The sequence below is a fragment of the Dasypus novemcinctus genome, chromosome 17 (assembly GCF_030445035.2).
Source record: "Dasypus novemcinctus isolate mDasNov1 chromosome 17, mDasNov1.1.hap2, whole genome shotgun sequence".
Taxonomy (NCBI): domain Eukaryota; kingdom Metazoa; phylum Chordata; class Mammalia; order Cingulata; family Dasypodidae; genus Dasypus; species Dasypus novemcinctus.
In genome coordinates, this window is record NC_080689.1 from 100,769,769 (window position 1) to 100,841,857 (window position 72,089).

Below are 72,089 nucleotides of genomic sequence, written 5' to 3' on the forward strand. Positions count from 1 at the left end.
CCAAGGAAAAGCATATAAGGAACACAAATAAGCAAGAGAGGCATTTTCTGGTCTTTACAGTCTCCCTCCCCAAGGGCCTAGGAAGCAGGTCTGCAACACATTACTCTGCTCAGGGCCTAGATCTGAGCAACTAACAGGGACTATCCTAAGACCCAGAACAAGTTGAACCAAGAATCAAGGACACCAGTAACACACAGCCTCCTGCCGCTAAATCCCTATGAAAGGAAAGTGAGCGTCTGAGTAAACTCACCATTCAAATCAGATGCCTAGACATCAGGAAAAAGTTACAAGTCATTCTGAGAAAAGAGAAGAAATGACCCAAGAAAAGGAATCTATCAAAGTCCCCAGAAGAGACACAGGATTTCAGACAACTAACCAAGGAGATGCACACAAACTTCCAAAATCAAATTAATGAATTGAAAGATGATGTGGATAAAAAGATAAAAGATATAAAAAAGACAAGTGAGCACAAAGAAGAATTTGGAAGCCTGAATAGAAAAGTAACAGAACTCAGGGTAATGAAAGACACAAAAGTGGGATAAAAAACAAATTAGAGGGCAGCAGTTGTAGCTCACATGGTTGAGGATCTACTTTTCATGTACAAGGTCCCAGGTTTGATCCCTGGCACCTTCTAAAAACAACAAATGAAAAAATGAACTCTCACTGCAGAGCAGATGTAGCTCAGTGGTTGGGCATCTGCTTACAATGCACAAGGTCCTGGGTTCAATTGTCAGTACCCCTTTAAGAGGAAACAAACAAAACAACAACAACAACAAAACATTAGAGGCATACAACAGCAGTTTGAAATGACAGAAGAAACAGTAAGTGATGCAGAAGACAGAACAGCAGAAATGGAAGAAAGAAAAGAACAGAAAGAGAAAAGAGTGTGAAAAATTGAGCAAGGGCTCAGGGAGTTGAGTGATAACAGAAAACACAACCACATGCGTGTCATGTCAGTTCCAGAAGGGGAAGAGAAGGGAAAGGAGTAGAAAGAGTATCTGAGGTAATAAGAGCTGAAAATTTCCCAACCCTTATGAAAGTAATGACCTTGCATGTCCAGGGAGCACAGTGTACCCCAATCAGAATAAATGTGAATAGACCTACTCCAATAGGTCTATTCAGATTCATAGTAGGTCTAACAGGACTACTCCAATTGCCAAATGTCAAAGATAAAGAGAAAATTCTGACAACAGCAATGGAGAAGCAAACTATCACATACAATGGATGCCCAGAAAGATTTTTTTTGTGGATTTCTCATCAGAACTTGAAGAAGAGAAGACAATGGTGATGTGGGCTATGGGTGGAAGGCTCTTTGCCTCTTCAGAGATAACTAAGTTGTTTGACTTGTGGGTATGGAACGGTGGGGGGCTGCAGTCCTGCCCTTGGGGACTAGCAGCAGCTCCAGTCCCAGGAAATGTTTAACAATGCGGGGGCTATAAACTTTAAGTATTTAGGGGAAATGCAAAAACCAAATATGCTAAAGGCTTATCTAGAATGTCTGGAGTCCATGCTAAAAGCTTACCTAAGATGTGGAAGATATATGCTAATTGAAGCCTATTGAGAACTGAAACAACGGGACCATTTGGCCTTTCCTCTCTGTATAAAAGACGTTTGAAAATCTTGTTCGGGGCTCGGGATTCAAACTGAAAGCTCCCGAGTCCGGCCGGCTGTCAATAAACCATTTTTCCTTCTCAAAATCATTCCTGAGTCCTGGCCTCTCTATACTCAAATAATTGAACTTCTCTTAAATTCCACAACAATGGCATGATGTAATTAGGATACTAAAAGAGAAAAACTGCCAGCTGAGAAATCTTTATCCACCAAAATTGGCCTTCAAATATGAAAGGTGCATTTAAAATACAAAGAAAACAGAAATTAAGAGAATTCATAAAAATGATTCCATTTTGTAGGAAATATTAAAGGAGACCTTACCACCTGACAGAAAAAGACAGGAGACAGAGGTTTGGAAGAGATTATAGAAGAAAGAATAGCAGAAAGGATAATCAAGAGAGTGAAAATACAGACAGAAATAAGACATGACATATGAAAACCAAAGAATAAAATGATAGAAGTAAATAATGCATTTACAGTAATAACATTGAATGTGAATAGATTAAACTCCCCAATCAAAAGATATAAGCTGGGAAGCAGACATGGCTCACCTGCTAGAGAATCCATCTACCACATGGAGGGCCCAGGGTTCAATCCCCAGGGCCTCCTGACCTGTGTGGTAAGCTGGCCCACATGCAGTGTTGCTGCACTCAAGGAGTGCTCTGCCATGCAGGGGTGCCCCTGCATAGTGGTGCCTTATGTGTAAGGAGTGCGCCCCACAAGGAGAGCTGCCCCATGTGAAAAAAAAGTGCAGCTCACCCAGGAGTGGCACTGCACATGGAGAGCTGACACAGCAAGATGATGGAACAAAAAAAAAAAAATTTCCCAGTGCTGCCAGATAATGCAAGCAGACACAGAAGAACACACAGCAAATGGACACAGAGAGCAGACAATGGAGGGGGAAGGGGATAGGAATAAATAAAATAAATCTTAAAAAAAAAGATACAGGCTGACAGAATGGATGGAAAAACATGAGCCATCCATGTGCTGCCTACAAGAGACTCACCTTAGATCCAGGGATAAAAACTGCCTGAAAGTGAAATCTTTGAAAAAGATACTCCATGCTAACAGTAACCAAAAAAGATCATGTCTTCTACACAAGTAAAAGAAAAAACTTGCCAACTTTGATGAGTGATTCTGCAGTTCTTTGGGATTTGAGGGTTCTATGACAATGGAAATGAGGCCATGGCCTCTTGTGGTTTAGAAAAGCCTGAGAGAAGAGAGAGAAGAGGCAGGAGGAGGAGGGGGAGGAGGGGGAGGAGGAACTGGAGGGAGGAGGGGAGAAATGGGACATAAATAATGGCAGGGAAGGTTCATGTGGTCAGAGAGAACCCTGCAAAGGCACTAATAGAAGAGGGGAAGCTTAAGTGAGCTAGGAGAAAAACTCTCTGACCAGGTTCTGTACTAGAGCAGAAAAGAAAAAATGCTTTAATTGATACTGGTAATGAAATCTAGCAAGAGACTTGCTCAATTGCAAAATTCCTTTTTCCTCCTAATTCATCTTGAATATGTCTGTGTTGATAATACTTGTTTAACTTAATACCCTAGCTTTTAGTCATTTTTAGAACTAGAGAAACCTATTTCTTGAACAGAAACCAGTCAGGATTTTTGTGGCTCCTTTGCAACACACCTTGTCCTTTTGGATGGCATGGAACTCTTCCATCAGCAGGTGACAACTCAGAACTGTGCAGGTGAGAGATATAGTAGAAAGAAAGTGTTCCTTTCAAGCACTATAAGAACATTATAATTATGAGAGTTTCTTTTTCCTCCACTTCACATTATCTGTATATTTTTTGTTAGGTGAAAGTGACATAACATAAAATTAACGATTTTAACAGTACATTCTGTGGCATTTAGTACATTTACTATGTTGTGCATAAAATTTATCTAATTTCAGAACATTTTTATCCATTCTGAAGGAAAACTCATAGACCCAAAAGGAGTTACTCCACCTTCCCCACTCCCCTCAACCCCTGCCAGCCATTAATCCTCATTCTGTCTGTCTTTATTTGCATAGTATAGTGGGGGGTAGGGGGGTGGGAACCTTATATTTTTAATGTAACATTTGTGCTCACGGTAGCATAAAAAAAGACAAATAAAAAATTTTTTTAAAGTTTCCATTTATATGATAGTTTTTTGACATTACAGGAGTAATCTGTTTGGAGTGAGTACAAAAGTCCTAAAAGATGAATTACTGATAGTTTGTCCCAAGTATTGCTCTAAAATATTCCAAGTGTTGATTCACTTATAACCATAGCATTTCATAGGTCTTAATTTCCCTTGAAGATTTTCCACTCTAAAATCCTGCATATCTTGGGAAACTACAATTCTGTTCATTTTAATTATTTTTATAATCTTGGGTCCTAGAATCATGACCTGTTAGTTGAAAAGGGGCCAGTAACCATCTGTTTACAATGAGACTTCCCACTCCCCCCCACCCAGCGCACCTCCTGCTGCCCTTTATTGCGCTGCACCCTGAGCTTCAGTCTTCTGTGATGTAGAAGAATATTTATCTCACAACAGGGGGTAGGGGGTGGGGGGTGGGGGGTGGCTGGCAGCTCCTCTCAGGAGGCATCCCCACTCCTGGCCAGGGGGATCCACGTGGCTGCTAGGCGCTGGCCGGATCTTGGGGGTGGGGAGACCCTCCTCCTGGAGGACACAGGTAGGGGCCCCGAAGTCTAGTGGGACGGGAGCACGCAGGAGCCTTACGTGCGCGGGTCCGCCTCGGGCCGTGGCAGGGGGGTGGGGCTCCTGGCAAGGGCGTGGTGGGCGCTCAGCCACGCTGCTGGCCGCGCAGCCGCTTTCCCCACCGCTCAGCCCCGCCCGCTGAGGCCCCGCCCAGCACGCGGCGCGCCGGCTGCACCTTTCGGACCCTCAGGGGTTCCAGTCCCGGCGGTGTCCTGGTGCTTGGGCCAGGCCGAGGCTCCGCGCCCGGCAGCTAGCGCCAGCCCGGAACCCTCAGGTGGAGCGCATGGTCCCTTCTCAGACGTCGGCCTGCTCCTGGCTCGGAGCTCGGTACGTGTGCGGACCCCACCCGGGGGTGGCGGGGCGGGCCAGGGCGCGGGGCGCGGGGCTGCGGGGCCCGCCAGCAGTGCGGAAAAGCGGGCGAGTGGAGGTCCCCGCGCTGCGCTGAGGATGCGCCTGGCCCGCGCGGCCGCCAAAGCTCCCGCTGTGCGGTTGGGGCTGCCTTCACGGGGCCTGTGGGCGGCCGGGGGCCCGGGGCCTGCTTCAGTCTTTGGCATTTTTCCAGACACAGATAACTTGTTTATTCTGTGAAAGTTAGTTGAATGAAATTACCTCGTTAGAGCTGCAGAGCTATTTACGATGTACCACCTTCTCTTATCCAAGCCCCAGTTGATAGGCATTTGTATTTTTTTCCCAGTTTTGATGGCCATGAACTTTGCTGTGGGAATCATGGTACAGCAGTTTGTCTTGGATAGATATCTTGGAGTGGAACTAGCAACAATGATGTAAGTTTATATATATATATATTTTTAAAGATGTATTTATTTATTTAATCCCCCCTCCCCCGGTTGTCTGTTCTCTGTGTCTATTTGCTGCATCTTGTTTCTTTGTCCGCTTCTGTTGTCAGTGGGAGGGGAAGTGTGGGCGGCGCCATTCCTGGGCAGGCTGTACTTTCTTTCGCCCTGGGCAGCTCTCCTTGTGGGGCGCACTCCTTGCGCGTGGGGCTCCCCTATGCGGGAGACACCCCTGCGTGGCAGGGCACTCCTTGTGCGCATCAGCACTGCACATGGGCCAGCTCCACACAGGTCAAGGAGGCCTGGGGTTTGAACCGCAGACCTCCCATGTGGTAGACAGACGCCCTAACCACTGGGCCAAGTCCGTTTCCCAGTTTATATTTTTAAGAAACTGACAAAGTGTTTCCCAAAGTGGTAGCACCTTTTGGCATTCTAACTAGAAAGGTATGAGGGCTCCAGGTTTTCCACATCTTCTTTAACAGTTGGTATTATCTTTCTTGATATTAGCCATTTTACTATGTCTATATGATGTCATAGCAGATTTTAATTTGTATTTCCCTAGTGATGAAAAGAATTGAATGTTTCTTCTCTGGTGAAAGTGTTATTTACATAGTTTCCCATTTTTAAGTGCTGTTTGTCATTTTTTTTAACAAATCATTTTTATCTGTATGTATCAACAAAGCATACCGTTCACCGCACAATCAGTGGTGTTTGGCAGCATCACATAGTTGTGCATCCATCACCTCCATCATTACTAGAGCATTTTCTTAATTTGAATAATAATTTAAAAAGTAAATCCATCACTTCTCCATCTGTGCTTCCTACTGTTCACAGCTCCCCTTTTTGGCTATTCTTGCACAGATACTTTTATTTCCCCTCTGTAAATTGATTTACATTTACATTTTATGTAAATGGGATCATACAATATGTTATACAATATATTTAGTTCATAGCGATCCTCTATTTATTGTATTTATCCTTTTGTGTCTGGCTTGCTTCACTCAACATAATGTCCTCCAGGTTCATTGATGTTGTCAAATGTTTTAGGGCTTCTTTTCTATTTTTTTTTAAGATTTATTTTTTATTTATTATTCTTCCCTTCTGCACCCCACCCCCAGTTGTCTGCTCTCTGTGTCCATTTGCTGTGTGTTCTTCTTGTTTCCACTGGTACTCTTGTCAGCAACACCCAGAATCTGTGCCTCATTTTGTTGCATCATCTTGTTCTGTCAGGTCTCCATGTGTGTGGCACCACTCCTGGGCAGGCTGCACTTTCTTTTGTGCTGGGTGGCTCTCCTCATGGGGTGCACTCCTTGCACGTGGGGCTCCCTTATGCGGGGGACACCCCTGCGTGCCGCAGCACTCCTTGGGAAAATCAGCACTGTGTATGGGTCAGTTCATCACATGGATCAGGAGGCCCTGGGTTTGAACCTTGGACCTCCTATGTGGTAGGCAGATGCCCTATCTGTCTGGCCAAATACGCTTGCCCATTTCTTCTTAAATACTGCATAATATTCCATTGTGGGACTATACCACTGTTTGTTTATCCATTTGTCAGTTGATGGACACCTGGGTTCTTTCCAGCTTTTGACATTGTGACTAGCACTGCTATGAACATGAGTGTGCAGATGTGTATTTGTATCACTGCTTTCAATTCTGGGTGTAGACCCAATAGTGATAGTGCTGGGTCACTGGCATTTTTATTTATTTATTTCTCTCCCCTCATCCCCGCCCTGCCCCAGTTGTCTGCTCTCTGTGCCTATTTGCTGCATATTCTTCTTTGTCCACGTCTGTTGTTGTCAGCAGCACGGGAATCTGTGTTTCTTTTTGTTGCATCATCTTGTTGTGTCAGGTCTCCACGTGTGCAGCACCATTCTTAGGCAGGCTGCACTTTCTTTTGCACTGGGCAGCTCTTCTTCTGGGGTGCACTCCTTGCACATGGGGCTCCCCTATATGGGGGACACCCCTGCATGGCAGGGCACTTCTTGTGTGCATCAGCACTGCACATGGGCCAGCTCCACATGGGTCGAGGAGGCCCGGGGTTTGAACCACAGAACTCCCATGTGGTAGATGGATGCCCTAACCACTGGGCCAAGTCTGCTTCCCTATATTCAACTTCTTTAGGAACTGCCCAACAGTCCTCCACAGGGGCTGTACCATTCTGCATTCCCACCAATTGTGAGTAAGAGTTCCTATCTCTCCACATCCTCTCCAACATTTGTAGTTCTCTGACTTTTTAATTGTGGCCATTCTGATAGGTGTGAAAAGATATCTCTTAAGTATGATTTGCATTTCCCTAATCATTACTCATATTGAACATTTTTTCACATGTTTTCTCACCATTTGTATTTCTTCTTTGGACAAATATCTATTCATGTCTTTTGCATTTAATTGAGTCTTTTTTAATTTTTGAGTTGTAACATCTCTTTACATATCAGGGATCTTAATCCCTTATTGGACATGTGATTTCCAAGTATTTCCTTCTGCTGAGGCAGCTGCCTTTTGACCCTTTTGACAAAGTCCTGTGAGGTGTACATGTGTTTAATTTTGAGGAGGTCCCATTTATCCATTTTTTATTTTGTTTTGTGTGCTTTGGATGTAAGGTCCAAGAAACCACCATGTAGCACAAGGTCTTTAAGATGTTTACCTACATTTTCTTCAAGCAGTTTTATGGTGCTTTTATATCTAGGTCTCTGATCCATTTTCAGTTGATTCTTGTATGGGATGTAAGATAGGGGTTCCATTCCATTCTTTTGGTTGTAGATATCCAGGTCTCCCAGCACCATTTATTGAAGGGACTTTTTCCCCATTAACATGGACTTGGTGGGTGTCTGAAAAACTAGTTGACCATGGAGGTGGGGGTTTATTTCTGGACTCTAAATTCTATAATACTGATCCATGAGTCTCTCTTTATGCCAGTGCCATGCTGTTTTGGCCACTGTAGCTTTGTAATATGTTTCAAGGTCATTGAAATTCCTCCCATGTTGCTCTTCTTTTTTAGAATGCTTTTGGTTACTTGAGTGCATTTTCCCTTCCAAATGAATTTGGTAATTGCCTTTTCTATTTCTGTCAAGTAGGCTGTTGGAATTTTTATTGGTATTACATTGAGTCTATAAATCAGTTTAGGTTGGATTGACATATTCATGATATTTAGTCTTAGAGTAAATGAACACAGAGTGTCATTCCATTTGTTTAGGTCATTTTAAATTTCTTTTACCACTGTTTTGTAGTTTTCTGCATCTAGGTCCTGTACTTCTTTGACTAAGTTGATGCCTACATATTGAATCTTTTTGTTGCTATTGTAAATGGAATTTTCCCCTGATTTCTCCTCTGATTATGCAGTACTACTGTACAAGAACACTGATTTCTGCATGTGGATCTTGTATTCTGCCACTCTGCTGAACTCATTTCTTATGTCAAGTAGCTTTGTTGTAGACATTTCAGAATTTTCTAAACATAGGATCATGTCATCTGCTGATAGTGCAAGTTTTATGTCCCCTTTTTCTATTTGGATGCCTTTAATTTTTTTTCTTCTCTAATTACTCTAGCTAGAACTTGTAGTACAATGTTGAATAGCAATGATGATAGTAGGCATCCTTGTCTTGTTCCTGATCTTAGATGGAAAGCTTTCAACCTTTCCCCACTGAGTACAATGTTGGCTGTGGGTTTTTCATATATGCCTTTTATCATATTGTGGCATTTTCCTTCTATTCATACCTTTTGAAGTGTTTTTTTTTTAATCAAGAAAGAATGCTGGATTCTGTCAAATGCCTTTTCTGTGTCTATTGTGATCACCATGTGTTTTTTCCCTTCAATTTTTTTTAATGTGGTGTATTATGTTGATGGTTTTTTTTATGTTGAGCTAACCTTGCAACCAGGAACAAATCCCCCTTGGTCATGATGTGTAAGTCTTCAATAATGCTGCTGGATTCAATTTGTCAATATTTTGTTGAGAATTTTTGCATCTGTGTTCATTGAAGAGATTGGTCTGTACTTTTCTTTCCATGTAGTGTCTTTATCTGGCTTTGGTGTTAGGGAGATGTTGGCTTCATAAAAAGAGTGGGGTAATTTTCCCTCCTCTTCATCATGTTGGAAGAGTTTAAACAGGATTGTTGTTAATTCTTTTTGAAATGTTTGGTTGAATTTATCTCTGAAGTCATCTGGCCCTGAGCTTTTCCTTGTTGGGAGGTGTTTGATGATGGATTCAGTCTCTTTAAATGTGGTTGGTTTGTTAATTCTTGTATTTCTTGTAGTGTCAGTGTAGGTTGGTTGTGCCTTTCTAGGAATTTTCCCATTTCTAGGTTGTCATTGTTGGCATACAGTTTCTCATAATATCGTCTTTTGATTCTTTTTATTTCTGTGGGGTCAGTCATTACTTCCCTCCTTTCATTTCTGATTGTATTTATTTGCCTATTTTTCTCCTTTGTTAATCTTGCTAGCGATTTGTCAATTTTACTGATCTTCTCAAAGGACCAGCTTTTTGGTTTTGATTTTATCTATTTTTTTTGTTGTTGTTGTTCTCAATTTCATTTATTTCTGCTCTAATCTTTATTATTTCTTTCCTTTTGTTTGCTTTGAGGATTGGTTTGCTGTTCTTTTTCCAATTTCTCTAGGTGTTCAGTTAAGTCTTTGAGTTTAGTGCTTTCTTCTTTTTTAATATAGGTGTTTAGGGCTATAAATTTCCCTCTCCAGACTGGCTTTGCTGTATCCCTTAAGTTTTCATAATTTGTGTTCTCATTTTCATTTGTCTATACATTTACTGATTTCACTTGCAATTTCTTCTTTGATCTACTGATCATTTAAGAGTGTGTTGTTTAGACTCCACACAGTTTCAAAGTTACCTTTTTCCTGTCTATTCTTGATTTCCAATTTCATTCCATTTTGATCTAAGAAGGTGCTTTGTATAATTTCAGTCTTTTCATATGTATTGAGACCTACAGTGTGCCCTACATGTGGTGTATCCTGGTGAAGGGTCCATGGGCATGTGAGAAGAATGTATAACTTGCTGCATTTGGATGCAGCATTCTGTGTATCATTAGGTCTAACTCATTTATAGTTCTTTAAATTCTCTGTTTCCTTGTTGATCTTCTGTCCAGTTGTTCTGTCTCATAATGTGAGTGGTGTATTAGAGTCTCCAGTGATTATTGTACAGATGCTTGTTTCTCCCTTCAGTTTTGACAGAGTTTGTCTTATGTATTTTGGGGCACCGTGGTTAGGTGCATAAATATATCTTGGGTTGTCCTTTTAATTAATATATAATGGCCTTCTCTGACTCATAACTTTTTTTCACTTCAAGTCTGCTTTGTCCAATAATAGTATAGCTGTCCCTGCTCTTTTTTGGTTACTATTTGCATGGAGTATCTTTTTCCAACTTTTTACTTATAGCTGGTTTGTATCTGTGAGTCAAAGTTGGGTCTCTTGTAAGCAGCATATGGATGGCTTATGTGTTTATTATCCATCCTGTCAATCTATATCTTTTGTTTGGTGCATTTAATCCATTAACAATCAATGATAGGACTGTAAATGCATTGTTTACTTCCTACATTTTATTCTTTGGTTTTCATGTGTCATGTCATATTTTGGTGTCTTTTTTCTCTTGGTTATCCTTTCTGCTCTTCTTTTGTCTCTACTCTCCTCCAGGCCTTTCTCTTCTTTTTCTTTCAGGCTCTATGGCTTCCTTATTATTTCCTGCAATTTGGATTCTCTTTTACAAACTCTCTTAGTTTCTGTTTGTGGATATTTTATACTCACCTTCATATTTGGAGGACAGTTTTGCTGGGTGCAGAATTCTTGGCTGGTAGTTTTTCTCTTTCAGTCTCCTTATTGCATCATACCACTGTCTTCTTACCTCCATGGTTTCTGATGAGAAATCCATACTATTACTGGGCATCCCTTGTATGTGATGATTTGCTTCCCTTACTGCTCTCAGAATTTTCTCTTTATCTTTGACTTTTGACATTCTGAATAATATATCTTTTGGAGTATGTCTATTTGGATTTATTCTGATTAGGATAAGGTGGGCTTCTTAGACATGCAGGGTAATTCCTTTTGTGAGCATTGGGAAATTTTGACTATTCCCTTAAATACTCTTTCTAATCCTTTTCCCTTCTCTTCTCTTTCTGGAACTCCCATCACATGTATGTTGTTGTCCGTTTTCTGTTGTCATTCATCTCCCTGAGCCTCTGCTCAATTTTTTTTCCCCGTTTTTTTCCTCCCTCTGTTCTTTTCTCTCTTCAGTTTCAGCTGTTCTGTCTTTGGTATCACTTATACTTTCTTCTGTCCTTTCAAGTCTGCCTGAAATTGTTGTAGACCTTTAATGTGTTTTTGATGTCACCTATTGTGTCTTTCATTCCCATGAGCTCTGTTGCTTTTCTGTTCCACATTTCAAATTCTGTTTTTTGCTTGCTCAACGTCTTCTTGATGTCATTCATCCCTTTAGCCATATTGTCCTTCAACTCATGAATTTAATTTTGGAAATTGGTACACATCTTGTTAATTAGTTCTCTCAAATCCTGCATCTCTTCTGGGACTTTGATATATTCCTTTTCCTGGGCTATGTCTTCCATTTTCTTCTTCTGGCTCATAAATTTTTGCTGATTCTAGGCACCTGATTAGTATGTAGTTTACTCAGATGCTCAATTTCTTTGTCTTTTGTTGGGATTTGTAGCAGGAGGCTGTGTGTTACTGTTGCTCTTTGATTCTTGATTCAACCTGGATCATTAGGCTTGTCCCTGTTAGTTGCTCAAAGGTGTAACACAGCCTGGATCAATCTGAAAGGGTCCTACCTGGAGCCTAAGAGCCTTGTAATTTGAACTTTCTTATAAAAAAAGTCTCTAGCCTTCTCTGGCAGCCCCCTCCCATTTTCTGGGTAAGAAATAATTCCACTCCCTTCTCCATCTTCAACAATCAGTCCCCGTTCATAGAGGAGATTGAGAGGGTCAGGTTTCTTTACTCTCTTGCAGCCTCCTAAGGCAAACAATGGCAACGCCTCCCTGGCCTGGAAGGGGCTGTGGGACACAACAGACCAAATTTGTGGGTCAAAACCTGAGTCAGCCTTAGATCTTGTCCCTCTCTTCCCTGTTTTCTGGGAAGGTACATCCTCCACAATCAGTGCCAGCTATAAGAGAGGGAGATTGAGAATATTGGATTTCTCCAGTCCTGTTTAGTGTCCCAAGGTAGACAACAGTGTGGAAGGGCTGGTGGGACACAGCAGACCAGAACTGTGTGTCAGAAGCTATCAGCCTTAGGCAGTGCCCCTCTCTCTCCCCTTTCTGGGGATGGTAGATCCCTGGATACCCCTTTGTAGTCAGCTCAGAGGCCTTTGTGTCCTTTTTAAATTTATTTTTAAAAGATCCTTAGATTACATAAAATATTACATTAAAAAATATGAGAGATTCCCATATGCCCTACTCCCTACACTCCCACTGTTCCCAACATTATCAACTTCTTGCACTAGTGTGCCACAATTCATTACAATTGATGACCAGATTTTGAAGCATTGTAACTAAGCATTTATTGTAGTTTATACTCTCTCATACTCAATTCTGTAGGTTATGGCAGAATATATAATGGTCTGTGTATTAATCAGGGAAAGGGGTACTGATGTAAAATACCAGAAATTGTTTTTTTTAACAAAGGGTATTTATTTGGGGTAGGAGCTTATAGATAGCAGACCATAAAGCATAAATTACTTTCCTCACCAAAATCTATTTTTACGTGTTGGAGCAAGATGGCTGCTGACATCTTCAAGGGTTCAGGCTTCCTGTGTTTCTTCCCTTCCAGGGTATTGCTTCTCTCTGGGTTCAGGGTTCCTTGCTTCCCAGGGCTCCAGCTTCAGCATCAAACTGCAACATCAAAACTACAACATTAAGAACACTTAACTCTGTCCTTTGCCTTGCCTTTTATCTTTGTGTCCCTGCTGATCAAAGGGTAGGGACTCAATGCCCTTCTGGCACAAGTGACTAACATAATTACCTAATCAAGTAAACCTATGAATCCAACATAATTTAATATGCCCCCCTAAAAAAGATCAGTTTACATACATAATCCGATATTTCTTTTTGGAATTCATCCATAATATCAAAATGCTACAGCCTGTATCTGTCATTGCAATGTCATTCAGGTCTATTCCAAGTCCTGAAAATGCACCCATATTATACCTCTTTTTCCCTCTCCCTGACTTCAGCACCACCAGTGGCCATTGTCTCCACATCAATGAATAGTTTTTCCATTGATAGAACCACAGTACATCTATAGTAGAACACCAGTAAGTTCACACTAATCTATATTTTATTCCCCAATCCTGAGGATTCTGGAATGGTGATGCCTGCTCTACCTGAGAGGTGACTTTGAACTCATTTGGCTAATAGATGAGACTTTCTTGCTTGCAGTTGTTGACTTTCTCAGTTTCTTGGTATGGTGGTTGTCCATCCTCACCTCCTTGTTAGTTGTCCTGGGTGAGGCCAATGAACTGGAGAGTAGGTGTTACACCTCCACTGAGTCTCAGGGCCCAGCTGACACATGAACCATCCAGAAATTCAAGTCTTTTGGATGTACACCTACCAATTCCAGCATCAACTATAGGTTCAAATAAAAGAGATAGAAGAGGCATGTGTAGAGAAGCACATTTGAGTCCAACTCTGTCACACTTGGGAGCACAAACTCCAAAGGAGGACCCAGTGGCCAGGCATCAATCTCTGGAGCTATCTGCCCTGAACATATGAGCTGGGTATCTCTGGATCCCTCAAGTGTCCCACTATTTGTGGTAGCATCTGCTTCGGCAGTCTATGACATCCTGCAGAGACATTTTAAGTGTAAATCTCTGATGGCCTCCTGGCTTACCTTGAAGTCTCTTAGCCATATAAACTCATGTATCTTTACCTTTCCCTCCCTTTAGTTCAGTGTCCAGTCTCATTCCTGGGAGTCATGTCCCACATTGGGGGAGAAAGTAATGCATTTTTATGCTGAGTTTGGCTTAGGGAGAGGGCACATTTGAGTAACATGGAGGCTCTCAGGAAATAACTTCTTAGGTATCCTACATCACTGGGCTAAGTTACAAATTTAAGAGCAAAAAGTACATAAGCATAGTCAGCAATCTCAAGGGTATATCAATAGGCCATCCTTTTTCACTAGTCCTTGCTCCTTGGGGGATTGTTGCTGTAGCGTTAGAGAATGTGGCAGAGCTCCCAAGGATAGGACTTCAATATTCTTTCAGTTATTGTGTGAATCTCTACCCACTGTGGCAATGCCCCATGAACATTTGAACATATTTATATACCTTGTATATATCCCCACATGAACTTCCTTCCATATATCCCCCATCACAGACACCCCACACCAGTGGTCCTCCCCTACCAAAGGTGTAACCCTTTTGTTATCTAAAACTTCTTCAAAAATGAAGCCAAGAATATTTTCAAATTCACTTAATAGGAAAATGAAATAATAACGAAAGGTTTAAACATCATAAATAAAATACATAACAATTTAAGAAAACAAAAACTAAAATAGGGTTAAAAAAGGGATATTTAAAAAATGAAAAATAGTTAAAAAATTAAGTTTTGCCTTTCATCACTGTAATATATGTTGTCCTATATGTACAGTTACATTTTCTTCCATTACTTCCCCAGTATTTTACCTTTTTCATTTTTTCTTCAAAGCAGTTATAGGTCACAGTAAAGTCATACAGAATATAGGGGACTCCCATATACCCAACATCCCCCCCCTTTTTCACCTTTCCTTTTTAAGAACCTTTTTTTCATATGGATGGCACATTTGTTGCAACTGATGTACAAATATTAAAACATAGCTGCAAGCTATGGTCAGTGGTTTCTATTATGGTTTACATTTTAGACCATATATCTTTATGCATTTTTGATGAAACTTAACATGGCCTATATCCATCATTGCAAGATCATACAGAACACTTCCTTTGCCCCCTAAATACCTACTCTTCCACTGATCCCTTTCCTCCCTCTCCCTCCCCTCAGGACCCACTGTGCCCACAAGGCTTCACTCCTTGAAGGACAAGATTTGTAATTCTTGCAACAATGCTGACACAGTCGTCTGTACTCCCCTATTGGGAACCACCCATACTCTCCAGAGACACCCTCCCCTGTGTTTGAGAACATATCAAGACTCCCCTGTATGGGAGTTTAACTCCTTTCCACTCATTATGTGGGTCTCCCCCACTGATCGAACACACTATGACAAAAGCATCACTTGCACCTTCTCTAGAAGACTACTCAGGTATGCCCTGTCCTAAATGTACCTCTGTCCAGCACCCTAAACCAGTAGCCCTTCCTTGTCATATTGCCAAAACAATTTTCTCAGCATTGTAGTCTCAACCACATACCTGCCAATCCCCAGTGTTCACCTGCTACCTTCCCCAACCCTTCCCCCATTTCCATGGACCATCCAACCCATCCTCCTTACCCTAGCTCCCTGTCAAGCTTGTACCACCCAACCCAATAGTATCCCTACACCCCTGTCATATCCCTTTACTGCACAACTACTCACACCTTATCATAGATTTCACCCCTATGGGCATTGGGTCACAATCTTCTCCCTTTCTATTTCCTGTAAACCTATCTTCCAGACTCTAGCTCCCTGAGTTGGCTCACTTAACTTAATTCTTATCAAAGAGGTGATGTAATATTTGTCCTTCAATGCCTGGCTTGCTTCATTCAACATAAGGCCCTTCAGATTCATTCATGTTATCCCATGTGTTGTACTGTATTCCTTCTTACAGTTGAATAATATTCCATTGTATGTATAGACTACATTTTGATTATCCATTCATCTCTTAGTGGGCATTTGGGTTGATTACAGTTTTGGCAATAGTGAATAATGCTGCTACGAACATTGTTGTGCATAATCACTTCTTGTCTTTTGTTTTCAGTTCTTCTGGATATATACCCAGCAGTGGAATTGACGGGTCTTATGACAGAACTACAGTTAGATTTTTGAGGAAATCCCAAACTGTCATCTGAAATGGCTGGGCCATTCTACATTCCCACCAGCAGTAGATGAGGGCATCCATTACTCTGCATCCTCTCCAACACCTTAGTCCTCTGATTTCTTTAATGTCCACCAGTCTGATAGAAGTAAGATGGTATCTCGTTGTAGTTTTGATTTGCATTTCCCTAATAGCTAGTGATGTTGAACCTCTTTTCATATGCTTTTTAGCCTTTTGTATTGCTTCTTTGAAGTGTCTGTTCAAATCACTTGTCCATCTTTAAAATAGGTTGTTTGTCTTTTCATTTATTTATTTATTTTTAAAAATTTATTTAATTCCCCCCTCCCCCGATTATCTGTTCTCTGTGTCTATTTGCTGCATCTTGTATCTTTGTCTGCTTCTGTTGTCGTCAGTGGCACGGGAAGTGTGGATGGCGCCATTCCTGGGCAGCCTGCACTTTCTTTCGTGCTGGTTGGCTCTCCTTATGGGGTGCACTCCTTGCGCATGGGGCCCCCCTACATGGGGGACACCCCTGTGTGTGTGGGGGCGCTCCTTGTGCACATCAGCACTGCGCATGGGCCAGCTCCACACAGGCCAGGGAGGCCCAGGGTTTGAACCGCGGACCTCCCATATGGTAGACGGACACTCTAACCACTGGGCCAAGTCCCTTTCCCATGTCTTTTTATTTTTGAGATATAGGATTTCTTTACATATGCTGGATATTAGGCTCCTATCAGATATTTGGTTACCAAATACTTTCTACCATTGTCTTTTCCCTTTCATCGCAAACTTCTTTCTGGTGCAAATGGTTTTAATTTTGAGGTGGTCCCATTTATCTATTTTTTTCTTTTGCTTCTCATGCTTTGGGTTTGAAGTTCATGAAGACATTTCCTATTACAAGGTCTTATAGATGCTTCCCTACTTACCTTCCAAGGTCTTTATGGTCTTGGCTCTTATAATTAGATCTTTGATCCATCTTTAGTTAGTTTTTGTATAAGGTGTGAGATGGCTATTCTTTTGGATATTCATATCCAGTGTCCAAGCACCATTTCTTGAAGAGGCCATTCTCTCCCAGTTGAGTGGGCTTGGTGGCTTTGCTGAGGATCAAATGACTGTACATGCCATGATCTATATCAGAACTCTCAGTTCAGTTCCATTAGTTATTGTCTGTTCTTGTGCCAGTACCATGCAATTTTGACCACTGTAGCTGTGTAGTATGCCTTAAAGTCAGGTAGTGTGATTCCTCCAATTTCATTTTACTTTGTCAGTATGTCTTGGAATATTCAGGCACTCTTGCCCTTCCAAATAAATTTCATAGTAAGTCTTTCCAATTCATTAAAAAATGTTGTGTTGATTTTTATTGGGATTGCATTAAATCTGTAGATTAGTTTGGGTAGGACAGACATCTCAATGATATTTAGTCTTCTTATCCATGAGCAGGGAATATTCTTCCATTTATTTAAGTCTTCTTTGTGGGAGGAAGGGCACCCGGCTTGCCACAGTAGCAAACGGTGCGGCAAGAAGTGATACCGCCTCTGCCCACTGGGCCTAGATAAGGGGACCACGCCTGACTAGGCCTTTGCTGCTAACGGCTGGCCGGCGCTGCCCTCCCCCTTTTTATCTCCCGCCTAGCCCAACATCCGGCCAGCTCTCACTCCCCCTTTCCCCTCCCCTATTCCAAACCTCTCAGCCAGCCCTCTGCCTAGCAACCGCTTACAATCACCTATCAGGAAGCAGTACCCGCCCGCACCTATCAAATCCCTCCACGCAGTCCCTAACCCTATAAAGCTATGTCCCCTTCCGCAATAAACCGGACTTGCATACAGACCTGGTCTCCGCGGCATTCTTCCTCCCCTCGCCGTGCGTCCTCCATGCCTGAGAGCCCCTCTGATGCTGTCTGCCATAGCATCAGACGCCACTGCGGTCTAGTCTGACCCCTCCAAACCCCCCCCCCGTCAGCATCAGGGTGCAAGCCGCCCCAGCCACACTTCTTTGATTTTCTTTAACAGTTCTTTGTAGTTGTCTATGTATAAGTCATTTACTTCTTTAGTTAAATTATTTCTAGATATTTGATTTTTTTAAGTTTCTATTGTAAATGGTATTTTTTTTCTTGATTTCCTCATCAGATTGCTCATTATTGGTGTAGAGGAATGCTACTTATTTTTTTGCATTATTCTTATAACCTTTGACTTTACTGAACTCATTTGTAAGTTCTAGAAGCTTTGTTCCTGAGGGCTTTCTCTGTATAGGATCATGTCGTCTGTACATAGTGAAACTTTTTTTTTCATAGTGTAACTTTTACTTTAAAAAAAATATATATATATATATTTATTTATTTCTCTCCTCTTCACCCCCCCCAACCCCAGTTGTCTGTTCTCTGTGTCTGTTTGCTACATCATCTTCTTTGTCCGCTTCTGTTGTTGTCAACGGCATGGGAATCTGTGTTTCTTTTTGTTGTGTCATCTTGTTGTGTCAGCTCTCCATGTGTGTGGCACCGTTCCTGGGCAGGCTGCACTTTCTTTCATGCTGGGTGGCTCTCCATATGGGGCGTACTCCTTGCACGTGGGGCTCCCCTACACCGGGACACCCCTGCGTGACACAGCACTCCTTGTACGCATCAGCACCGCATGTGGGTCAGCTCCACACAGGTCAAGGAGACCCGGGGTTTGAACCATGGACCTCCCATATGGTAGATGGACTCCTTATCCCCTAGGTCAAGTCCACTTCCCTCCATTTAGTATTTCTTGAATGGCAGGTTTCTTATTGACAAATGCTGTTAATTTCTCATTATCTGTTAATATATTGAAGTCTTCATTTTTTGAATGCCAGATTTTCTGGATAGAGAATTTTTGGCAGGAAGTTTTTTCTTTTAGCACCTTAACTCTGTCATACCACTGCTTTCTTGCCTGTATGGTTTCAGATGGGAAATCAGCACTTAATCTTTTTGAGCTTCCCTTGTATGTGATGGATCTCTTTTCCCTTGCTACTTTCAGTATTCTCTTTGTCATGAGCTTTGGACAATTTGACAAGTATATGTCTTGGGCAGAGGTGTTGGGATTTATACTTTTTGGGTTGTGCTGTACTTCCTGGACATGTACATCCCTTTCCCTCAGTAGGGTTGGGAAGTTTTCAGCCATCATTTCCTCCAGCACTCCTTCTGTCCCCTTTTCCTTCTCTTTTCCCTATGGGATGCCTACAGTGCATATGTTTCTGCCATTCAAATCCTTAAGTCCCTGCTGGAGTTTTTGTCTTTTCATCCTTCTGTTTTGCTATCTGATTTCAGATGTACTGCCTTCCTCATCATTGAGTCTTTCCTCTGTCTGTTCACATCTGCTGTTTTGTGCTTTCAGTGTACTTTTGATTTCCTGCATTGTGCCATTAATCACCATCATATCCATTATCTTTTTATGTATGTATGTTTCCAATTTCTTCAGTATATTCTCCCAGTGTCTTTTTTTAAGATTTATTTTTTATTTATTTTTCTCCCCTTCCTCCCCTCCCCCCAGTTGTCTCCTCTCTGTGTCTATTTGCTGTGTGTTCTTCTGTGTCCACTTGTATTCTAGTCAGTGGCACTGACAATCTGTGTCTTTTTGTTGCATCATCTTGCTGCATCACCTCTCTGTGTGTGGCGCCATCCTGGGCATGCTGCACTTTTTTACACTGAGCAACTCTCCTTATGGGGTGCACTCCTTGTGCATGGGGCTCCCCTATGCAGGGGGACACCCCTGTGTGGCATGGCACTCATTGCACACATCAGCACTGCACATGGGCCAGCTCATCCCATGGGTCAGGAGGCCCTGAGTTTGAAATTTGGACCTCCCATGTAGTAGGCAGATGCTGTATCTGTTGAGCCAAATCTGCTTCCCCCTGTTTCTTTTTAATATCCTCATTCTCTTCCTTCACTTCATTAAGTTGACTCATGATATTTGGACATCTTTGATTAGTTCCATGTTCTGTATTTCCTCCTTTTTTTCAATTTGTTCATTAGCCTGGGCCATGTCTTCCTGTTTCTTAGTATGGGCCATACTTTTTTGTTGGTGTCTAGGCATCTGTTTATCTTGATGGGTTTATTCAGTTGGTTAGCTTCTCTTTCTGCTCTAGTGTTTTATTTTGTTATTGTTTTTGCATGTTGTAAGTTTTCACTTTGACACTTCATTCCTCTTATTGTATTTCCTTGTCTGTGTTGTCTTGAAAAAAATATGACCAGAGGAAAGGAAAGAGATAAGAAGAGGAAAAGAATAATAATAGCAGTAATAATAATAAAAGGTAGAATAGGGGTCATACAAGACCTAGGAAAATAAATACTCCACATGAGTGAAAAATCTTAAGGACAGTGGAATAAGTTTTAAAAAGTGGAATAAAAAATGAAATGAGAAAAAATAGAGAAAAATAATGAATTAAAAGCCTGGAATGATGAGTAGAGAGGTGAAAAAGAAATTTAAAAAATTTTAAATTGAAGACCAAGCAAAATAGGCAAGGTGCATGAAAAAGAACAGAAAACAGAAGATAGATAAATGAAGGAAAGAAAAGAAATTATGTAGGTAGAAAAAAATCAGTAAAAGTAAAATTGGGGGACAAAGCGAGGGGAACACCACAAAAAAACAAAACAAAACAGCAGCAGCAAGAACAACAAAACAACTGAGGAAAGACAGCCTTCCCTTTAGGTCCCTAAGGAGCTTCTCAGGCTGCTGGTGTTCATCATTCACCCTGCGGCCTACCTTCTGCAGGCAGGTGATGGACCCAGTTTTAGTGATTAAAATTTAAAAAGTTAAAATAAAGAAGGGGGACTTTTTTTAAAGCAAAGAAATAACAGGTCCAAGAGCACTTAAATCAGAAAGAGTGCCAGCATATTCCTTGTTATAAACTACTAGCTGATGCCTGATAACCAGTTGGGTCACACCTTAGACCAGGGATCTCATAAATGCAAGGCAGGACTCCCTCGACTGAGCTAAATTGTCTCCTTAAGTTAATGGGTCTTTAGAGAGCTAGGTGCCACCTTCCCCAGGTGTTTGTAGACTTCTGTACCTGCTAGAGTCTGGCTGATGAGGCAGTTGTGCCTAGCCCCTCTCTAGTCTAATGGCTTTCTCTCCTCAGGAGGGCATCTGGGTGTGACAGCCTGCCTGAGGGGATCCCACCTCCCCTCTCCCAGGCAGATTTGGGTTTCTTCCAAGATTCCAAGGGGCCTGAGCTGGCCAAACTCACCACAAAGAAACCACTGTGCAGCATCTGCCAGACCCCTCTTCCTCCCAGGGAACACACCTTCCCAGTCCCTTGGCAGCAGCAAGCCAGGGGCCATGTGGCTACTTGCCAGGATTGTGGGGTACATGTGCAATTCCCAGCCACAGGGGTGAGCAGCTCCTGGTTTTCTTCTTTATCTTTCCAGTACCTTCCAGATGACTCAGAGCACCTTCCTGTTCTATAAATATCCAGATCCCCTCCTTTAGATAGGTACCTGCCTTCTGGTTGCTTTTTTTTGTAGGCTTGTAAGTCTCTACCTACCTTCTTCATCCCTTTTCCTGGCAGTCCTCAAGGCTGTTTTTTGGGGGGAAGTGGGCTTGGCCCAATGAATAGGGCATCCACCTATCACATGGGAGGTCCACTGTTCAAACCCCAGGCCTCCTTGCCCCATGTGGATCTGGTCCATGGACAGTGCTGATGCACATAGGGAGTGCTGTGTAATGCAGGGGTTTTCCCTAAGTAGGGGAGCCCCATGTGGAGGGAGTGTGCCCCATAAGGAGAGCCACCCAGCACAAAAGAAAGTGCAGCCTGCACACGCGGAGAGCTGACACAACAAGATGATGCAATAAAAAAGAAACAGATTCCTGGTGCTGCTGCTAAGAATAGAAGAGGTCACAGAAGAACACACAGCGAATGGACACAGCAGACAAATGGGGGCTGGGGAGGGGAGAGAAAAAAATAAATCTTTTTTTTTTTAAGTTGTTTTTTTATGTTTGGTCCTCTAGAATATCCTCCCAGTTGTCTCTATTCCCTTGGCAAAAAAATGCTAGACCCATAGGAAAGGAAAGAGGTAAGAATAATAGTAATAATAATGCAAAAAATTTAAAGAGGAACTGCATAAGAGCTAGGAAACTAAGGAATATAAGTAAAAAACCATAAAAAATACAAAGGAATAAGAATAAAAAGAGTTGGAATAGAAAAAATTAAACAAGAATGAAAATAGAAAAAAATAGAATGAATTAAAATGCCAAGCACATCAGAAGACCGTAGAAGGAAAGAGAGAAAATGAAAAAATGAAGACCAAAGAAGAACTGGTAGAATGAAAGAAAAGCAACAGAAGTCAGAAGGCAGAAAAACAAAAGGAAGAGAAATAAAATAGGTTGAAAAATGAGTTTAGAAAAAGGAACAAAGAACAAAGAAAACAAAAGAGTAACAAAGAAGCCACCCTAGAAGAGCAGCCTTCCCTCTTAGGCCCCCAGAGACCTCATAGGCTGCTGGTGTTCATCAGTCAGTCACCTACAGCCTGCCTTCCACAGGTGATGCATCCAGTTTTACCAAGTGAAATAAAGGAAAAAGAAAAAAATCCAAGAAACCATTTAAAAAACAATAGAATCTCAGCCTTATGTCCCTATCATGAGGTGCTCACTGTGTGCCTACTCTCTCTGGATCCCTTCACTCAGGAGGTACCAGGGCTCCAACTAGGCACCTGCATGCAAGGCAGGGGCTTCCCTCTTGTGCTGCAGCAGCCCTATGAGCTAAACAGGCTTTTGGAAGCTTGTCTGGTTCTTCCTGGCCCTGTTTCCCTTAAGAGTTGGACTTTCTAACAGCTTTCAGGGGCTGGGCTAGTTGGGTGCCCATCCCTGCCCCTCCTTGATCAAGTTTCTCTCTCCCAGGGTGGCTGGGTGTGACAGCCTGCCTGAGCAGATTCCCCCTCCACTCTCCCCAGGGCCACCTCAGTGCTGGCTGACATCCTCCCTGAGATTCAAAGGGGGCTGAGGTTTCCAAACCCACAGAAGAGTAACCACTGCCCACCCTGCAGCAAACCCGCTTCTTCCCAGGGAATGCTCCCTCCCCCTCAGCTAGCCTTTGAGGGCCAGGGTGTCCATGGAGGCTATTTGCCTTGAGGGTGGGGCTTGCCCACCACCTTTTCCAACCACAGGGGTGAACACCTCATGGTTTTCCTTTGAGCTCTTTATCTCTTTGTCCATCTCCCTCCTGAATGATGCCTGCTGCCTCTTGCTCCTTGGATTCCCAAAACAGCTCACTCAAGTTAGGCCCTTTCCCCCTCTCTCCCATTTTTTTTTTCAAAAGAGATGAGCAGTTACCCACTTCCATCTACACCATTTTCCAGATTAGTGCATCTACAAATTTTTAATCTGCTCAGTGAGTGAAAGGAAAACATGAGAATTATGTCTCCCCAAGTAGAGAATATCAATAAAGGGCTAGAAAGTATAAATTTAGTGGAAATAGAAATTCTGGAGTTGAAAAGTAGAATGATGTGAGAACTTCTCTAGAGGTGGTCAACAACAGGTGTTTCCCTGACTAAAGAGCTAAACAATTCCCTCAGCAGCCTGGAGTGTGCACCTTCCTATTTCAGTCCTTCCTATCCCAGATCATGTGCACTTCAGAAGATGTAGCAGTGAGACCTTCTAGTTTTCTTATTAATTTTACTGGCACTAGTGATGTTGAGTGAATTTTCATACCTTGCTCATGCTTAACTCACTGCAGATCCTGTGATTTAGCATATAAAGAGGAGGGGACTTGGTCAATTATTGTGTTTTCAGAGACCTCTACTTCCTTCTGAGAACCAAAAACTGCACCCAGCCTGAATGAAAATACGCCAGTGGAGACACAGCTCTGTACTCAGAGATATTCCACATCCTGGGCTCTGAGTCCCCATGAAATTTACAGGAAAATTTTGCCCTCCATTAACAGGGAGAATTAGGACTCAAATTTCTGTGAACCCCAATATCCCTCAGAGAATCCCACATATTCCTACCCAAGTCAACCAGATCTCAATGAAAGCCCTCCTCATATTATATAAATTAGTCTATCACAGTCTCACAAGGGAGAAAGGTGATTGTTTTCTCTATTAAAGATACTTATTGAAGCCATTTAAATTGGAGAATTGGTTTTTCCATTTCTGTAAACAAAAATGGCTGCTGGGATTTTTATAACTATTATATTGAATCTGTAGTTCCCTGTGGGTAGTAGTGTTGATATTAGAACAATACAGTCTTATCATTGTTGAACAATGGATGTTTTGCCATATGTTTAGGTCTTCTTTAGTTTCATTCAGTTGTTTGCTAGTGTTCATGTGTTTTATCCTTTCATTAAATTCATTTTAGCTATTTTATTTGTTAGCAGCTAATTGAATGGACTTTTTTTTGCTGTGCTGTTTAAATGAAAGTGACTTTTGTGCCTTTATCTCCTACTATGCAAGTTTGCTTAATGCCCTTATTGTTGCATTAGTATTGTTGTGGCTTCTTTGGAATTATGTATTTAAAGGAGTATGTCATCTATAGGGATAGCTTTCCTTCTTCCATTGCAGTATGGATGATTTTATTTCTTTTTCTTACCCAATTGCTCTGGCTAGTACAATGTTGAAAAGCAGTGATGAAAATTTGTTAACTTATCTTGTTCATGAACTCTTGGGAAAGATCTTCAGTATTTCACTATTGAGTGTAATGTTAGCCATGGATTTTTTAAATGCAGCTGTGAACAGAGTAGAATGACTTCCACAAATGACCATACACGTAGTGAGCAGCAGAAAGTCTCCAGATTATAGGCATCCTGTGCGTGCATTTCTGAAATCCTGGAATGTGAGTTAGTTGTAGGATACCTACATTTTTGTGGTTTTGAAGAACTTAATTCTTGCTAATGTCCATATGTTCAAGGTTTAATAATAAGATCATGATAGACTATGCCTGAAATATTTTGATGTGTTCTTAAATTTTAAAAATTCAATAAACCCTATTAAATAAATTTTTCTTTCCTCAGGTTATTTATAAAATAGTATTTTAATTGGAGTAACAAGTATTACCAGAATCCTTGAGGACCATGTGTGTCTGATGATAGGTATCAAGCCATATGTTGGTAATATTGTAGTCCAGATATAAATGATGCTGAACCTATTTGATTATGAATCTAAAGCAATAAATAATTTTCAGAATTTGCTGAATATGAACCATGATTGCTAACACCAAATGTGTATGAAAATAGATTCATTTAAAACTAAATAGAAAATAACTGTAGTCATAAAGTATAAGAAACTAAAATCTAATGATTGTAGGAATACAAAACATTAAATATACAAAAACAAGATAATTCAGAAATGAAATATAGTATAACTTATTGAAATAACATATACATATTGCTTTTGAATATATATAGACTTTTATAGATCATTGATTTTGAAAATCTATAGATGTATAGAGAATGACTAGATTTTGGCAACGTGGTAATGTTTCTCAAGAGAGGAGTACATGTAAAAGGAACATTCAGTAGTCAGGTGGAGAAAGAAAATAGACAAGAAAAGGTGCAGTAGAGGAAATGAACTGAGTGAAGACCCTTCTTGGAAGAGTGGTGGAAGTATAGAATCTGAAAATATCAGGAAGAAAGCTTCCATATTTTAAAATATTTCAAAAAACCTGTAGAAAGAGAAACAGAGCTGTATTGTTAGAAAGCTATTTTCAGTTTCACTCTGTCTATAAAATTTTTTTAATCATGAAAACCAAGAGAAAAAACATTGTTATTTTCAAGTATCAAAGTAATACAGGGAGAAAAGGCGTAGGTGCAGAGTAATCCACAACAAATGAATGAAAGATCTTTGTCGTGATCTATATTATGTACTGAAGTATACTTTCTGAAAAGTAGAGAACAGGCATTAAGAAAATGAAATAATACATAAGATATCATAAATTTTAAAAAACTCAAAAAGTGAATGAGAAGAAATAAGAAAAATGGAAATACAGCTCAAAATTGAAGTATAACCTCTTAAGAAATAGGGTGACAAGATAATGCTTGAGTAGATAAAGTGAAAAGCTGAAAGGGCTGAAATATTAAATGGAGAATGTTAAAGATTAAAGAAAAACACTCAGAAGTTGAGGAATGGTTCTGATGATCCACTAGCTGAACCCTGGGTGCCTGAAGCAGGAAGTGGGTGGGGCCATCCCCAGTCTGGAGGCCTTGGGTGGGCCCTGAGGTCTGGGTGGGGCCTGAACATGGGCAGTGCTGAAAGCTGCCCCGGCCCTCCCTCCCATGATGCTCAGCTCCAGGCTGCAGGCCTTGGCAGGTGGTGTCCAGGCTCCTTCAGCCTGGCCTTTGGTGATGGCTGTGGCTGCTCAGGTGCTAGGCAGCCTTGAGCTCTGTACCCTGGGAATGTTTGCAGGAGGTGTTAGTCCTGTGCACTGGGGAGGGTGCAGACCTGTGCTGAGTCTCATCCTTTAATACTGGACCTCCTGCTGCTGGAGCGGGAGGTGGTACATTCATCTGGGTGGAGCTGGGGGACTCCAGATCACTGATTTGTCAATTAAAGAAAAGTCCATGAACTGGGTTTCCACAGAGCCGTTAAACAGATGGATGCGCTCCAGGATGACTGTGTGCTCCCCCTTGTTGAGGGCAGTTCTGTTTTATGTCCTTTGTCCTGCCTTGTATGTCACCCCCTCTCACTAAGAGTATCCTGATGTGACTTTATGTTACATGGTCAAGCTATTAGGTCTATTTTGAGCATTTCTTTAAGAAAGGTTGGCTTAATGACTGAATGATTTAAGTTAAAAAAACTTGTAAAACATAGGGTGTGCAATGAGACACAGGCATATATACTTGTGTCTGGATGGCTTATCCAGCAAGGAGGTGTGTGAAATTGGTAAGTGGGTGTCTGGGCAGAGGTAGAATGGAGGGAATGGGCTGGATGAGAGGGAGGCTTACCTTTCATTGTGTACCTTTTTCAACATTTGATTTTTATTAAAATGAGAGTTTTTTACAAAATACACAATAATAAGATTCTGGGAAGGGATCATTATAGGCATTTGTAATATGTCCTGTTATGTGAATTTTCCTTCTAGGAAACCCCTAGTCAGCTGGACAATCCCAGGCAATGGGACAAAATTTTGTTTTTATATTCATGAGAAATATTGGTATGTGCTTTTCCATTCTTTTAATATCTTTTTCTGGTTTTGCCATTGGGTAATGTTGGCCTTATCTCATGAGTTAGGAAAGGTTCCCTTTGCATTGTTTCTGAAAGAGATTGTGGGGAATTGGTTTCATTTTTCCTTAAATGTTTGGTAGAATTTGCTTTTGAACTGTCTGAACCAGGTCCTTTATTTTTTGGAATGTTATTAATTATTGATTCAAAATTTTTATGGCTATAGGGCTATTCTGATGATCTATTCTTGTGTGAGTTTTGATAATTTGCATCTCAAGAACTTTTGAGTCATTACATCTAAGTTATAAAATTATTGGACCTAAGGATGTTCATAGTCTTGTTTGATTATCCTTTTAATGTCTGTGGAAGCAGTAGTGATGACACCTCTTCCATTCCTGGTATTGGTAATTTTTATCTTCTCTATTTTATGTTTGGTTAGCCTAGCTAGAGATTTATCCGTTTGATCAGACCATTTCAAACAACAAACTAAGGCTTTAGTTTGGGCATATGTTTTGATTTCTATGTGATTAATGTGCAGGAGTGCACTCGCTGGGCTGTATGATAAGTTTATGTTTAGTTTTGTAAGAAACTGCTAACTAGTTTTCAGAGTGACTGTACCATTTTATGTTCCCTTATGCAATGTATGAGTGATACCGTTTTTCTGCATTCTCACCAACATTTGGTATTGTCACCTTATGTTTTAGTTGTTTTAATAGTGTGTAGTTGCATATCATAATGGTATAGTTTGCATTTCCCTAATGACTAATTATATCCAGCATCTCTTCCTGTACTTATTTCCCATCCATTCATCTACTACAGTGAAATGTTTGCACATATATAGTGCCCATTTTCTAATTGGATTGTTTTTTTGTTTTTTATAAAATTTCCCCTCCACCCTCGCAGCTTGCTTGCTGTGTTCATTCTCTGCACACTCTTCTGTGGGTTTTTTGCTTGTCTCCCTCCTTTGTTGCATGACCTGGCTGAGTTGGCTCTCCGCAGTACCTGTGGGCCAGGCAGCGATCCTCAGCCTGTGGGTGAGCCTGCCTTCCCAAGGAGGCCCTGGGATGAGAACCCAGGGCCTCCCATATGGTAGACAGGAGCCCAAGTGATTGAGCCACAGCCACTTTCCAGGATTGTTTTTTCATGGTTAAATTTTGAGAATTTTGGAAATTCTTTTGATTTATTCTAGATATCTGTGTTTTTGTGGGTTTTTTTTTTTTTTTTGATATTTGGCCCAGTGGTTGAACCCAGGACCTCATTAGTGGGAAGCCAGCCCTCTACCACCAAGCCACATGGGCTCCCCTGAAATTTTTTTGTTTGCTTGTTTTTTGTTTTTGTTTATTTTAGCAAGTACTTTGATCTGAACCCAGAACCTCTTGTGGGAAGCAGGCACTCAACTGCTCGAGCCACATCCACTCCCAATATTGTAGATAGCTGTTCCAGATATCAGTTTCAGATAGTCTAGGTATGTGTTCTTTCTTTGTCATAGTTAAGTTTGCAAATATTATTCTCTGTCTGTAGTTTGCCTTTATAGTTTCTTTTTTTCAGATCTGTAGTTTTAAAATTTGGTGAAGAGCCGTGTATCATTTTTTTTCTTATTTTTTTATTGACTTTGTAATAATATTACATTAAAATTATATATATGAGGTCCCATTCGACCCCACCTCCCCACCCCACCTCTCCCCACCCCCAGCACCACTCGTTCCCATCATCATGACACATCCATTGGATTTGGTAAGTACATCTTTGGGCACCTCTGCACCTCATGGTCAATGGTCCACATCATGGCCCATACTCTCCCCCATTCCATCCAGTGGGCCCTGTGAGGATTTACAATGTCCGGTGATTGCCCCTGAAGCACCATCCAGGGCAGCTCCATGTCCCAAAGACACCTCCACCTCTCATCTCTTCCTGCCTTTCCCCATACCCATCAGCCACCATGTCCACTTTTCCCAATCCAATGCCACCTCTTCTATGTGGACATTGGATTGGTTGTGTCCATTGCACCTCTATGTCAAGAGGAGGCTCAGATTCCACATGGATGCTGGATGCAATCCTCCCACTTTCAGTTGTAATCACTCTAGGTTCCATGGTGTGGTGGTTGTCCTTCTTCAACTCCATCTTAGCTGAGTGTGGTAAGTCCAATAAATCAGATTGTAGGTGCTGGAGTCTGTTGAGGCTCAGGACCTGGCTATCACATTGTCAGTCCAGAGATTCAAATCCCCTAAATATATCTTAAACCCCAACACTAACTGCACCTCCAGCACATTAGCATGAAAGTCTTATGAAGAGAGATCCCATCTGAGTCATTTTTATTTTTTATGGATCTCATTCAATGCACTCTCTCTTCAGAATCTCTTTCCATGTTTTCAAATATCAACTAGTTTTGATGATACCCCAGTCTTTCTCTTGCCTAACATCACAACCCCATTGATACTTCTGCTTCAGTGTCACAATTTAAAAAAAATTTATTTTCATTATTTTTAAAGGAGCTTTAGTTGCCATAGATGTTCCATCAAAAATATAGGGGGTTCCCATATACCCTACTCCCTCCCCCTAACAATTTTCCCCATATACATTATCCTTCATTAGTGTGGTCCATTTGTTTCATGGGATGAGCACATATTGAAGCATTGCTGTCAAGCATGGTCTATAGTTTGCATTGTTTCACACTTTGCACAGCACATTTTTGTAAGTTTGAGAAAATGTATAATGACATGTATCTGTTATTGCAGTATCATGCAAAATTATTCCAGTGTTTGAAAAATGCCCCATGTAATGCCTATTCTTCCCTCTCCCTCCCCTCAGAACCTCTTGTGTCCACTGTCTTTATATTAATGTTATGTTCTTCCATTATTAGAATAATAGTCTACTTATCCATAGGTGCATTCCTCCTGATTGTTTATTCCTCTGTCTTTTGGAGTTGGGATTGTGTCACTTTCTTACCCCACAGTAATCCAGCAACAGCTACTTCAAATAAGTGTGGAACCCGACCACCTGGTTTCCCTAACTGCTGCTGCTCTGTCTAATCCACCATATCGCTTGCCTGGACTGCTGTGATAGCTCCCTAACTAGTCTGCCTTTTGACCTACTTGCCATTGTGGTCCATTCTTACCTAGCAGCCAGAATGATCCTGTTAAAACCTCAGGCAAGTCTTGGCCCTTGTTTTTCTTTACTGAAACCCTCACACTTTCCCAGTTTACAGTAAAATGCAAGGCTATTACACTGGACTACAAGAACCTCCACAATCTGTGCTCCAAGTTTTAAAAGCAGTTTTATTGAGATATAGTTACATACCATATAAGCTATCCTAAGTGTACTTTAGTATAATTACAGATGTGTGCATTCCTCACCACAATCAAGTTCAGGACATTTTCATTACTCCTAGAAGGAAAGCCCTATACTCCTTAGAAGTCACCTCTCAATCCCTCTATCATTCCCCAGCCCTCCATAACCACTATAAATTTCATCTCTATAAATTTATCTTTCCATTTTATATTAATGAAATCATAGAATATATGGTACTTTGCATCTAGTTTCTTTCACTTAGCATAATGCTTTCTTAAATTATACAATTTTTTAAAATGAGGGAAGTTGTATGTTTACAGAAAATTCATGTAAAAAATACAGTGTTCCCATGTATCCCTCTATTGTTGACTCTTTGCATTAGTGTGTCAGCTTTGTGAGGCTTGATGAAAGAATATAAGATATTACTGATAACTATATCCTTAGTTTACATTAGGTGTTTTTTTCCATCTACCTTCCTATTATTAACAATGTGTAATAGTGTCATCCATTTGTTATAATTCATGAAAGAGCAATCTTATATTTGTTAACCTCAGTCCATCCATCATCCATAACAGATTCACTTAGTTAAACAATCCCATCTTTAGGCTTTTAGCTTTCCTTCTAGTAACGTACATGACCTTAAACAAATTCTCTCAACCATATTCACAAACATATAATTCACAGTAAGGTCCTACCATCACCACTATCCATTCCCAAACATTTATAATCAACCTAAATAGAGATTCTGCACAATTTAAGTATCAGTTTTCCATTCTCTAACCCATTGTATCCCTTGGTAACTTATATTCTAGATTCTAAACCTGTGAGTTTGCTTCTTATCCTTAGTTCATATCAGTGAGATCATACAATATTTGTCTTTTTGTGTCTGACTTATTTTACCGGATGTAATGTCCTGATGGTTCATCCATGTTGACAAATGCATCAGGACTTCATTCTTTCTTAAAGCTGAATAATATTCCATTGTATGTATTCACCACATTTTGTTTATCCATTCATCTGCTGGTAGTTATTTGGCTTCTATCCTTTCTTTATTGTGCTCTGAACATTGACATACAAATACCTGTCTGAATCCTTGCTTTCAATTCTTTTGGATATATATGCAGAAATGGGATTGCCAGGTCATTTGGTAATTTTAGTTTAACTTTTTGAGTTACTGCCAAGCTGTTTTCCACAGCCAGTACATTATTTTATATTCTTACCAACAGTGTATGAGGTTTACTATTTATATGCATCCTTACCAGCACTTGCTGTTTTCCAATTTAAAAAATAATAGCCTTTTGAGTGGGTGTGAAGGATAGCTCATCATGCTTTGATGTGCCTTTCCCTAAAGGCTAATAGACTTGAGCATCTTTTCATATGCTTATTTACCATTTGTGTATCTTCTTTGTAGAAATGTCTATTTAAATACTTTGCACATTTTTAATTTTTTTTTTTTTTGCCATGCCCAACTCCCTTGGAGGTAATTGAGTGATCAAGCTCTTTCTTCCTTCTCCACTTGTCATGGCTATATCCTTGATGTGGAAATAGCCCCTCACCATTTGCCTGCTTCCTCCTCCTCCTTTGATCCCCATCTCCAGTCTTGTCTTCTCTGACTTAGGTAACCTTTTTTTTTTTTTTTTTTTTTTGTTAGGTACCAGGACTGGGCATTGAACCTGAACCTGGGACCTTGTATGTGGGAAGCTGGCACTGAACCACTGAGCCACATAGGCTCCCTTGAGTTGGTTTATTCATTTGTTTGCTTGTTTGTTTTTAGGAGGCACCAGGAACCAAACCTGGGACATCCTATGTGGGCAGCAGGTTGAACTTCATCCACTCACAGCATCTTTCTTACCTGCTCTGTTATCCTACCATTGACCCCTCTTCTTCAAGTTGTATTTGCTGATTCTTTATCTCTTGCTCACTGGATCACCTAAACAGTACTAAACAGTCACCATGCACTCACTTTATTTAATAAAGTGTAAAGAGTGGAGACGGTGGCTCTTTCCACCATCTCTATGATGACCCTCCTTGTTGGGTAGGTGGTTTCAGACCATCATATTTGCAGCCCTTGAATGTAGTTGAGGCTCACCATGGGCTTTGAGGGAGGCCCAACTTGGATGGAATTGTGACTCTTGTGAAGTCATTTCCACAGTGGTTTACCTTAAGTCAGACTTCCCTGTACTTAGATCCTGACATGTACTTGGTGGGTCACTTCAGGAAAAGTACTTTGAGATCTTTGTACCTATTCCTCATCTGTAAATTGGTGATAAAAAAAAATACCTAATTTTTCAACTTTGTTTTATAATTGAATCTAATTTTAGCTTGCCTGACTCCCCAGATAGTCTCCTTCCAATCCTGTTCCCCAGAAAGGAGAGTGATGGACTCAGTGGGTCCCATGCTTTTTAAAACATTTTTTAAAAATTTATTAGAGTATACCACCCATACATAAGCATACATAAACATTAAGTGTATAATAATAGTTGTGAATTTACAAAACAAATATATATATAACATGATACAGGACTCTCATACCTCACCCTATCACCAATACCTTGAATTGTTAAACATTTTAACCTAATGATTAAAGAGCATTGTCACAATATTACTACTAACCAAAGTATTTTCCCCCAACCCACCCTATTATTATCTTTATATCATTTATATATGATCTTTCATAAATAATAAGTATGGTAAAAATTGTGAAGTTAGAAAGCAAACATGTGTAACATCATTCAGGGGTCCCATACATCAACCCTCCACCAACACCTTGCATTTTCACGAGATGTTTCTTACAAATTATGAAAGATTTTTGTCAAAATCTTGTTGTTCTTATCTTACATTTGGTGTATTTTCCCCCCAACTTACCCTATTATTATTTTTTAACTATATTTTTATGGCAGAAGTTGTAAACTTATAAAACAATCATGCACATGTACAGAATCCCCAAACAACACCCCTCTATCTGAACATTTGTTACAGATAAGATAATATCATCTGATTGTTACCATGACCATAGTGTACATTTGGCACACATTTTCCATACTGCCCCATTATCAACACAGTACATCTTTGGCATAGATGCAACAATATTATATTATTACTGCTAATCAGAGTCCATAGGTCACTCCAGTTGTATTTTTCCCATACTTCTCCACATTCCCACCACCTTACAGTAGTGATGTACATTTGCTTTAGCTAACAAAGGACACTCTTGCATTTGTACCATCAAACACAATTCTCATCTACTTCTTGGTTTGCTGTGCTATTCAGGGTTCCTAGAGTATTCTTTAGCATTCTGTCAATTGGCATTTCATATCTAGATTACCATTTTCAGCCACATCCCCATTTATAAACTAGCTTTTACTCACTATGTGTTACCATCTGCTCTATACATTTCCACACTTTCACAGCAAAGCTAATTAAAACTTATGTACATTAACCATCAGTAGTCCATCTCAGTCCTCCTCTTATCTCCTTTAAGAATCTACCATGTACCACCACATCTTGAAGATACTTTCCTACCATTTTTTCTAGAAGTTTTATGGTTCTTGCTTTTATTTTTAGGTTTTTGGTCCATTTTGAGTTAATTTTTGGATAAGGTGTGAGATAGGGGTCCTCTTTCCTTCTTTTGGCTATGGATATCAAGTTCTTTCAGCACCATTTGTTGAATGGACTATTCTGCCTGAGCTGTGTGGGATTGACAGGCTAGTAAAAAATGGCTTGACCATACATGTGAGGGTCTGTTTCTGAACCATCAAATTGATTCCATTGGTTTATGTGTCTGTCTTTATGGCAGTACCATGCTTTTTTTAAACCACTATATCTAGGAAATATGATTTAAAGTCTGGAGGTGAGATTTCACTTTTCCTTTTTAAGATGTTCCTGGCTATTCAGGATCCCTTACCCTTCCAAATAAGTTTGATAATTGTGTTTTCAATTAAAAAAATTCTGGTGGAATTTTCATCAGGCTTGCATTGAATCTGTATATCAATTTGAGTAGAATTGACATCTTACTGATATTTAGTCTTCCAATTCATGAGCATGGAATATTCTTCCAGTTATTTAGAACTTTTTTGATTTTTTTTTTAACATTGAGTTGCAGTTTTATGAATACAAGTGCCTTACATCATTGGTTAAGTTTTTTCTTGACTTTTTGAGTTTTATCTGCTGTATTTTATTTTCACCTTTTTTTTCCTCTTTTAATTTTATTGATATAATCTTCATTTCTAGTCTCTCTTCCAGGCCTCTCTGTCCTGCCTTTTCTTGTCAGGGTCTAGCATAACCTTTAGTATGTCTTGAAAATCTTGCCTCTTGGTTAGAAATTCTCTCAGTTTCTGTTTATCTGTGAATATTCTAATCTCACCCTCAGTTTTGAAAGACAGTCTTGCTGGATATAAGATCCTTGGCTGGAAGTTTTACTTCTATATTTAATATCTTAAATATATCAGGCCACTGTTTTATTGCCTCCCTGGTTTCTGAAGAGAAATCAGCACTTAATCTTATTGGGTATCCCTTATGCCATGCTTTGCTTTTCTCTTGTTGGTCTCAGAATTCTCTTTGTCTTTGGCATCAGATATTCTGGTTAGTATGTGTCTCAGAGTTGGTTGATTCGGATTTTTTTGGATGGGAGTACATTGTGCTTCTTGGACATGGATATCTATGCCCTTCAATAGGGTTGGGAAATTTTCTACCATTGTTTCTTCAAATATTCCTTCTGCCCCTTTTCCCTTTTCTTCTTCTCTGGGTCACCCATGACATGTATGTTTGTACATCTTTTGCTGTCATTTATTTCCCTGTTTCCTTGTTCAATTTTTTCCATTCCTCATTTGTTCTTTTGTATGTTCACTTTCAGAGGCCATTTCTTTCAGCTTACCAATCCTTTCTGCTGCCTCCTTAAATCTGCTTTATATGATTTCAATGTTTTTAAATTTCATTTATTGCACCTTTCATTCTGAGATCTGCTAATTTGCTATGTATGCTTTCAAGTTCTTTGTGCTCCTCCAGTGTCTTCTTAATATCCTTAATCTCTTTAGCCATCTCATTGAATTTATTAAGGAGATTTGTTTGAACTTCTATGATTAGTTGTCTCAAATCCTTTCTGTTACTTGGAACATTATCTTGTTCCTTTAACTGGGCCATATCTTCCTGTTCCTTGGTGTGGATTATAATTTTTTGTTGTATTGGCATCTGGTGTAGTAGAGTATTTATTCTGGGTGTAGATTTTCCTCTTTAGTTTATGGCTTTCTGCCCTTTCTCCTTTGCTGGTTGTGCAGTAGGAGCCAAGGATGTAGTTGGTGCTCTAAGCTGTGGAGGCTTAAGCTGCCCTCATTACCCAGTGACCTATGAATCTTCTCTCAACTTTCTCCTTTGCCAGGGCTAGGGACAGAATCACAGCTGTGTGGAATAATTCAAGTTATGCAGGCTGTGACTGTGGCTGCCCAGTGAAACTGATGAAGCTTCATGCCCCTTTCACCCCTGCCTGGGGCAGGGACAGAACTGCAGGCATGGGCAGCAATCTATGTATTGCAGGTCCAAGATGACCACAGTTGTCCTGGTAGACTTCCAGTTATTCAGTCCATGTCAGCTAAAGGTTCCTGCAGTTACCTGGATAGGCTGGTACAGGGTCCACTAGTTTCCCCCCTGCCAGAGGTGGGGCTGAAGCCTAGGATAGGACTGCAGGCTGATCTGGGTGAAAGAAACAGGTCCCTATGTTCACCATGATTTTCGGTCAACCTGGCTTCCCCTTCTGCTGGGGGTGGAGTTAAAATGGTGGCCATCAGCCTCTTTCTGACTTGGACAGGTTCATCCTTTAGCTGTTCTTAGGGTTAGACTCTAGCAAACTGAATTTACTAATCAGTAGCTGAAATCAGTGGCCAACTCTCTTCCTCCCCTGTTTTTGGGAAAAAGGAGCTTCCATTTCTAGCCAGAGGATAGCTCTTGGGGCAGCTTGTGCTGCTATAGTAGGATATTCACTGGCAACTCAACTTGGCTGGTAATTTCCCAAAGAGGCTAATGCAGGTCCCCCATATTCCTCCCTGCTGGAGGTGAGGCTGGGTCCTATGCTAGAGCTGCAATCTGATCTGGATGGAAAGGTGCTGGTCCCTACCAGCACTGGGATTTTTATTCTGTCCTGCTTCCCCTTGTGCCCAGCATGGAGTTAAGATGGCAACTCCCAGCCTCTTTCTGACTTGTTCAGGTTCAAACTTCAGCTGTTCTTAGGATTATATACTGTAGCCCTCTCAATTTACTCATCAGTAGCTGCAGTTGGTGCCCAGCTACCTTTTCTTTCCCCATTTTTGGGAAATGGAGCTTCCTATTCCAGCTGCAGAATAGTTCCCGAGGTGGCTTGTGCCTCCATTGGATGATGGGCACCAGCTTCCAGGGCATGGGGTGCTCTACTTCTGAATCTTCTCTGCAGATGGGCAGTCTCCTTCCTTCTGTTCTTTCAAGGATGTTGCATGAAACTCTTCTGGCTTCCTGAAGCACCCAAACAGGTGCTTTAGATAGCACCATGTGATTACTAACTGCCCTGTAGCAGGAGCTGACTCTAGGAGCTCCTTACTTTGCCACATCTTGTTAGTTGTCCTTGAATTTTGGATATTTTATATATAGGTCTAAAGTTTCCTTTTACATTTTTATTGTTGTTTATGTTTCTTTGTTGAGAACTATCTTTTCTTTCATTCCAAGAGTATTTACCTTTCTTATTGAGCAGAGACTGCTTTGATGCATAATTCCTTCTCTGGTTCATTTGGGACTCTATTGGCTGATTTTCCCCCTGGAGAATAGATGAACTTTTTCCAGTTCTTTTTATGTTATGTTGTATAATTTGGGATGATATCTTGGTTGTGTGTGCTTATTATATAGTTAGAGACTTCTGAAAGATTGTTTTGACTAGTTGGTGCCTTGCTATTCCATATGAATTTGAGGATCACCTTTTTCCATTCCTAAAAAAAGGTTGCAGAGATTTTGGTAGGTATTGCATTTATTATTTTTTTCATTTTTTTGGTCTTTAAAAATTTTTTAATGTTACCTTAAAAAAATACAAGGTCCCTATAAACCCCCATCTCCCTCACCCCACTTTTCCCCCCATAACAACCTCCTCCATCATCATGAGACATTCATTGCACTTGGTGAATACATCTCTGAGCACCACTGCACCTCATGGTCAATGGCCCACACCATAGCCTACACTCTCCCACAGTCCACCCAGTGGGCCATGAGAGGACATACAATGACTGGTAATTGTCCCTGCAGCACCACCCAGGACAACTCCAACCCCTGAAAATGCCCCCACATCACATCTCTCCCTCCCACTCCCTGCCCCCAGCAGCCACCATGACCACTTTCTCCACAGCAATGCCACATTTTCTTCAGTTACTAATCACAATCGTTCATGAATAGAACATCAGTAAGTCCACTCTAATCCATACTCTATTCCTCCATCCTGTGGACCTTGGAATGGTTGTGTCCACTCCACATCTATATCAAGAAAGGGCTTAGATTCCACATGGATGCTGGATGCAATTCTCCTGCTTTCAGTTGTGTGCACTCTTGGCTCCCTGCTGTGGTGGTTCACCTTCTTCATCTCCATGTTAGCAGAGTGGTGTAAGTCCAATAAACCAGAGTGTAGGAGTTGCAAGTCTGTTGAGGCTCAGGGCCTGGCTATCACATGGTCAGTCCAGAGATTCAGGTCCCCTGGGTATACACTAAACCCAAGCACCAACTACAGATCCAGTAAAAGTAACAGGGGAGGCTTGTGGACAAAATCAGATCTGAGTCCATCTCCATCACACAGAAACACAAACTCCAAAGTAGGGCCAACTGACATGGCACTGAACTCCATCTGCCATGACCACAGAAACTGTTGGTCCCTGTAGCCCTCAGAAGAACCAGTACCTGGGGTTGTATCTTCATTATCTGTCTCTGGGACTCTGCTGAGGTGTGTGTAAGGGCGACCACTCTGATGACCTCCCGGCTCTTTTTGGAGACTCATAGCCACATAAACTCATTTGTCCTTTCCTTTCCTCCTTTTATTCAAGGTCAAAAAGCATTTTTAACTCCTGGTATTATATGTAGACAGATATTCTGCTGGTCCGAGTTCACCCTTTTATTCAAGGTCATTTTCTAGTTACATCATCAGCTGGTAACAAGGCAACACTTATTGCAGTGATGGAAGGCAAAACATCAAAAATAAAGCTTTTGCATTTTTAAAATTTTTGGTACCCCAATTTATTTTTACCTTAATTTTTCTAAATTAATATGTATTCTATATCTAACCTTTAAACTCATCACTATATTTCATTTTACTACTAATGGAACCTGGCAATATAGGGCTTCATTTTTGAAGAAGTTTTGGATCACAGAGAGGTTCAACAATGTCAGAGGAGGAACACTGGTGTGGGATGTTATTGACAGGGGACACATGGTTGGCAGGGAGTTCTACAGGCATATATCCATATATCCAGGGTACATAAAGATGTTTGGATATTTTCATAGTTGTTACAATTAAAAACAACTGAGGGAGTGCTGAGTTCCTAGCCAGGGGAGCTCTATCACAGTCCCTAAAGGAACAGCAACAATCCCCCAAGTGCAATAGCAAAGACCAAAAAAGAAGGAAGACCCAACAATGAGCCCTTGATACTAATGATTATGCTTGTGAGCCTGTGCACCTGAAATAAGAACAAGGCCTAGAGCTGCAGTGTGCCTAAGAGTTACCTCCTGAGAGCCTCTGTGTTGCTCAAATGTGGCCAGTCTCAAAGCCAAACTCAGCATGTTAATGTATTGCCTTCTCCCCATTTTGGGTATTGCATTTAATCTGCAGATCACTTCAGATACTACTGATATTGTAACAATATTAAATCTGAAACAAGGACACAATGTCTCGCCATTTATTTAGATCATCTTTAATTAATTAAAATTAATTAGGTCATAATTTAGGTCAAACTTAATTAAGTGCTTTGCAGATTTCAGTGTATAGGTCATTCATCTCTTTATTTAAATTCATTATCAGGAATTTTATTCTTTTAGAGGCTATAGTGAATGGAATGTTTTAAAGATTTTTTTTTATTTTTTCAAATATACTTAGGTTACAGAAAATGTTACACAAAAACTATAAGGGATTCCCAAATGCCCCATTCCACACACCTCCCACCCTTCCCCACATTAACAACTTCTTTCATTAATGTGGTACATTCATTGCAATTGATGAACACATTTGGAGCATTGCCACGAAGCATGGATTATAGTTTACATTCTTCCTACTCACTCTCACTCAATTCTTTAGGATATATAATGGCCTGTATCTGTTTTTGCAGTGTCAGTGAAGACAATTCCATGTTTCAAAAATGCCCCCATATTACACCTCTTTTTCCCTTTCTGTGCCTTCAGCACCTCCAGCAGCCACTGTTTCCACATCAATGATATACTTTCTTCCATTGCTGGAATACCAGTAAGTTCATAGTAGAATATTAGTAAGTTCACTCTCATCCATATTTTATTCCCCAATCCTGACGATTCTGGAATGGGGATACCTACTCCACTTCTAATTGAGAGGAGGCTTCAATCCCTTATGGATGATGGATGGGACTCTCTTGCTTGCAGTTGTAGACTCTCTCGGTTCCTTGGTATGGTGGTTGTCCTTCCCCACCTCCTTGTTAGTTATCCTGGGTGATGCCAATGAACTGCAGAGTAGGTGTTGCAGCTACTGCAATTGATGTTTAATGCCCATATCACAGTGTTTTTTCCTGGTATGGAAAAACAAAACTGATTTTTTTTTAGTGTTTATCTTATACCCTGCAACTTTTCTGAATTTATTTCCTCTAGTAGATTTCTTGAGGATTTTTTGGGATTTTCAATATGAACGATCATACCATCTGTGAATAGTGGTAGTTTTTGATTTCTGATTTAAATGCCTTTCTCTTTTTTTGCCTAATAACCCTGGCTAGAACTTCCATTTTAATTTTGAATAGAAGTGGTAACAGTGGGCATCCTTGTCTTGTTCCTGACCTCAGGTTTCATTCTTTCATTGCAGGCTTTCATTGTTTCTCACATTGACTTTGATATTAGCTGTGAGTTTTTTCTATTTACTTGTTGTGGTTGTTACCTTTCATTCCTATTTTTCTGAGCAATTTTATTATGAAACCATGGTAGATTTCATCAGAAGGCTTCTCAGTGCTATTGAAGTGATCATAGATTGTTCCCTCCATTGTTTTTAATGTGTGTTACTACAGTGAGTGATTTTCTTAGGTTGGCCCACCACTGCATTCTGGGGATAAGTCACCTTTGGTCATGGAGTATAATCCTTATAATATATGTAGTTTGATTTGATTTGCCAGTGTTTTGTTGGGCATTTTTGCTTCTGTATTCATATGGAAGTGGTTCTTTGTTTTCTTTTGATGTGTCTATCTGGTCTGGGTATCAGAACAATAGTAGCCTTATGGAATAATGAGTTAGGAAGAATTCCTACCACTTCAGTTTTTTGGTAGAGTTTGGGAAGAATTGGTGTTAATTCTTGTTTGAATGTTTGGTACACTTCTCCCTGAAGCCTTCTGGACTTTGATCTTTCCTTGATGGGAAATTTTTGATTATTATTCAATCTCTTTGCTTTTATAGGTCTGTTAAGATCTTTTATATCTTCTTGAGTCAGAGCAGGTTATTTTTATTTTTTAGGAATTTGTTCATGTCTTCTCGATTATCTAGTTTATTGACATATGAATGTTCATAGTATTCTCTTATAACCCTTTTAATTTCTTCCAAATGAGTGTTAATGTTCCCACTTTCATTCCTTAAATAGTTATTTGCATCTTCTCTCATTTCTCTTTGTTTGTCTGGATAAAAGTTTGTCAGTTTTATTAATCTTTTTAAGGAACCAAATTTTGGTTTCATTGATCCTCTCAGTTGTTTTTCTGTGCTTTATCTCCCTTGTCTCCTTTCTGATCTTTATTATTTCCTTCCTCCTACTAATGTTAGGTTTAGTTTTCTCTTTCCTCAAGATATGAAGTTAGGTAATTGATTAAATATCATTCTTTGGTGGGTGGGGACTCAATGCCCTACTGGCAGAAGAGGTTTCTGTAATTCCTTAATTAAGTAAACCTATGAATCCAGTATCATCTGATATGCCTAGAATTGAAATTCATCAATAATATCAAACTGCTACAGCCAATATCTAAAAGGGGAACAAAAAAGTTGGAGCCTTTATTTACCTATCCTATACTTATTTAAATCCAAGGTGGGAGCTAAAATATAAAAACTCAAGGATGTGGGCTGCTTAGAAAAATTCTTGCTCCTACTTGCCTTGTGAATCATGTTACCTTACAAACTGGGTCCCCTATCTAATGTCTGCTGTGACCTAGTTAAAACAATAGGCAGCTGCAGAGTGTTTTAAAAAAATCCAAATTTTATAAAGAACCAATTAGAAAGCCCTGTGTACACCAAAAAGATACATTTTCAACTGCCTTTTGAAGGCTTAGAAGGAGGACTGCTTGATCCCCAAGTCTGAATGTGTAAACAATGTTTGGATAAGGAGCCAATATACTATAGGATATCTGAGTCATGGTATCTCTATTTACCAGCCCACTAGCCATACCAGAAATAAACATGCCCTAGATATGAAGTAGCTGGGCTAGGGTTAACCATACGACTATCAACTCCCTATGGAAGGTTTGCCCATCATGAGGCAACCTAACAGCCACAGTAGAAGAACATGTCAATATCACTGATTCAATTCTCAAAACAATTCGAGTTTCTATAGACACAGCAAATGTCATGCATAATGAGATGGCCTTAGATCATCTTCTGGCAGAACAAAGAGGGGTATGTGCAGTAGCCAATATCTCCTGCTGCACATGGGTAAATACATCAGTGCAGCTAGGGCTAAACACCCCAGCCATTTAGCTTCATAACATTACCAATCCTCCTGCATAATCGATATGAGAATCCATCAAAAACTCTATGCCTAAATTATCATGGTTCTTACCCATAATAAGTCCCCTAATAATTGGTATCATGCTCTTAAAATGTGGTCCCTGCCTTCTTAACTGCTTGGTGTACTTCATGAGTAAAAGTTTAGAAGCTATTAAACTGCAAATGATCATAGCCCAGAGCTATGAACGATTCTGTTGTCAGTATGCTGACAGTCAAGTATACCTTAACATAGCTAGGGCAAGATTCTGCTCCTCCACTGGAACCTGTCACAACATCCACAGTCAGCAGGAAGCAGCTCCAGAAGCTAAACCTCCTCAACAGTAAGGAGAGGATATAAACAGAGGGGGAACTGCTACAAGGATGGAGTGCCCCCTGGATGATTGATTACACATGGAAAATTTCACCTGTCCTTTTGTTTGAGCTATGCTTATTTTCAGGAACTAAGGGTAGGTTGCCAGTAACCACAAGAGCAGCCCACCTAGGGCTGCCAAAGGTGGCAAATGGGCTCCCTGTGCAAAAAGTATTATAAAAAGTGCCATGTGCAAGAAGAGACCATCTGCATATAACAGAGTAGAGTTAACAATAATATTGTAATATTTGCAGCAATGGCAAAGATATTATAGCAATTCTAAGGGACAATAATAAGGGGTATAAGGGGATATGGGATTTTTCCTTCTTGAGTAGTGAAAATGTTCTAAAATTGACTGAGGTGATGATAGCACAACTTTGCAATGGACGTGAGAGCCACTGAGTATACACTTTTAGTGGATTGTACAAAACAGGAGACTGTATAACACAGTGAATCCTGTGGTAGAAGATGGACTGTGGCTAACAGAATATGAAAATTGTTCTCTCATGAACTATAATAAGTACATAATACTAATTCAGGGTGTCATTAACTGGGTGAGTTGGGGGAAAAGTACACCAAATGTAAGATATTGGCTATATTTAGTAGTAATATTTTTACAATGCTTTTTCATGGTTTGTAACAATTGTTTCATAACAATGCAAGGTACTGCTGTTGGGGTAATATATAGGAGCCCTGTATGATGATATTCATGTTTGTTTTGTAAGTTCACAACTTATACTATACACTTATTATTTATGGATATTCACATATGAATGATAATCTTCAATAAAAACTTAAAAAACAAAATAAAAAGTTGTAAAACTAAAGATAGGAGGTAGCATGATTGTAAAATAAACATAATTATTTCAAAAGTGAGGTTTATTCTCTACAACAAGAGAGGATGATAAGGTAAATATACAGCAGAGGTGATACAGAAACTTTGCCTTCTAAACAAGACACTCAGTTAAGGAAAACCTTTTATAACTTCTTATTAAGAACAGACAGATAATACAAGAAAACTTTAACTCAACAGAGAGAAAACCATGGTATGAAGTGATTTTGTATGAAGCACTGTATGAAGATATTGTCTGATGGGAAAACTCTTAAAAATCTTATAAACCTATCAAATCTTAGCCACCCTGTGCCATGACAAATAAAATCCATTTTCTGCAAACCTTCAACTTTCTGTATCAACTCATGATTGTCCTCCATATTCCCATTTCTTTCTACAACAACCAGTTTATTTTACTTTAAAATTTAAGACAAAACTTTATTTTCCTTTAACAAAACATATCTTGCAAATGTATTTAAATGATCAAAAAGATCTTGGAAACTCTCTTCAAGGTAACAATCTTGAAAACATAATTTTTCTTTCAATATAATCATGGAGGTGAAGAAGGTCAGCCACCCATGTGGAATCTAAGCCTCCTCTTGATATGGATGTGGAGTGGACACAACCATTCCAAGGTCCACAGGATGGAGGAATAGAGTATGGATTAGAGTGGATTTACTGATATTCTGTTCATGAACTATTGTGATTAGTAATTGAAGAAAATGTGGCATTGGTGTGGAGAAAGTGGCCATGGTGGCTGCTTGGAGTAGGGAGTGGGAGGAAGAGATGAGATGTAGGGGTGCTTTTGGGACTTGGAGTTGTCCTGGGTGGTGCTGCAGGGACAGTTACTGGACATTGTATGTCCTCCCATGGCCCACTGGGTGGACTGTAGGAGAGTGTGGGCTCTAATGTGGACCATTGACCATGAGGTGCAGCAGTGCTCAGAGATGTATTTGACAAATGCAATGAATGTCTCATGATGATGGAGGAGATTGTTGTTATGGGGGAGGAGTGGGATGAGGGGCATGGGGGGAATATGGGGATCTCATTTTGTTTAATGTAATATTAAAAAAATAAAGACAAAAAATAAAAATATTAATAAAATCAAAATAAAAGCTCTAATAGATATAGTTCTAGTTTATTTGATCAGTAATTACATGGAGTTGGGAAGAACACACCCATGTAGAATGAAATTATATGCTTATAATGTACTTTTTTTTTTAAGATTTATTTATTTCTCTCCCCTCCTTCCCCGTTGTCTGCTCTCTGTGTCCATTCGCTGTGTGTTCTTCTGTGACTGCTTCTATCCTTATCAGCGGCACCGGGAATCTGTGTCTCTTTGTTGAGTCATCTTGCTGTGTCAGCTCTCCATGTGTGTGGTGCCATTCCTGGGCAGACTGCACTTTCTTTTGCACTGGGTGGCTCTCCTTAGGGGGTACACTGTTGTGCATGGGGCTCCCTGTAACATTAGGAGTGTTAATTTATATGTAAATGCTTACTTATCTCTAAGTCAATTTGAATAGAGCTCTTTGCAGGAGTTTCATAAGTTAACTTGGAAATAATATTCAGATGTAGAAAAATATCATGCATCAAACATACAGACACACAGAGTTTATACTTTCAATTTAAACTACTAATCAAACGTAAAAAACAGAAATACAGAAAACATAGACATCTCATGAGCTTTTAATTTCTCACTTGCCTTTTTCAAAGAATCATTTAATGAAACTTTAAAAATATTGCTAACATACTCTGAGCATCAGTTGAAATAGGCATCTCATTTGACTGGCTGGGATATCACATTTGGGAGCACATCTCTGAGATGAGTAATTTTGTCTACTTGGAATGTTTCTCATAATTAACATTAAAATTCTAGGTTGTCTTTGTTAGATATTGCCAATTTGTTCGATATGTACAGCTTCCAACTCCATAATATTTGAATATGTATAATATGCCAGTGTGCCATAGGATAGAGAATTAACATTTTAAGAGAATGAGGATCCATCTTTATCATTTTGCTTCTTAACTTGTGCACAGGTCAAAGAAACTAGCCATAGCAAACATGAAACTGTGGACTGAACCAGAAGGCTAGAGACTCAGGATCAAAACTTGAATTTTCTCATTAAAAAGATTGACCCACTGACCTTTGGACTGAAAGCTAGTGAGACTGGAGAGCACAGACAGAAATAAGTGGAGCTCAGATCCAAGAGGGACTCACTCATGAACCTTATAGATGGTGGAGAGGAGAGCATGCTGAAAGGATTCAGCAGGAACCTTCTTCTGTCTTATCTCCAGAGCCCTTCATAGTGGCATTCAGATTCTGTTCTCATCACTGAACCTGTGCAAAAAAATACCCAGGTAATTAACATTTTGGATTTCACACCTTTATTAAGTGATTCATGAATTAGGCAGCATTCAACCCAAGAGCAAGGCTCATATAGGTAGAACAAGGTAGTCTTAAAGAAAATAGAGTCAGGAAGTAGACTTGGCCCAGTGGTTAGGGCATCTGTCTACCACATGGGAGGTCCACGGTTCAAACCCCAGGCCTCCTTGACCCATGTGGAGCTGGCTCATGCACAGTGCTGATCCACGCAAGGAGTGCCATGCCACACAGGAGTGTTCCCCGCATAGGGGAGCCCCACGTGCAAGGAGTGCACCCCATGAGGAGAGCCACCCAGCATGAAAGAAAGTGCAGCCTGCCCAGGAATGGTGCCGCACACATGGAGAACTGACACAAGATGATGCAACAAAAATAAACACAGATTCCCTTGCCAGTGACAATGACAGAAGTGAACAAAGATGCAGCAAATAGACACAGAGAATAGACAACTGCGGTGGGAGGGAAGGGAGAGAAATAAATAAATAAATCTTTTTAAAAAAAAGAAAATACAGTCTTACAGAGTGCCTTACTTGGCTTAGCCTTGACTTAGAGGAACTAGGCTACAGAACAAAAAAGGGAGCTGGTGAGTTATGATTGGTTGCTCCCCAATTTCAGGTTCAGGGAGAAGGACCCTTTACAAGAGACAGGAACTTAATTAGGATTTGGTTTCTGATATGACTTAGCATGGATGTCTCCGTATCAGGCCTAGTAAACTTACTTATCATCTGTTGTGCTTTTGTCTCTATTTATTTTGGAAGGGCAGTTCTTATACTTTCTCAAAAAAAGTAGAATGAATTTCACAAATTTTCAACTAATGTATAAATGAAAGCACAACATCCTAAAAAATGAAAATTTATCTATAAGGGGATCATGGGCCTGCATACAAATGACTCCTAAAATAAGATGGAGAGAAACTGCAAAAATTTGAAAGATATAACAGCATTCCCTATCACGGAGTCCCCAGGACCTGAGGGCACAGGGACCCCCAAGGGGAGATCATGGCCACTGCACCTAGAGAGCCCCAAACTGGAGGGGGGTGCATGCAGGGCACAAAGAGGAAGTCCCCAATAACACAAAGCAAGGGAGCTATGCAGCCCCAAAGAACAGGATCTGTGCAAGGCGGCACCACAGGTTTCCACAGGAAACAGTTGCTGGCAGCTACAAAACATTTACAGCTTCTTCTCTGAAAGAAAAAAAAATTAATTAATTGAAATTTAATAGCCAAATGTGGCTAGTGCTTACACAAGTGAACACCAAAGACCTGGGATCTTGGATGAGGCAATTAAAAGCAATGAAATTTTTCTTTCATGTAAAAGTTGCATGTTTGAAATGTCTGCAGGTGGGTCCCACTATTGGATGGATTAGTTGGTGAATATATATTACAAAATAAGATCAGGGAGGATGTGGGGCTGCTGGAGAGGGAAATACTTCCCAGAACTGGGGTTCAGTTCAGACATGGCCCATGCCTGCCCCTTCCCTGGTTTCACCCACACCTGTCAGGTAAGGGCTGACTATGTAAAGGGAACCAAATCATCTTGATAGTGCCTGTCTGTAGAGGGTGATTTTCATGATCTCCCCACCCCAGGCACCCAAGAATCAAACCACAGCCATGGCTGCAGCACTGAGCCATGGAATGTGGCAACTCCTAGAGCCAAGAGGCATCTTTTAAAGAGCCACAGGTGGGTAATCTCAGCCATCAGTTAAAGAACACACACTGCTTCTCCCTCACCATCCTCCTGTAGTGAGGATGGTCTCCTGCCCCATCTGGGGACTGCTCTGCTAGCACTGGGCACTTCTGCTCAGACCACCACAAGCTCCTGGGATGGGGGGCCCAGCAGGCCAGGTGCCCTGGTGCTCTGTGGGTGGGCACATGGGCTGTCCTGAACTAAGGAAAGGTCTGCAGCCTCCCCCACTGCTCCCTCCAGCTTATGGCTGATGATGACCTGTGGACAGGCCTGATGACAGATGTGAACCTGCCTCCTGAACAGGTGCGAGTGGGCTATCTTTTGGAAGTTAAAGGTAGCATTAGTATTTGCCTGTGCTACAGAGGAAGACACCTAGGGCTTCTCAGAAACAGAGAGAAACTTAGTTTGCACAAAGCTAGGGCCCTGTGTGCACAGTGGCACTTTGCATACATGCACGTGCAGGCAAATGCATGCACAGTGGCATTCAGCAGAGGGGGGCAAAGATGGGAGACAGGATGGGAAGGAAGAGAAAAAGCCCGAAATGAAGGAAATCAGAAAAAAGCAATGAAATAAACTAACACCCCCCAGAGACAATACTGTGAGTAAACCAGCAACTCTACACACACTCTTTAATAAAGTGACACATTCTGGTCCACAGCTGGCAGGATGTACCAGAGGGGCATTCACCTGACATTTCACAGGTCTCCTCCCCTCCATATACAGAAAAAAAAAAAGAGCAGGGGAAGGGGCCCACATTTTCTCCTTGATAAAACCTGGTTGAAAACCCATAATGGACTCAAAGTCACAAGGTTGTCTCTTTTTAAAAAAATCTGCTAGTGAAACCTGTCTTGGATTGTCCATCTCAGCAGGGAGTGATTTTTAATAAGGATGGAAAGAGCATCTGCTCTTGAAGATGCTTCCCTAGAGGAGAAAGAAACTCTGTGGAGCAGGAAGAGAGCCACAACCTGTCCTCCAGGAGGTGCCTCTGCCCTCTGCACCCCAAGGGCCTCTGGGGGTCCTCCAGGGATGCTCCTGCCTGAGGGGAGCTGCCAGCACTGGCACAAAGGCCTGATGAGCCAGAGGAGGAGCTGACCTGGTCTCACCAGGTGGGGCAAAGTGGGAGGGAGTCCCCAAGCCTGGAGGGAACAGCAATGGCCTTTCAGGCACCCAGAGAGCAGCAAGAGCAACAGAGGGAGCTGCCAACCCCACCCAGGACAGGAAGCTCCTCCACTCTCCTCTCTCTGAATTAACACACCCAAAAGCTACTGCTGCCAGCTCAGGAAAGTTAAGACTCTCTTCCTCCGTCCTCCTCAGGGTACACAGGCATAAGAAGGGACACAAATGGAGCCCTGTAGGAAGGCCTCCCTGACCAGAGGCAGGTGCTGCCTCAACCCACAGCAGACAGGGGGCTGGGAAGGAGGCGGAGGTGTGTACCAGGTCTGGAGAACTGCAAAGGGAGCCCTAGAAATCAACCGCCCCAGGGAGTGCTTCCTACCATCAGTGAGCCTCAGGATGGCTGGTGTGGGTCAGGAGCAGAGCTCTGTACCCTGAGAGGTGCTGGAGGGAGGGTGATGATGACAACCAGGATGTCAGACCTGCTGAGTGTCACACCACAGAGTGGGGGGATCTCACACATTGGGGTGCACAGAGCAGTTTTAAATAGGATGTCAGAGAGGTCTAATGGGGAAGGGGTCCTGTATACACAAGTGGGAAGGAGGTGGGGGTTGTGGGTAGCAGCCTGTTTGGGGTGCAACAGGAGAGAAGAGGCCCTGAGGACCAACTTGGGGGCTTGTTGGGAGGGAAAGGAGGAACCAGGTGCAGCCACGTGTCCAGGCCCAATGGCTGCCACATAACCCCTGCATTCCACCCCAAGGTTTTTACCTGAGAGAAATGAGATCAAATGTGCTGCCACCACTAATGTGTCTCTGGGTCATAACAGCTTTATCTGCAAAGGCCCAAAGTTGGAGCCAACCCAGAGGCCTGACAGGGTATAGCATGAGCCACATGTGGTCTATCCACACTGTGGAATCCTACTTAGCAGTAAGGATACACACCCCATGATGGATCTCCAAATAATTATGCTGAGTTAATGAAGGCAGACCAAGGGGGCAGGGAGAGAAGAGAGAGAGAGCAGTGCTGTGCAAATCCCTCCCATGCAATTCTAGAAGGTGCAGGGGAATCCATTGTGAAAGGAAGCACAGCAGTGATCCCTGGATAGGGGGGGAATCCATTGTGAAAGGAAGCACAGCAGTGATCCCTGGATAGGGGGCAGGGAATGAGGGTGGAGAACCAGCAAATGGGGACTCCAGGGGTGGACATGTTCATTATTTTAGTCTTGGCTTCATAGGTGGACATGTGTCAACACAAACCATAACAGCTGTAGCCTCTAGACTTGCAGTTTAAGTAGGTCAATATGCCCCCAAAGGAGGAGGGGTTTTTTTGTCTTTATTTTTTTAATGTTACCTTAAAAAAATGAGTTCCCATATCCCCCCACTCCCTTTACCCCACTCCTCCCCCCATAACAACAACCTCCATCATCATGAGACATTCATTGCATTTGGTGAATACATCTCTGAGCACCACTGCCCCTCATGGTCAATGGTCCATGTCATAGCCCACACACTCCCACAGTCCACCCAGTGGGCCATGGGAGGACATACAATATCCAGTAACTGTCTCTGCAGCACCACCCAGGACAACTCCAAGTCCCAAAAACACCCCCACCTCACATCTTTTCTTCCCACCCCCTACCCCAGCAGCCACCATGGCCACTTTCTCCACACCAATGCCACATTTTCTTCTATTACTAATCACGATAGTTCATGAATAGAACATCAGTAAGTCCACTCTAATCCATACTCTATTCCTCCATTCTGTGGACATTGGAATGGTTGTGTCCACTCCACATCTATATCAAGAGGGGGCTTAGATTCCACATGGATGCTGGATGCAATTCTCCTGCTTTCAGTTGTAGACACACTTGGTTCCCTGGTGTGGTGGTTGACCTTCTTCACTTCCATGTTAGCTGAGTGGGGTAAGTCCAATAAACCAGAGTGTAGAAGTTGCAAGTCTGTTGAGGCTCAGGGCCTGGCTATCACATGGTCAGTCCAGAGATTCAGGTCCCCTGGGTATACATTAAACCCCAGCACCAACTATAGTTCTGGTAAAAGTAACAGGAGAGGCTTGTGGGCAAAGATCAGATCTGAGTCCATCTCCATCACACAGAAACACAAACTCCAAAGTAGGGCCAACTGACATGGCACTGAACTCCATCTGGCATGACCACAGAACCTGTGAGTCTCTGTAGCCCTCAGAAGAGCCAATACCTGGGGTTTTATCTACTTTATCTGTCTCTGGGACTCTGCTGAGGTGTGTATAAGGGCAACCCCTCTGATAACCTCCTGTCTGTTTTTGGAGACTCATAGCCCATATAAACTCATTTGTCCTTTCCATTTCCCCCTTTTATTCAGGTCAAAAAGCATTTTTAACTCCTGGCATTATATGTAGACTGAGATATTCTGCTGGTCCAAGTTGACCCTTTTATTCAAGGTCATTTTCTTGTTACATCATCAGCTGGTACTTGGTAGTAATCCCTTGGCACCAGGAAGGCTCATCCTCTGGGGTCATGTCCCACGCTGGGGGGAAAGCAACACATTTACACGCTGAGTTTGGCTTTGAGACTGGCCACATTTGTGCAACACAGAGGCTCTTAGGAGGTAATTCTTAGACACCCTGCAGCTCTAGGCCTTGTTCTTATTTCAGGTGCACAGGCTCACAAGCATAGTCATTAGTATCAAGGGCTCATTGTTGGACCTTCCTTCTTTTTTGGTCTTTGCCGTTGCACTTGGGAGATTGTTGCTGTTCCTTTAGGGACTGTGATAGAGCTCCCCTGGCTCCCTCAGTTGTTGTTTTTTTTTTTTTTTTTTTTTTTTTTTTTTTTTTTTATTTTTATTTTTTTATTGGCTTTGTAATAATATTACATTAAAAATATATATGTGAGGTCCCATTCAACCCCACCCCCCCCCCTCCCCCCCCCCCCAACAACACTCGTTCCCATCATCATGACACATCCATTGGATTTGGTAAGTACATCTTTGGGCACCTCTGCACCTCATATACATTGGTTCACATCATGGCCCATACTCTCCTCTATTCCATCATGTAGGCCCTGTGAGGATTTACAATGTCCGGTGATTACCTCTGAAGCACCATCCAGGTCAGCTCCTTGTTTTTAGCACTCAGCACTCCCTCAGTTGTTGTTTTTAATTGTAGCCACTATGAAAATATCCAAACATTTTTATGTACCCTGGATATATGCCCTGTAGAACGCCCTGCCAACTATGTGTCCCCTGTCAATAACATCCCATACCAGTATTCAAAGAAGGAGTTTTTAACAGAAATAAACAAGGTCATCAGGTCAGAGTGGGGGGAGGAACCTAGGGGCTCTGAGGAATAAGAGGAGGTAAGGGTGGGTGCAGAGCACACACAGGAATGGGCCACAGGACATGGGGCCCAGAGAGGCTGATGGGGACAGGTGAGGGGAGTGCAGGCCACAGGGTCCTGCTGGACCCACAAATGGTTGCTCTTATCAAGAGCTTGTGATTTGGGGCCCACCCTCTCCCTCTCATGTCCCATCATCCTGCCCTCCCAGGGCAGTGCCCAGCAGTGGGGTCTTTGGCTCCACATTAGGGAGGTCCTGGGGGACCTGGTCCTGCTGGCACCTGATGTGACCACAGGATGTGGTGTCCACTGTGGTTTGGGAGATGGGGCAAGGTCCCCAGCAGAGCCCCTTGGCACTCTCAGCCCTCGGTGCCCTCTCCTCTGTCTCTCCTGCCTCCTGCCATGACCCCGAGCCATGGGATCTTTGGTTATCTCCTCTCCATTTCCTACACCATCAACAACAAACTGTCACTTGGAATGTGCAAGACCCTCCAGAGCCTTTCAAACTACAAATGGGAATGTAAAATAAGGAGGTCATGCTGCTTAGGAACCCTGGGAGCAATTTATCTTGTGTAAAGAAAATGCCAGATAGAGGCTTCAGGGGTTCAGGGTGATCGCAGGGAAGAGAAAACTCTTGAGTTCCCAGTTCTGGTTCAAACATAGGAGAATGTATTGTATCTATTCCTTGCAAGAGGAAGCAAGCACACAGCTATGAACCCACAACTGAGAGGTGAGGTGTGAGGTGAGCAGCAGGTGGGAGATGTCCACAGTTCTGTAGACTCAGGAAGCAAGTGGAAGGGCCATGGCCAATGGGCATCTGAGATAGAGCTTCAGGACAGGGCAGGGGACAGGGTGGGGGCAAGAGTGGGGTAACTGGCTTTTGTGGTTTGGAGATACATTCACCAGAAAAGCATGTTCTTAAACCTAATCCATCATGTGGGTCTACTGACGAGGTTACACCAGCTGAGGCCTGGTCCAGCTAAAGCAGGATGGGTCTCAATCCTGTTACTGAAGGTCTTATAGGGAAGATCACGTGGAAAGAGAAAGCCAGGAGCAGCCAAAGGTGAAAGTCAACAAAACCTGGAATAACAGAAAGAAATCAGCAGAGGCTGCCATGTGCACTGAAGAGCTAGGACCAAGGGTCCCTGGCTACCAGCTCCAGGGTGCTTCAGTTTCTGGGAGAAAGCGTCACTCTCATGACACTCTTGATTTTGGTATTCTCCTTGAAAAAACTATGAGTAAATAAATTCCCACTTTCAAGCCAATCCACTGTTCAGCAGCCAGGAAACAGCCATAAATAAGGTCCAAGGGTCCTTATTTATCGCAACTCTTGGGCAGTCAGCAGGAACACCTGGGCAGGGAATTCTACAAACCTGGCAAAAATAATATTGGAAGAACAAGAAAGCTAGTGGTTTACCAGTGAAATCCCTCCTCACATTTGCTGGTCCCTGGCAGGTGGTAACAGGTGAGGCCAGATGGCCCTGGAGGGGGAAGTAGAGAGGCAGCAGCTCTTTCCTTTCATTTTAGTTCTTTCTACACTGCCTTACTCTTTAGCAATGTGCATATTTTCTGCCCAAAAATAAACTAAAATCTATTGGTAATAACTGTGGGAAGAGTGTCTGTTTCAGTGGCACAGGTTCTGGGTCTAATCAGATGACAATGGGGGAAAGTAAACCTCCGGGTCCTTCCATCCTTCTGCCCCCTCAACAAAGAGGTGAGGAGGCCATGGCATCTGGTACAGAACTAATCATCCTGTTGAGAGGAGACCCACCTGTAGGGCTGGGATTGTCCAAGGCAATGATGGGACACAGCTGCTTTCGCATCGAGATGGATCCAGATGGGGCATCATGAATTCCAGCTCCTGAGTGGGGACCAGCTGCCCACTTCCATGGATGACACCAGGACATAAGCCATGATCCTGATGTGGCCAGTGTGGGTCCACCAGGTTGCTGCCAGCTGTCAGTGGGCAGAGGCCAGGCCCAGGCCAGGTGGGGGTCCAGGAGGCAACATGGAGGCCAGAACCCTCCACCAACATATTGGTGCCCTGAAGAGACTTGAAGGACAAGCAAACACCACCCCTCAGTGGGCAGAGGCTCCTGCTGGCAGGGGCCTGGGAAGGGACTCCAGTGACTTTGGGAATCTGGGTTCCCATCTGGGCTCAGCCCTGACCACCTGTGGGACCCATGCAGGAGTCACACTCCCCTGTCCTCCTGCACATGTGAGATGAGGGGACTAGAGGCTGGGCCTGAGGGGCTGGCCCCAGGGACATCTAATTGCAATTCATTAGCAGTTGTGTTTACAGTGGCTGCAATGGAAACTGGGTTCTAGACTGAAAACTGAAAAGGCTGAGCAAGGGCCTCAGAGTGGATCATGGCTTCCCACATCAAATAGTGGTGCATTGAAGGAACACCAGGCAGCAGTAACTAGTAATTTACAAATTAATATTCATCATACTTTCAGTGTCTCTCAGACTGAGCTCTGAGCCTTTCGTTAACCCCAGATAATCTCTGCAGCAACTCAACATGAAAGTCCTATCACTAGCCCCACTTCACAGATGGGAAAACTGAGGCACAGAGAGGTCAGGAGAACCTGCCCAGGGTCACATAGCAATGTGGAGCCAGGCCTGGAAGTGAACCAGCTGGGAGCCATGAGAGATTCGATGTCTGATCATTTAAAGGACAAGGAGGAACAGGTGCACTCAGGGTCAAGGGCAGGCCAGGATGGGCCTTGGCCCTGGCTTGAGCCCCAGCCCTGCCCCAGCAAGCCACATGGGCACCAGCAGCGTCCTTACAGCTCCAGGGGCTGTGAAGTTGAGAGGAGAAGCAGAGTGGCAGGGGCAGTGCTTAGAACAGCACCTGGGGCAGAGGAGGGACTCAGAAGGGGTTGGTTTAAGCAACCCAATGACATTTGAAAACTCAAAGTACTACAAAGAGATGAAGGTGACAGCAGCACATTATATTTCTAAGTCTGCCTCTCCTGCTGCCAGAAGGAAGCTGCCCCCACCTGTGGCCACGGGGGCTCCTTCCATCCCAGGACAGCTGTCTCTGCTCTCAGCCTCCAAGGACCACCCTCTCCAAGCCCCACTCTTTTGCCCTGAGAGCAGAGCTGGTGCTAAACTGCTGATTGGTCACATTAGCCATCAAGATGACAGGACCTGGGCTCCAGTGGCTTTGAAAGGTTCTCATCTCCAGGAAATTCCAGGACCAGGGCCAGTGGTTCCCACAGTCCTTGAGTGGCCTCTGGGGACCACAGAGGGTCAGTTCCTTGACTTCCTGCTGAAAGCAGGGCAGAGTCAGAAGGAGAGGAGACTAGAAGCTCCACGGCCCTGCCTCTTTTCCCTGGCAGAGTTAGGTCATCTGAGCAGGGAAGAGCATCCACTGGTTGGAAGAGGGCGTTGCCACTGCTTCAATCCACTGTCCTTTACTGCTTGGTCTCTCTTCAGTCTTAACCAACAACCAGAATTATGAATCCTGGACACCCGAAACTAGGACACATGGTTCACCAGCTCCCTACCTCTGACCACATGATCGCCCTTTTTCCACCTGACTCCCGGCCCTGGCTGCACATTAACCTCTAACCACAGAGTGGCTGCCACAGCCCCACCTGGCCAATACTTGGCCACGTAGGAGCCTCAAAGCCCAATATCTTGCCAACCTCAGCTGCATCATTCTCATTCCCTGATAACAAACTGACCCCACAACACCTGAGGGTGAGCTCTAGCCACCAGGAGAAGCTCTGAACCTGCAAATGGCACACTGCCCCTGCCTAACCAGAAGGGTACAGGTGAATGTGAAGCTTGCTGGAGGCCAGCAGCCACCCCAAGCCATAAGGAGTCTGGGCCCTCACACCACTCACCTGACAGCACAGGCCTGTCCCCAAACTGGGCATGAGCTTGGGTGCTGCCTGATGGCCCTGGCAGGCCTTGCATGGAACTCAGGAGGAGAGACCTTCAGCACCCCTGGAAGCTGGCACAACAGTTGTAGATGTTTGACTGCCCAGCTCATCTCCAATGCCATGTGCTCCTGCCCAGGACAACATGTCCTCCAGTCAGTCCAAGTCCACCCTCATCTCTCCAAGCAGAGTCATGGATTATTCTGTGGTTAAGGTTTCAAATTTTGCTCATGACAGAGACAGAGTAGTGCCAAGTTGCTCAAGCAAGTACATCAAACACCCAGTTAAGTACAAAAAGTATGCTTCAGAGTTAAGAACTGGATCATACAAAGCTCAGGATGTACTGAAAATTGCCAAAGAAAAGGCACAAAAGAAACAAATTGAGACCTGACTCTTCCAGTGTATCAGTTGTAGCATTGATTTGAAATCAACCCATGCAGACTGTAGTTCTCCTGAAAGCTTTGATTTTCCTCCAGGAAGCATGCATGCATCTTCTCCCTCCACTACTTCCTTCTCTTCAAAGGGAGAGAAAAAGCTCAGGAATTCCTTGATAATGAAAGCCTGTTCCAAAATCATCTCTGAATCTTTCACACCAGATGGCAGGATCATATGTGTAGGGAACATTGTTTGCATCCAGATTTACAGCTTCCATTGGCCATTATTCATATCATAACTGTGGGACAGAAATTTATAATGGCCTTTCAATCCAACGGGAGACCCATATTTCATGGTTTGAGTCTCCAACATCTTTTCTTGCTCTCTTGCAACCCTCCCCCTTTATAGAAAACTTCCAGTAACACTTTAGTAAGAGAAAGGGCCTGTGTCACAAGCCTGTCACAAAGGCAGCTAAGCCTGCCAAGCAGCCAACCCCTGAAATGTGGGCTCTGTTGGTGCAGTTTGAAATATGAACATGGACAGTAAGGTAGGTGAGAAAAATTGGAAAGCACTGCAGATTTTCTAATCTAGTTAGCAATGACTTCCACAAATTGCCTGTTCAAATTGTAGAGAGAAATTGTACTGAATTGGCTGGTTTGTTTGTTTGTATGTTTTGGTTGGGCTTGGTTTTTTACTTCCATATAGCCATTTTTTGACTGGGCAACTTATTGAACAAGCAATAAAATTTTGTCTTAAGGAAGTGAAATGTTAGTAGTATTTTTCAGTTGTGAAGTCAAAAAACCCCAAGGCATAGGAACCAAAGCCTCAATTGAAAGTGAATTTTTGTACTTAAAAATTTTCTTTTCTTCTTTATTTTCTTTTAAATGTTACATTAAAAAAAATGAGGTCCCCATATACCTCCCACCCCACCCACCCCACCCCTCCCATATCAACAAACTCATTGTGGCACATCCACTGCACTCGGCGAATACATTCTGGAGAACCGCTGCAGCACATGGACAGTGGTCTAGATTGTAGCCCATACTCTTCCCCAGTCCACACAGTGGGCCACGACAGGACACACAATGTCCAGCATCCATCCCTGCAGCACCACCTAGGACAACTGCAAATCCTGAAAATTCCCCCACACCATATCTCTTCTTCCCTCTCCCAACCATCAGCAGCCACTGTGGCCACCCTCTCCACATCACTACTACAGTTTTTTCCCTTAGTTATCACAATAGTTCCCCAGCAGAACACCAGTACGTCCACTCTAATCCATACTCTGTTCCTGTGTCTTGTGGACCTGGGATGGCTATGTCCAGTCCCCTCTACCTCAAGAGGAGGTTTAGATTCCACATGGATGATGGATGCAATTCTTCTGCTTGCAGCTGTAGGCACTCTTGGCTCCCTGGTGTGGTGATTGACCCTCTTCACCTCCCTGTCAGCTGGCTAGGGTAAGTCCAAGAAACCAGAGGGTAGGAGCTGCAAGTCTCCTGAGGCCCAGGGCCTGGCCATCACATGGACAGTTCAGAGTTTCAGGTCTCCTGAGTATACACCAACCCAAGTGCCAACCACAGGTCCAGTAAAAGTAACAGAAGAGGCATGAGTAGAAAGGTTATATCTGAGTCCAACTCCATCACACTCAGGAACACAAATTCCAAAGTCAGGCAAACTAACATGGTCCTGAACTCCAGAGCCATCTGCCTTGACCATAGAACTGTGAGTTGCTGCAGCCCTCAGGAGAACCAGCACCTGGGTTTCCATCTACCTTGGCTGTCTCTGGTACCCTGCTGAGGCATGCATAAGCATCACCCCCGATGACCTCCTGACTCTTTTTTGGAGACTCTTAGCCATATAAACTCACTTTCCATTCCCCCCTTTTTTATCCAAAGTAAAACAGTTTTTAACACCTGATATTACATGTAGGCTGAGATATTCTGCCGGTCTGAGTTGACCTCTTTGTTCAAGGTCTTTTGGTAGTTACATCATCAGCTGGTGCTTGGTAGTAACCCCTCAATGCCAGGGAGCCTCATCCCCAGGAGTCATGTCTCATGCTGGGGGGAAGGCAATGCATCTACATGCTGAGTTTGGCTTACAGAGTGGCCACATCTGAGCAACATGGAGGCTCTCAGGAGGTAACTCTTAGGTACCCCACAGCTATAGTTCTAGTTCATATTTCAGGCACATAGGCTCATAGTCAGAGCCATCAGTATCAAGGGCTCATCGTTGGACCTTCCATTTTTATTGGTCTTTGCCATTGCACTTGGGGGATTGTTTTTGTTCCACTGGGGAGTGTGATAGAGCTCCCCTGGTCAGAAAGTCAGCACTCTCTCATCTGTAGTTTCCAACTGAAACCACTATGAAAATATCCAAACCTTTCTATGTACCCTGTATACATGCCCTGGAGAACTCCCTCCCAACTCTGTGCAGCCCTCCAATGACACCCCATGTGAATGCTCCTTTCCCACCATAGTTGAACCTCTCTGTATTCTAAAACTTATTCAGAAAGGAAGCCCAATATATTGACAGGCTCCATTAATAAGAAAATGGAATATAGTGATGGGTTTAAAGGTTAGGTATAGAATATATAGAAATTTAGAAAAATTAAATAAAGGAAAAATAAATTGGGGCATCAAAAAAATGAAAAAGCTTTGTTTTTGACATTTTGCCTTTCATCACTGCTATAGCTGTTGCCTTGTATGTACAGTGGCAAGGCAGTTTCCTCCATTTCTTCCTCAGTATCTACCTCCTTTTTTTTTTTCCTGGTTATTAATTTTCTCTTGATGTAAGTTTTAGGTCACAGTAATTCACATATACAATATATGGTAACCCACATATCCAACGTCAAACCCTTTGTCCTTCCTCAACAGTGATCTTTTTACATGTTCATATTATATTTGCTGCAGCTAATGTACAGATATTGAAACGAGAGCTTTCAAACATGGTTTCATTTGGGTTTACATCATGGTTTATATTTTAGACTATACACTTTTCTAAATTTTTAGTTATCTTATGTTTTACATTTTGGTTTACATTTTAGCCTATAGACTTTTATACATTTTTGGTATAATTTAACATGACCTATATCCATCATGGCATGATCTTGTAGAACACTTTCATTGCCCCACAGTTACCCTGATTCCATGTATTCAACACCTCTTTCCCCCTCCCCTTAGGGCCCACCATGACAATCAATCTTCATTACTTGAGGGACCATATTCAGAGATACATGCAAAAATGTTGAGGGCTTGATCTACTTGACTGCCCTAACCTATTGGGAGCCACCGATTCTCTCAAGAGTTACAATTCCCTTTGTTTGAGAACATCAGTCCTTCCCAGGATGTGGGTATACCTTCACTCTCATTGTATGGGTCTCCACCCAATGATATAATCCACTATGACAAAATGAACACTCACACACTCCCCAGAAGCTTGCCCTGTGTCAGATGCCCCCTGCCCTTAAGCATCCAAAACAGGCAACCTTCCATATTACATTCTCTAAAGAGTTTTCTCTGCACCACAATTTCAACTACATACCTGACAATCTCCCATGATCAAATGTTCCCCTCACCCTCTGCCCAATTTCTTGGGCAATCTGACCCATCCTCCCATCCCTAGTGCTTCTAAAGCCCATGCAGCACCACCCTAAGTTACCCCTATGCCCCCATTTTATCCCTTCCCTGTACAAATACTTACCTCCAGCTTATCATAGATTTCACCCAAGTAGCTGTCAGCTCAAAACCTTCCTCTACCCTCCAACTACTTTAAAGTTTATCATCCAGTCTCTAGCTCTCTGAGACAGCTTGGTTTTCTTATTTCATATCATTGAGGTCATGTAGTATTTGTCCTTCAATGCCTGGGTTGCTTCACTCAACATGAGTTTCTCAAGATTCATCCATGTTATCAAGTGTTTGTACTCTATTTGTTCTTATAGCTGAGTAGTATTTCATTGTATGTATATACCACATTTTATTTATCCATTCATCTGTTGATGGGCATTTGGGTTGATTCCAACTTTTGGCAGTAGTGAACAATGCTGCTATGAACATTGATGTGCATATATCGGTTTGTGTCCTTGTTTTCAGATCTTCTGGGTATATACCCAGCAGTGGAATTTCTGGGTCATATGGCAAATCCATAGCTAGTTTTTTGAGAAACCACCAGACTGTCCTCCAGAATGGCTGGATCCTTCTGCATTCCCACCAGCAGTGGATGAGTGTTCCCATTCCTCCACATCCTCTCCAACAATTGTAGTCTTCTGATTTTTTGATAGCTGCCAGTCTTTTGGGAGTAAGATGGTATCTCATTGTTGTTTTGATTTGCATTTCCCTAATAGCTAGGGATTTTGAGCATTTTTTCATGTGTTTTAGCCATTTGTATATCATCTTTGGAAAAGTGTTCAAATCTTTTTCCCATTTTTTAAATGGGCTGTTTGTCTTTTCACTTTCAAGATACAGGAGTTCTTTATATATGCAAGATATAAGTCTCCTATCAGATATATGGTTACCAAATATTTTCTCCCATTATGTAGGCTCTCTTTTCACTTTCCTGAAAAACTCCTTTGAGATGCAGAGGAAGTCCCATTTATTTATTTGTTCTTTTGCTGCTCGTGCTTTTGGTGTGAAGTTCATAAAGCCCTTTCCTATTACAATGTCCTGTAGATGCTTTCCAATTGCAGAGAGTTTTAATAGCCAGTTTGTACATAGTATTTTTGAGTGCATGTGTACACATACATACTCACAGGTAACATAAATATATGTAATAGAAAATGTCGCTTGTCACTAAGTGACACATGTTGCAGACTTGGAATTGCAGATGAGCTGGAAGAATAGTACAGACATTTAATGAATTTTTGTTTTGCTTTTTAATTAATGATCACTTAACCTTTCTATGCACCCAATAGCATAAGAGTTTGATACATGGGGTCAGACAAACTGAGATGCTCGTTATTCAGTGGCAGACTGGAAATAGCCTAGTATTTGGGATTAACACTGTTAAGGCTGGATATAGGTTTAAATGATCACTTCCTATCTTCCAATGTGGATTTAACAAAAAGTTTCAAGCTTCTTGTTTGGAAGATTAATTAGGTTTGTTTTTAAATATATAAATAGCTGATTGCTGAATTTGGTCAGAATTTTCCTGATTGCCAAATTTAGTCAGATTTCTACTGATTGGCTGATCTAAATTCTTAGTACATGTCCTAGTAAATTCCACTTTGTGAATTGTCTTATATGTAGTTGTTGCATTTTGGAAATACCTAATTTGTAATATTAAAAAATATATATTTCCACATAAGGTATCTGTTTGCAGGTCAGAACATGAAAAAAAAGTAATTGTGTAATGCTCTGAAAGGTGTAAGAACAAAAATGGTGAAATAAAATGGACTAAATCTAACCAAAAAACTCTAAATGCTTACATTTAAAATTGGCATGCAGCTGTAAATGCTTATATTAAAAATGAGGAAAGATTTTATATTAGAGACTTAACCTCAAACCTGGAAGAACCAGAGAAAAAGAAGACCAAAGCAAGTCGAAGGAAGTAAATAACAAGGTTTAGAGCAGAGATTAATGAAATAGAATATGATAAAACAATAGAATCAGTGAAACTAAAACTTGGGTCTTTGAAAAGGTTAATAAAACAGGCACACCTTTCTTTCAGCTTCTGACTACTCCATCTTTGGCTGTTCTCTCTGCTGGGCATTGGTTTTAGCTTCTGGAGTCATTTCCCTGTCTCTGCAGTTTTTTCCTCCATCAGTGACCTTTTATTCCTCCATATATAAAGGACTCCAGTAGGAGGATTAAGACATGCCCTGGGTCACACAATCTAATCAAAGGCCCTTAATGGAGTAATTTAATCAAAAGATCCCACCAACAATTGGTTTCCACACAGGGAATTAATTAGCTCTAAGGACATGATTTTCTAGGGTTTAAAAATTCTCAAACTACCATGCCCCATAGTCCAACTATTAGATATAAATCCAAATGAATGGAATTGCACAATGAAGCAAAATTGCAAAAAGTTGGAAGCAACCCAAGTGTCCATCAACTGGTGAATGGAAAAAAATGTGATATATTCATACAATGGAATATTATTCAGTCATAAAAAGAAATGCAGATTTGATACATGCATTGTGAAGATTTGAAGCTGTACATACCTCAGAAAAAGAAGCTCTTAAAAGCAATCCAAAAAAAAAAAAAAAAAGCAATCCGTTCCTATGGATGCATATCCATAGTAAGTAGGGCCTTTTGATGAGGTTCTTTCAGTTACGGTGTGACGCATCTCAATCAGGGCGGAACTTACTCCTATTTCTGCAGTCCTTTCTAAACAGAACACATTATGGAGAGAAAAAAAGCCATGGTAGGAAGAAGCTGGAGTCATGAAACCTAGAAGAAAAAGAAGAGATCAGGAGAGGTCACCATATGCCTTTCCATGGGCAGAGGAGCCAAGAATCACTGTAGTAGTCTTAAAGAAGAAATCATAGCCTTGATGGATTACATGAGTTGAATATATTCCTATAACCATGAACAAATAAATTCCCATTGTTTAAGCCAAACCCACTTCATGATATTTGCACTAAGTAGTCTAGGAAAATAAAACAGATTTTTGTACCAGGATAGTGGAGTGCTGCTATTGGAAGCTCTAAAAATGTGGAAATGGCATTGGAATTGAGTAATGGTTAGAGGCTCATACAACTGTGCAGCACTTGCTAGAAAAAGCTTAAAGGTTACTTTCTAGTGTCTGTTCCTAGAAATATGGACACTAAATATACTTCCATTGAGGCCTTAGATGGAAATTTGAAAATGTTATTAGAAACTGGAGTTAAAGTGATCCTTGTTCAAAATGGCAAAGAACTTGGCAAAATTAAGTTCTGATGTTGGTGGAAGGCAGAACTTGAAAGTACTGAGCTGGGATATTTAGCTGAAGAGTTTCCCAAGGTAATTATAGAAAGGACAGTTTACCCTTCATTGCAGCTTATAGTAAAATATAAGAGGAAATGGAAAAGCTAATAACCGAATTCTTAAGCATAAAGAAACCAGAAATTGATGGCTTGGAAAAGCCTGGGCTTCCATAAAGCAAGTCCCTAGAGAACAGTGTCCATGTGAGGGTTTAACTGAACATGAATCCAATTAGACAGACATTCCAGGGCAAGTCAGGACTTGCAGTGTAGTTACTCGGGAAAAAACTGTGAAAAGTCTTGTTTGATGGATTCAACCCTGTTTACTACATGCAGACCAACAAGATTTTTTGCAAGATCTGTATAAGTGGAGCCACTGCCAGCCTGGATTAAAAGGGAGACATTGAAGACTAAAATCACTTCAAGGGCAGAACCATGGAAGCTGAGTTCTGGACCAAACACAATTCAGGCCAAGAGTGTGGACACACCATGTGTGCAGAAAATGTGCATCTGCCACAGCATTGGAGAGGGCAGGCCTTCCAGCCCACTGTTCAGGAAAAGTGTTATCGCCCCAGTGTTCTAGGAAGTTGGAACCTATGTCCCAAGATTGCTGACAGCCTAGATGCCATCTCAGTGGTGGAGAGGGTGGTGTCTTCACCACTAGTATTTGGGTAGAGTATTTTCACTGCACACACACTTGGAAGGGTTGTCCTCCACTCCATCAGGCCCGTAGAACAAGACATCTTTCCATAGAGGACTCTCAGAGTGTGCCCTTCAGGGTTTCATAATTGCTTAGAAACTCTAATCCCTATTTTCCTTCCAACTTCTCCCTGTGGGAATGGGAATGTTTATCCTATGCCTGTCTCTCAATTGTATATTGGAAGCAGATAACTTTTTAATTAGGATTCCCAGGTCAACTGAAGGAGGGGAACTGTGCCATAGGACAGACCACACCCAGAACCAATTCTGATGAGACTTTGTAATAAGCATTGTTTCTGAAATGATTTCAAGTCTTTGGGATATTGGGATGGAGTAAATGTATTTTGCATATAGGGAGAACATGTCTTTAGCAGATCCAGAGGATGGGCTGTGGTGGTGCAATGCTGTATGTGCCCCTGAAAAACACATTCTTAAATCTAATTCACTCCTGTGGGTGTGAGCCCACTGTAATTATGGATTTTTGTTAAGGTTACTTCATTTAGGGTATCACCAACATCAATCAGGATGGGTATTAATGAACAGAATGAATACAGAGAGAGAGAGAGAGAAAGCCATGGAAGCAAAAAGCTGAAATCAACAAAAACTGGAAGAAGGGAGAGACTAGCAGATGCCACCATATTCCATGTGGTAGAGGAGTCAATGATTGCCAGAAGCTGCTCTTCAGGAAGAAAGTATCACCTTGATGATGCCTTGATTCAGACATTTTTCTGAACTCTAACCATGAGTGAATAAGTTCCCATTGTTTAAGCAAACTCATTTCATGGTATTTGGTTTGAGCAGTCTAGGGAACTAAAACATGAGACAGTTTGGATGAAGCTTGAAGACATGTTAAATGAAATAAACCAGACAGAAAAGGACAAATGTTGTATTATTTCATGGATATGAAACTAGAATAAGTAAACTTACAGAGTCAGAATCTAGAATATAGGATACCAGAAGATGAGGTGTGGAGAGGGAATGGGAAATTGTGGGTTAAAATGTACACGGCTCTTATTTGGAAATGATATAACTGTTTTGGTGGTGGATGGTGTTGATGGTGGCACAACATTGTGAAGGTAATTAAGAACCCTGAAATAGCCATCTGAATGTGGCTAGAAGAAGAAATGTAAAGTTTTGTCTATGGTAAAAAAATAAAACTTTTACAAAACTCCAGGGAACTGCACTACATAAACAACAAACCCGACCTTAAACCATAGACTATAGTTCATAGTACAATTACAAAAATGTGCTCTTATCAATTGTAATATATTTTCCACACCAATGCTTGGTGTTAATATTTGGATGGTATATGGGAATCTTGTATATCATGTATGATTTCTCTGTAAACCCACAACTTCTCTCAGAAAGAAAAAAAATGATATTGACATCTGATAAAAGAAAAATTTGTAATGAAAAAATATTAATTAATTTTAAAAGTAGCCCCAATAGGATGATCATGTCTTTTATTAATATAATTTTTAGATTAAATTGTCTATTTTTAAAAGATACATAGATCACAGAAAATGTTACATTAAAAAATGTAAGAGCTTCCCATAACCCCCCACATACACACTCCTCCCACACCAACAACCTCTTCCATCATCGTGGCACATTCATTGAATTTGGTGAATACATTTTGGAGCACTGCTGCACCACATGAATAGTGGTTTACATTGTAGTTCATACTCTCCCCCAGTACCTTCAGTGGGTTATGGCCCATGGTTTCTGGCTTCCTCCTTCAAGATAGTCCCTCTCCCACTTCCTGTCTTGGGCCCTGTCTCCAAAAGTTTTGCAGACTCAAGCTGGAATTACCTTGCATGCTCTTCTCTGTCTTCCTTCCTTGATGATGTCATGGGGTCCAGAACAGGTCACTGCACCCACTTGTAAATAAGCCAGCCTAAGGGACAATGGGGCAGGGGAGTGGAGGTAGGGGTGGTAAGGGTGTGGGGGACATATTTTTGCTGCGTCCCATGACACAAGCAGCCCCATGAAGCTTTGGTGTAGGACTTTTATGTGGTGCAGTAAACTCACTAGGGCCCAAACAGACTCCCAGGACTGATGGTTTCTGAAGTTCTGCAGATAAAAGGCAAAACACTACAGTGATGCTTTGTAGCATGATTTGCAGGCTTCAGAGACTATCTTTCAGCTTTCCCCAAAGCAAGAGTTCTTTACAGATATATGTGCACTCTTTCTCCTCCTAGCAGGGAGAAGTCCAAGGAGTTTTCACCCTCTCTTTGGACCTCAATGTTGAGCTCCACCAACACTGTGCACCCCCAGAGCTACTCCTCACTGCAGGTGAGCAGAGGACTGCTACCACATAAATACAGGGGTGGGCAGATGCAGCCTCATGGCCTCAAGGACAAGTTTCAGGCAATGCTCTGAATTGCTGGACTACTGAGATTAAGCATGTTTAGGGGGCACCGGTGATACTTAAACTCAACCATGTGTTATGGAGAAGAGAGGAAAAATAAAGTGGGAGGCACATGATTTGTCACTGTGGCCATGTATGTGTATGAGAGAGAAACAGTGACAGAAGTGGGTGTAATGGAGTCACAGGTCACAGATTCCCTTCAGCGCAGTGTGCTGGCCACTGCCCTGGCTTTGGAAGGCACCACACATCAAGGGGTAGATGGGTTACATGACAAGGACACAGGAGTCTAAGAGGTGGATCTAGGACTGTTTTCTCCATGATCTTTTCAGTTTTTCTGTTTGAAATTTTCCATAATGAAATGATGGGGGAATTCCTGTGTGTGGAAAACAGATGGGTAATAAAGACAGTGTATGTGAATGTGAGCAGCTGAATTTTAAGGCATGGGGTGTGACCAGGTGCCCCACAGAGGGAAAAATGAGAAGGGTCCCAGGTGGAACCCCAGGCAGGGTGATGTTTAGGGTAGGAGAAGCAGATGACAGTAGAGACCTGGGGAGAGGACAGCAGACAGTTACCTCAGGCCTAAGGTCCCATGGGAGACCCAGGTCTAGGTGCTCCCTCTGAAGTGATCTCTTGGCCAGGCTGAAGCTGCAGATCTTAAGCAAGATTCCCTTCAGGCACTGGGGCCTGGGTGTAGCTTCTCCAGCAACAGATCTGAATTCTTCTGAATCATAAAATCATGTATCTCTTTATTGTGGACCTCTTTTAATTTCCCTTAATAAAGTATTACATTTTTTTACCTTCAATCTTGCATGCTTTGGTTAGATTGATCTGTTTGTGTCATTAGGATACAGAAAAACATAATTGTCTGTATTATTCTTTCACTCAACTACCTTGTATTCTCATATTTTCCTGTAGATTTTTTCATGGTTCTATGTAAATTGACAAATAATATACAAGCAATTTTATTTTTTCCTTTCTAAATCTTATGCCCTTAAATTCTTTTTCTAATTTTTTTTGCTCTATCTAAGGACTGCCAGTATAATGATGACCAGAAGTGTTAGTGAATATTCTCTTCTCATCCTTGTCCCACATTTTAAAGAGAATATGTTCAATGTTTTAGGAAGATGTTTCCATAGGTATGGCTTTTGGGGAGAGCGTGACCATCAGCCAGTGTTCTGACAGCACTGATCCTGTGCTCTGGGATTGCAGTGTTTGGCCATGACCATGATGCTTCAAGTGTGTACTTCCTCCCCAGTGTTTGGGGAGAGCATGGGAAAGGGTGGGACTGCTGCTCCCTTAGTCCCAGAGGCCAAACATCATTCCATAGAAGACCCTCAGACCTCAAAATCTGATGAAGGAGTCCCTGCTGTGTCTCAGAATTGTTTGGGACCCTTGAACCCTGTGTTTCCTTCCAGTTTCTCCCTGTGGGAATAGGAATGCATATCCTATGCCTGTCCTTCCATTGTGTACTGGAAGCAGATAACTTGTTCTCATTTTCACAGGCCCACAGACAGAGAATTATGCCCCAGGACAGAACATACCTATAACTGATTTTTTTAAACAAGGCAATTTTATGGATATGTATTAATAAAGCAACAATTCATCCGGTGTACAGTCAATGGTATTTGGTATAATCACAGGTGTGCATTCATCACCTCAATCATCATTAGAGCATTTTCATTCTTTTGATAATGATAATAAACAAAAGACAAACTAACAAATTCTTCACCCCTTTATCTCTCTATGCTTCCCCTGTTGTGTACATAGCTGCTATTTCTGGTTATTCTTGCACAATTATTTATTTATTAAGCAGCTATTACCAGTTTTGATGAGACTTTGTACTTAATGCTGATACTGAAATGACTTAAGGCTTTGGGGATATTTTGATGGAATGGATGTATTTTGCATATGGCAAGTAACATCTTTGGGGGTCCTAAGGATGTGGTGTTGTGTTTTGAAGCTCTATGTACCCCCAGAGAAACATGTTCTTTAATCTGTGCCATTGATATGGAGGTAAACCATATCAATGGTAAGTAGGATCTTTTGAGGAGACTGCTTTAATTAAGACATTCATTCAGGATCAGGCTTAATCCTATTATTAGAGTCCTTGACAAGAGAATGAAATTCAAAGAGAGAAAGCCATGGAAACAAGAAGCTTAAATCAGTGAAACCTAGAAAAGAAGGGAGAGACCAGCAGATGCACCATGGGCTTTGCCAAGTGGCAGAGGAGCCAAAGATTGCTGGCAGCAGGTCTTTCGAGGAAAGCATCACTTTGAGATACTTGGATTTGGATATTGTCTCAGGCTCAAAACTGTAAGCTAATAAATTCCCATTGATGAAATCTAACCATTTCATGGTATAAGCTTTAAGTAGCTTAGGAACCTAAAACAATGTTCTTTTCTATTACAATTGTATTGTTATAATGTTTAGGTTGCAAAGTATATTATGCTTGAAGGTTCATTTGTAAATGTTTTGGGGAAAGGAACTCCTTTTCATGGCAGATCATTGCTTTTGGCAGTTTTTAATTCCAAAATGGATTGCTTTTCTGGCAGGTCACTGTCCCTTTGTCTTTTTTATGAACATATTTCAAATCAATTATTTTTCACTGTTGACTATGAATTTAGAATTGCTTTGCTTTGATTCTATAGGATGTTGTATCTTGGAAATAATTCAATTATGTAGGCTGAAGAGAATCCTTTCATGAGAAAGTCTCAAAGAGAATGATCTATAATGTCTTAAGACCAGTGGAAATGAATGGTTTAAAAAGCAGTAGCTCCCTCTTAAATTTGCAATTTATTCCTTGAATCCAATCCTGTTAAGGTACAAATGTCTATTTATCCCTTCAAATCTGTCAGTATTTGCTGTATATATTATGGGGCTCTGCCATTAGATGCATATATGTATGATTATGTCTCTGTTGATTATGCCTCCTTGTTAATTGCCCCCTTTTTCAGTATATAATGACTGTCTTTGTCCTCTTAACAGTTGTTCATTTTAAGTTTATTTTACAGGCAATTAGTTTGACAAATCAAGCTGTCTTTTGGTTACTATGAGATGCAGGAGAACTTCTAGGAAAGTAAATGCCCATGAAGCCATTTTAAGTTCATGTCCCAAACTTTAAGGTGATATGTCATGTGAGGTGGTGGTCTGCAGTAGGATGCATGAAATCAGTATTGGGGAGGGACAGCAGCTACCAATAATGAGAAGATTCAAGAGCGGATCATGCAATGCATGGCTGCAGAGTGTGGAGACAAGATCACAGGAGGAGAAGAGTAAAAAATTGAAAGGACAGTGTATTGGCCAGTTGAGATGTGAGGAGTATTGGAGAGAGTAACAGAGTGTCAGTACTGGAAACTCAGAAATGAGGGGGAAAGCAGATTTAGCTCAACTGATAGAGCATCTGCCTACCACTTGGGAGGTCCAGGGTTCAAACCCAGGGCCTCCTGGCCTGTGTGATGAGCTGGCCAATGTGCAGTGCTGATGAGTGCAAAGAGTGCTGTGCCAAACAGGGGTGTCCCCCACATAGGGGAGCCCCATGACAAAGAGTGTGCCACTCAAGGAGAGCTGCCCCATGCAAAAAAGGTGCAGCCTGCCCAGGAGTGGTGCCACACACACCAAGGGCTGATGCAGCAAGATGATGCAATAAAAAGTGACATAGATTCCTGGTGCCACTGACAAGAATGCTAGGAGACAAAGAAGAACACACAGTGAATGGACACAGAGAGAAGACAATGGGGGGAGCAGGGTGAAAAAGGGGAAAGAAATAAAAAATGAGGGGCCTACAGTCAACAGCAAGTGAGGGCAGTGGGTGATATCATCTGATGACATGAGATTCAAACATTGGTCTATGCCTCTGTTTAGGAAATAGGAAAGAATAATTATCTGAAAAGAGCAAGGTGAATAACCCCCCACTCTAGGCCAGAGGTAAGGGGTGTATGCAGAAACAGCAGCCATCCTTGTGGTGGATGCTTGGACCATAGGGAGAGTTGGGTTTCCCATACAGCAGGCTTTTTCACTCTCAGCACTGTTGGCACCCTGGACTAGAAAATTCCTGGTTGTGGGGCATGTACAGAGTGTTTTAGGGTGTTTCCTGGCATCCCTGACCTCTGTCTACCCACTAGATGCCAGTAGTAGCTCCTCCCACCAGCCCAGTATTATGTCAACTAAAAGTGCCTCCACAAATAGCCCCTGGGGGGGGGGAGCAAAAATTGTTGAGAACCACTACCTTAGAACACTATGGTGGTGGAACTTTCAACAGGAGCTGTTGAAGATAAAGTATATTTTGCTGTTGATGCACCGCAAATCCAGAGGACTCCAATCTATGCTATGATATGAACAGTGTTGGGAAACACTAGATTAAAACTGCAGCTACTGGGAGAATGAGAAAGACAGAGAAAAACCTAGGAAGTGAGGAACAAAGGAATTGAGAATAAAGGAATATCAGGATACTAAGCTCATGTGGTTCTGACCTGCAGATTGCTGCCCCTCTTTCATTATCAAAAAGTCTGGACCAAGAGCCTGGCAGAGGTCAGACTTCATTTGCAGGCCAAGTATAAGCAGGTTTCCAAATAAAGAAAAGAACTGGTCAGAACATTACATCAAGAGAAATATATGTCATTGCAAGCAGAAGGAGTTAACTCTGACCTGAAAATGTCTGTTTTTATTTACAGCATTTGAAAGCAGACAATTTGGTCAATATTCTCTGATTTCAGAGTACTGCCTATACAATTCCTGTTAATGAGATATTGACTAAGGGAGACAAATTTAATGTAATCAGGGCAAGTACACTGAAAGGTCATTTGCACCAAACAGAGAAGTGAGAAAGAGCACAATTTGAAATAGAGGTAGATGAAAAGTATAGCAGTTTTAGAGTGATAACTGATAGTAATAATAAAATGTATATGTGAACTCTTGAGTGACCAAAGTAATGGAGAAAGAACCACAGATTACCCAATTTAATTGTAACAGATTAATGCAATATATACTTAAATTCTGCACAAAATTTAACTCAAAGGATCATTGAGCTAAACATGAAACAAAAACATAAAATACAAGAAAATATATGAAATAACTAGGTGAAACATGATTGGAAATATTTTTTGGCTTTTTGTTAATTTAAATTTTTAATTATTTAAGTAGGTTGTCAGAAAAATCATGTAACAAATACAGTCTTCCCTTATATCCCCCTCTATTATTAGCACATTGCATTAGTGTGGTACTTTGTTACAATTGAAAGAAGAGTATTATAATTGTAGTATTAACAATAGTCCATATTGTATATTAGGGTGTATTTTTTCCCAGTATATCACCCTCTTATTAACACCTTGTGTTTGGGTGTATATGTATATGCCACATTTTGTTTATCCATACATTGGTTGATGGACAATTGGTTGACAGCATCTTTTGGCAATTGTGAACACACTAGTATGAAGATATTGGTTTGAGTCCCTGCTTTCAATACTGTTGCATATATGCCTATTGGAGGGATTGCTGGGTCATATTGTAATTCTATACTTAAAAACTGGTAAGGACCAGACACTAAGAGATTCATTTGTTTCCCCCCCCCAACACCCTCCACTGGGCTTGGTGAAAGTGGTTGCTTTTTGTGAGCAATCTCAGTAAGTATTCTATTGGTTGGTGAACTCTGTTTTAAAAGATATAAATTGTAGGTCATTTGTAAATGGCATGTCTAGGTAACAATTACAGTGTCCATTTATCCACTATAATCTTAGGTAGTATAGCAGTTTGATATTGTTTATGAATTAAAATAATAGATATTGGGTTATGTTTGTGAACTGGTCTCTTTCTCTGGGC

The 72,089-nt window shown here is 41.6% G+C and overlaps 1 long non-coding RNA gene across 1 annotated transcript; it reads left to right on the plus strand.

Moving 5' to 3' along the window:
* Positions 1–4,994: 4,994 nt before the first annotated feature.
* LOC139436711 (uncharacterized) lies at positions 4,995–45,679 on the plus strand. The gene is made up of 2 exons (XR_011646053.1): positions 4,995–5,081; positions 45,574–45,679. It is a non-coding gene; the product is annotated as an uncharacterized lncRNA (long non-coding RNA).
* The last annotated feature ends 26,410 nt before the right edge of the window (positions 45,680–72,089 follow it).